Genomic DNA, 72089 nt, shown 5'->3' with positions numbered 1-72089 from the left:
AACTTGAAATGAAAATGACTTTCTGACAAAATTTGAATTTAGAATTTTAGAATTAGAATTTCTGAAAGTGTAGCTAGCTAGACTATTTTACCCATACATGGATGGACACTTCTCCCTCTGTCACGAATGCCATGGTTGCCCTTAGTTTGAAGATATTTGCAAACATTTCTAAAAATAAAAAAAATTAACTTTGTAATTATGGAGTATTGTGTGTAGATTGATGAGGGAAACTATTTAATTAATCAATTTTAGAATAAGGCTGTAACATAACAAAATGTGGAAAAGGGGAAGTTGTCTGAATACTTTCCGAATGCATAGAAGGATTTTGGAACCTCTTACCCTGGCAATTTGAGTATTAAACTCATGGGTACACTAGCAATGGCTGCTGGTTCAGACTTGAATATGAATTGCCATTAATGGATTATATTTCTATGGTTGGTTGTGGCTGTCTGTTTGCCTTTTGCAAATTGTTAAATACAATCGCAGGAAAAACGTAGTTTGGAAAGCAAATGACTTCCGTTGAAAAGAGAAGGCTATTAAAAAAAACAGCCGCAGCTCCTATAATTTCTTAATCCGGCCCTGTGTACTGGCAGTAGGTAGCCCAGCGGCTAAGGAGTTGGACCTGTGGTAGGAGTTGGACCCAGGGCCGGTGTTATGGCCGGGCCTTAGGGGGCCTAACCCGCCCTACCGTACCTTTTGCCCTTCCAAATAAAATATTCAAATATTTATCATTTATTTGACCGAGATACACGCAGACAGAAAGACGCATCAGTCTCAGTTACAGCATCCGAGAAAACGAAACAGCGCCCCTCTATCTCAATATGTGTAGACCATGAAGAGTATGGTAAAAGAGTATGGCATGTCATACTATTTCTGGCCAGACAGCATCAGATACATGGGCTATATATAGTGGGGCGCTTTTTTTGCTTGCTCTGAGGCTTACTCCGGTGATATAGTTTCTGCCGGGAGGAAGAGGTGAAGCGAGAGGGCTCACTCTTGCCAAAATCTGTCCAGAATGCGTTTCTATGGGAATAATATGCAGACATAAGCTTGTCGCCTGCCTTCCTGCTTTTAGGACAAAGTCTCCCATTGTTTGTGCGGAGACATGAGCATCACTAAATTATATACAGATCAGTGGCGTTCGGTGATGTTTAAGATGAGGGGGGACGGCCTCCCAGACAGCACAGCGGTCTAAGGCACAGCATCGCAGTGCTTGAGGCTTCACTACAGACCCGGGTAGTCGGCAGACTGTGATATGGCCATTTCATAGAGAGACTCCTTCCCCTCCAAGATACTGTCAAACATGATGACAACATCACCCCAACGGGTGTTGCTGGTCCGCTTCAATGTGGTGCTCTTATTCTTCTCACTTTGCTTGGTGAGATAGATTGCTGCTATAACTTGATGACCCTTCACATACCTAACCGTTTCCTTGTCTCTCTTGTACAGTGTATCCATTGTTTTCAGTGCTATGATGTCCTTGAGGAGCAGATTCAATGCATGAGCAGCACAGCCAATGGGTGTGATGTGAGGGTAGGACTGACCAGTGCAAATACCTTCTGTGGTCCAAGGTCATTGATGACTGCTTTCAGCTCATCTGCAATGTCGAGAACGGTGTGCCTGTTGTCTCTTGTGTCTGTGCTCTTGTAGAATACTGGTTGAGGGGTGGAGATGATGTAGTTAATTATTCCTTGCCCACGAACATTCGACCACTCATCAGAGATGATTGCAATACAGTCTGCTTTCTCTATGATTTGCTTGACCTTCACTTGAACTCTGTTGAGCTCTGCATCCAGCAAATGAGTAGATAAAGCATGTCTGGTTGGAGGGGTGTATGCTGGGCGAAGAACAATCAGAAATCTCTTCTAATACACATTGCCAGATGAACCAGTTGCAAACACAGCTCGAGCAAGACATTCATCAGCATTTCTCTGACTACGTTCCTCCATTGAGTCAAAAAAAACTTCTGATTCCAGGAGGACCATGAGCTGTTGCTATCGATAAGGTGTCTGATTCAACATTTTCACCTCGAATAGAAGTAGAGTGACTTTTGTCAGAGGTTGCTTGTTGTGAGCACTGAGGGAGCTTTATGCTCTTTGCCAGATCATCTTTGTTGCATTCTTCACATATGATTTAGCACATTATTTGCAAATGTACACAGCTTTTCCTTTTACATTAGCTGCAGTGAAATTTCTCAACACATCAGATAGTGCCCGTGGCATTTTCCTGTAAAGATTATAATTTGTTTTTTTGTTTTTTTTTACCCAAATACAATTCCATGTACAGATAAATAGTTAAACCGGTAGATTAAACAACTCCTTTGTAAGATAAATGTTTTCAAATTAAACATGTATGGAAACAGGTGAATTAACACTCCTCTGTTAGCAGGCTCAATCAAGCTAAAACCCACATGGTAGCAAAAACTAACTAGCAGAAATTGTTAACAGGTTAAAAATGATTTCTACACACCTTGCTGTAGGCTACTATTTACTAGTTAACAAAAAAATCATGTATGTCACTAAATATGTTCAGGTAACCTTGGTGTTCTTGAGCACAGGGACCGTAGTGGTCTGCTTGAAACATGTTGGTATTACAGCCTATGCCCGGGACAGGTTGAAAAAGTCAGTGAAGACACTTGCCAGTTGGTCAGCACATGCTCGGAGTACATGTCCTAGTAATTCATTTGGCCCGGCGGCCTTGTGAATGTTGACCTGTTTAAAGGTCTTGCTCACATCGACTACCACGAGCGTGATCACACAGTTTTCCGAAACAGCTGGTGCTCTCATGCATGCGTCAGTTGTGCTTGCCTCAAAGCACGCATACAGCTCATCTGGCTTCCCTTTGTAGTCCCTTTGTAGTTTGCAATCCCTGGCACATCCGATGAGCGCCGGAGCCGGTGTAGTAGGATTCAATCTTAGTCCTGTATTTACTCTTTGCCTGTTTCATGGTTCGTCTGAGGGCATAGCAGGATTTCTTATAAGTGTCCAGGTTAGAGTCCCACTCCTTGAAAGCAGTATCTCTACCTTTTAGCTCAGTGCAGATTTGCCTGTAATCTGTGGCTTCTGGTTGGGGTATGTACGTACGGTTACTGAGGATAACGTCATCGATGCACTTATTGATGAAGCTTAATACGGAAGTGGTCAGATGACATAGATGCTAAGCTACAGGACCATTTTGCTAGCACAGGCTGAAATATGTTCCGAGACTCAGTCTGACATGGTATACTCCTCAATGCCATTGAATGAGTCTCGGAACATATTTCAGCCTGTGCTAGCAAAATGGTCCTGTAGCTTAGCAACTATGTCGTCTGAGCACTTCCGTATTAAGCGAGTCACTGGTACTTCCTGCTTTAGTTTTTCCTTGTAAGCAGGAATCAGTAGGATAGAATTATGGTGAGATTTACCAAATGGAGGGCTTCGTGCGTGTTTCTGTGTGTGGAGTAAAGGTGGTCGAGAGTTATACATGTAACACGCTGGTAGAAATTAGGTAAAACGGATTTAAGTTGATTCCCTACATTAAAGTCCCAGGCCACTAGGAGTGCCGCCTCTGGATGAGAATTTTCTTGTTTGCTTATGGCTTTATACAGCTCATTGGGTACGGTATTAGTGCCATAATCGGTTTGTGGTGGTAAATAGACAGCTACGAAAAATATAGATAAAAACTCTCTTGGTAAGTAGTGTGGTCTACAGCTTATCATCAGATACTCTACCTCAGGCGAGCAAAACCTTAAGACTTCCTTAATATTTGATTTTGCGCACCAGCTTTGATTGACAAATAGACACAGACCGCCACCCCTTGTCTTACCGGAGGCAGCTGCTCTGTCTTGCCGATGCACGGAAAAAGCAGACAACTGTATATTATCCATGTTGTCGTTCAGCCATGACTCAGTGAAACATAAGATATGACAGTTTTTAATGTCCTATAGGTAGTATAGCCTTGAGTGGAGCTCATCCAGATTATTCTCCAATGATTGCAAATTGGCCAATAAGACAGATGGTAGAGGTTGGTTACCCACTCGCCAACGAATTCTCACAAGGCACCCCGACCTGAGTCCCATGTATCAGTGTCTTCTCTTCATGCGAATGTCGGGATTTGGGCCTGGTCGGGTATCTCGAGTAAATCCTTTGCGTCTGACTCGTTAAAGAAACAATCTTTTTCCAATTAGATGGTGAGTAATCGCTGTTCTGACATCCAGAAGCTATTTTTGGTCATAAGAGACGGTGGCTGAAACATTCGCTCTGGATAAGAGCGTCTGCTAAATGACTTAAATGTAAATGTAAATGTACAAAATAAGTTACAAACAATGCGAAGAAACACGAAATAGCTAAATTGGTTAGGAGCCCGTAAAACGGCAGCCATCTCCCTCCGGCACCATTCTATTCCATGAGATGTTTTAGATGTTTCTACAACTTGATTAGAGTCCACCTGTGGTAAATTAAATCGATTGGACATGATTTGGAAAGGCACACACCATTCTATATAAGGTCCCACAGTTGACAGTGCATGTCAGAGCAAACGCCAAGCCATGAGGTCGAAGGAATTGTTTGTAGAGTTCAGAGACAGGATTGTGTCAAGGGACAGGTGTGGGGAAGGGTACCGGTCCCCAAAAACACAGTGGCCTCCATCATTCTTAGATGGAAAAAGTTTGGTAACACCAAGACTCTTCCTAGAGCTGGGCGCCCAGCCAAACTGAGCAATCTGTGGGGAAGGGCTGTGGTCAGGGAGGTGAACAAGAACCCTATGGTCACTCTGACAGAGCTCCAGAGTTCCTCTGTGAAGATGGGATAACCTTCCAGAAGAACAACCATCTCTGCAGAACTCCACCAACCAGGCCTTTCTGGTATAGAAGCCACTCCTCAGTAAAAGGTACATGACAGCCCGCTCTGAGTTTTCCAAAAAGCACCTAAGGGACTCTCAGACCATGAGGAACAAGATTATCTGGTCTGGTGAAACCAGGATCGAACTCTTTGGCCTGAATGCCAATCATCACGTCTGGAGGAAACCAGGCACCGCTCATCACCTAGCCAATATCAATCAAATTTATTCATAAAGCCCATTTTACATCAGCCAATGTCACAAAGTGCTATACAGAAACCCAGCCTAAAACCCAAAACTGCAAGCAATGCAGATGTAGAAGCACGGTCGCTAGGAAAAACTCCTAGGGAGGAACCAGGCTCTGAGGGGTGGCCAGTCCTCTTCTGGCTAAGGCAGGTGGATATTATAACATTACATGGCCAAGATGTTCAAGCGTTCATAGATGACCAGCAGGGTCAAATAATAATAATCACAGTAGTTGTAGAGGGTGCAACAGGTGAGCATCTCAGGAGTAAATGTCAGTTGGCTTTTCATAGCCGATCATTCAGAGTTAGAGACGGCAGGTGCGGTAGAGAGAGAGTCTAAAACCTTGTCCGGGACAAGGTAGCACGTCCGGTGAACAGGTCAGGGTTAAATAGCCGCAGGCAGAACAGTTGAAACTGGAGCAGCAGCACGACCAGGTGGACTGGGGGATAGCAAGGAGTCATCGGGCCAGGTAGTCCTGAGGCATGGTCCTAGGGCTCAGGTCCTCCGAGAGAAGAGAAAGAGAGAGAGAGAATTAGAGGAAGCATACTTAAATTCACACAGGACAACAGATAAGAGAGGAGAAATACTCCAGATATAACAGACTGACCCTAGCCCCCTGACACATAAATTATTGCAGCATAATTACTGGAGGCTGAGACAGGAGAGGTCGGGAGACACTGTGGTCCGTCCGACTATACCCCTGGACAGGGCCAACCAGGCAGGATATCACCCCACCCACTTTTCCAAAGCACAGCCCCCAAACCAAAGTACGCTAACATCCCTACGGGGAAGCATGGTTGTGGCAGCATCATGCTGTCGGATGTTTTTCAGCGGCAGGGACTGGGAGACTTGTCAGGATCGAGGGAAAGATGAACAGAGCAAAGTACCGTGAGATTATTAATGAAAACCTGCTCCAGAGCATTCAGGACCTCAGATTGAGGCGAAGGTTAATCTTCCAACAGGACAAAGACACTAAGCACACAGCTAAGACAATGTAGGAGTGGCTTCTGGACAAGTTTCTGAATGTTCTTGAGTGGCCCAGCCAGAGCCCGGACTTGAACCTGATCGAACATCTCTGGAGAGAACTGAAAAAGCTGTGCAGCGAAACTCCCCATCCAACCTAACAGAGCTTCAGAGAATCAGCAGAAAATAATGCGAGAAACTCCCCAAATACAGATGTGCCAAGCTTGTAGCATCATACCCAAGAAGGCTCGAGGCTGTACTCGCTTTACTGAGTAAAGGGTCTGAATACTTATGTAAATGTAATATTTCATTTTTATTTGTAATAAATTTGCTAAAATGTATCATTATGGGGTATTGTGTGTAGATTGATGAGTGGGGAAAAAAACGATTTTAATCAATTTTAGAATAAGGCTGTAATATTTAAAAAATGTGGAAAAAGTCAATGGGTCTGAAAACTTTCTGAACACACTATCGAATTGAGTTGCGGCTGTCAGTAAAAAGCTTCTAAAATATGTCTGAAGATAATGTGTCTTGAGTATAATTTAAAATGTTAAGAAGAGGAGGAGGGGGTGTGATGAAGATATGGTGCGTCTCTCTCCAGAATGCATGCACATGTAGGAAAGTGCCCATTTGGCAATTACTGTTTTCTCTGTCATTTTTTCTTCGTCAAGGAAGTCTGTTTTTTTAACATCCATTGCGACTGATAGTTCCTCAGTATTTGAAAAATCTTTCCAACACTCCTGGCCTCGATATTCACCATGACTCGGTATGAAAGAGCAAAATATCATGATCTGATGAACCCATATATCAAGTGGAAACGTCGTTAAAAAAAAACTATTTGTCCCAAGGTCACTGGCACATAGGCTAGTTGATCAAATGTTCCAAGTTCGCTAGCGACAGCTTCTGGACACCTAGTGGTGGGAGTAGAGAGATTAATTTTCTTTAGGATATTTTGTACTGTTTTTATTTGTTGACTTTAGGCCTATGTATTTTACTTAGTTGTCGATGGAAGTTATAGGCCTACTGCTGCATTGGCTATAGGCTATCTCTGAGTTCTATACTCATTTCACAGTGTGTCAATGTCTTCATATGGCAGAGGCCAGTGCTCTCCCCATACTTGAATTTTTACTTTGAGATTTTTATAATTTTATTTCAGATTTGTATGATTAACCACGTGACAATGATTTTGAGAAACGTAAACGTTACTATTAAAATTAAAATGTTAAACAAAAATTTGCATATAAAAATAATCATAACTGGCAAGCAGATCGGTAGCTTTGGTAGGATAAATTGTAAGCTTCCCCAAACTTGAAACTCAAGAGCTACCTATGCATGGTCTCTACTATTACACCCATTAAAACCTCTTAGGGATCCCTTACAGCTAGAATCCCGTTAACGGGATCGATTTGACAACATCCGGTAAATTGCAGAGCGCGAAATTCAAAAATACTAAATTCGTAATATTAAACATTCATGTCTATACAAGTGTCCTACATAATTTAAAAGCTTAACTTCTTGTTAATCCAGACGCTTTGTCAGATTTCAAAAAGGCATTATGCTGAAAGCATACCATGCGATGATCTGAGGACAGCGCCCCGCATACATGAAAAACATTTTCCACCCAAACAGATGCATCACGAAAGTCAGAAATAGCAATAAAATAAATCGCTTACCTTCATATTTTTTCAATCCCAAAGGTCTCAGTTGCACAATGAATGGTTGTTTTGTTCATTAAAGTCCTTCTTTATATCCCAAAAATGTCTGTGTATTTGGCGCGTTTGATTCAGAAATACATCAGTTCCAACTCGCCCAACATGCCTACAAAGAATCTAATAAGTTACCTGTAAACTTGGTCCAAACATTTCAAACAATGTTTCTAATCCCTAAAATGTAAATAATTGATTAAATTTAAGATGGAATAAACTGTTTCCAATACCGGAGAAAAACAACGAGGAGCGCGCTCTCATTCACGCGAATCAAAAGAATAGAGTCCACCTGAGTGACACTTAGAAAGAATACGACTACTTCTTCATTTTTCAACAAAAAAAAACATTGAACAATTTCTAAAGATTGTTGACATCTAGTGGAAGCCATAGGAACTGCAATCTGGGTCCTAATAATTATGCTTTCCCATAGAAAAGCATTGGAAAATCCAATGACCTCAACATTTTTTCCTGGATGGATTGCCCTCTGGGTTTCGCCTGCCAAATCAGTTCTGTTATACTCACAGACATTATTTTAACAGTTTTAGAACCTTTAGAGTGTTTTCTATCCAATACTACCATTCATATGCATATCCTAGCTTCTGGGCCTGAGTAACAGGCAGTTTACTTTGGGCACCTCAGTCATCCAAACTTCCGAATACTGCCCCCTAGCCTTAAGACGTTTAAAGACATATGAACACGCAAGCGCGTGCACACATAAGGAGATCCCGTGAAAGAAAAGTGTCCGCCTATGGAAATCAAAGGCCAGTTCAACTGATTCGTTCTAGCACTGGCCCTGGTTGGAAATGTGGCCGATTCGAATCCAGGGCCGGCGCTGGAAAAAACGGGTGGATTTGATCTGACAAATGCAGTCCATTCTCATTCATTGAGAATGGAGCAGAAGACCCATTTTTGTTGTTCGCTGTAACTAGTGGACAAAGTTGAATTGTATGGTAAAGATGTCAACCAGAGTTGACATGAGACATAATTCGAACAAAGAGATACCTCCCTGGTCACCAGTGCATATTTCCAAACTATGTTTGCATATAATGACAATACATTATAAAAACTACGCAGATAATATTTGTCCATTATTTAATTTTTTATTAAATTATATTCTTAGCCTAAACTATTTTATAGTAGTAGCCATAATTCAGAAAATTAACCATTTTTGTTCAGTGAAGAAGAAACTCTAGGGTTCTGATCAAAGAAACCTATAACAGGGTTCTAAACTCTAAACAAAGAAACGTCCCTTTTTGAGGACGCTGTCTTTCAAAGATAATTCGCAAAAATCCAAATAACTTCACAGATCTTCATTGTAAAGGGTTTAAACACTGTTTCCCATCCTTGTTCAATGAACCATAAACAATGAATGAACATGCATCTGTGGAACGGTCGTTAAGACACTAACAGCTTACAGACGGTAGGCAATTAAGGTCACAGTTATGAAAACTTAGGACACTTAAGAGGCCTTTCTACTGACTCTGGAAAAACACCAAAAGAAAGATGCCCAGGGTCCCTGCTCATCTGTGTGAACGTGCCTTGGGCATGCTGCAAGGAGGCATGAGGACTGCAGATGTGGCCAGGGCAATAAATTGCAATGTCCGTACTATGAGAAGCCTAAGACAGCGCTACAGGGAGACAGGACGGACAGCTGATCGTCCTTGCAATAGCAGACCACATGTAACAACACCTACACAGGATCGGTACATCTGAACATCACACCTGCGGGACAGGTACAGGATGGCAAAAACAACTGCCAGGAACACCAGGAACGCACAATCCCTCCATCAGTGCTCACATTGTCCGCAATAGGCTTAGAGAGGCTGGACTGTGGGGTTGTAGGCCTGTTGTAAGGCAGGTCCTCACCAGACATCACCGGCAACAACGTCACCTATGGGCACAAACCCACCGTCAATGTACCAGACAGGACTGGCAGTTTTGTCTCACCAGGGGCGATGGTTGAATTTGCGTTTATCGTAGAAGGAATGAGCGTTACACCGAGGCCTGTACTCTGGATTGGGATCGATTTGGAGGTGGAGGGTCCGTAATGGTCTGGGGCGGTGTGTCACAGCATCATCGGACTGAGCTCGTTGTCACTGCAGGCAATCTCAAGGCTGTGCGTTACAGGGAAGACATCCGCCTCCCTCATGTGGTACCCTTCCTGCAGGCTCATCTTAACATGACCCTCCAGCATGACAATGCCACCAGCCATACTGCTCTTTCTGTGCGTGATTTACTGCAAGACAGGAATGTCAGTGTTCTGCCATGGCCAGCGAAGAGGCCGTATCTCAATCCCATTGAGCACGTCTGGGACCTGCTGGATTGGAGGGTGAGGGCTAGGGCCATTCCCCCCAGAAATGTCCAGGAACTTGCAGGTGCCTTGGTGGGAAAATGGGGTAACATCTCACTGCAAGAACTGTCAAATCTGGTGCAGTCCATGAGGAGGAGATGCACTGCAGTACTTCATGCAGCTGGTGGCCACAACAGATACTGACTGTTACTTTTGATTTTGACTCCCCCTTTGTTCAGGGACACATTATTCCATTTCTGTTAGTCACATGTCTGTGGAACTTGTTCAGTTCATGTCTCAGTTGTTGAATCTTGTTATGTTCATACAAATATTTACGCATGTTACGTTTGCTGAAAATAAACGCAGTTGACAGTGAGAGGACGTTTTTTTTTGTAGCTGAGTTTGTATAGAACTAGGTTGGAAGCAAGCAATAGAACCCTTTTTGGTTCTATACTGAACAAAAATATAACATTAACATTTACAGTGTTGGTCCGATGTTTCATGGGCTGAAATAATAGATCCCAAACATTTTCCATAAGCACAAAACACTTATTTCAAATTTGTGCACAAATGTGTTTACATCCTTGTTAGTGAGTGTTTCTCCTTTGCCAAGATAATCCATTCCCCTGACAGGTGTGGCATATCAAGAAGCTGATTAAACAGCATGATCAGTACAGAGGTGCACCTTGTGCTGGGTGCAATAAAAGATCGCTCAAATGTGCAGTTTTGTCACACAATACAATTCCACAGGTGTCTCTAAGTTTTGAGGGAGTGTGCAATTGGCATGCTGACTGCAGGAATGTCCACCAGAGCTGTTGCCAGATAATTGAATGTTCATTTCTCTACCATAAGCCGCCTCAAACTTCCTTTTAGAGGATTTGGCAGTATGTCCAACTGTCTGAACAACCACAGACCACGTGTAACCATGCCAGCCCAGGACCTCCACATCCAAATTCTTCACCTGTGGGATTGTCTGAGACCAACCACCCCAACACTTGATGAAACTGGGTTTGCACAACCAAAGTATTTCTGCACAAACCAGGAAAGCTAGTCATCCTCAGCAGGGTCTTGACCTGACTGCAGTTATGAGTCTTAAATGACTTCAATGGGCAAATGCTGGAGAAGTGTGCTCTTCACGGATGAATCCCGGTTTCAACTATACCGGTCAGACCGCGTGTATTGAGTCGTCAACGTTGTGAGATTGACCCATGGCGGCGGTGGGGTTATTGTATGGGCAGGCATAAACTACGGACAACAAACACAATTTTATCGATGGCAATATGAATGCACAGATATACCGTCACCTCATGTTTCAGAATGATAATGCACGACCCCGTGTCTCAAGGATCTGTACACAATACCTGGAAGCTGAAAATGTCCCCGTTTTTCCATGGCCAAAAGATGCATATCTGTATTCCCAGTCGAGTGAAATCCATAGATTAGGGCCTAATGAATGTATTTAAATTGACTGATTTCCTTATATGAACTGTAACTTCTTTGAAATTGTTGCATGTTGCGTTTATATTTTTGATTGTATAAGGAACCTTTTTTTCTGGAATGTAGCGCTAATTTAAGAAAGGCTTGTTGTGTGTAGCTAAATTTGGCCACTTTGCTGTAGCTATAGCCTATGTGGTATTTTAATATCAGGGAATATTGGCCCTAATTTGATTTTTATTTTGTTAGTGTGGTTATGAGTCGTTCAAATGTACCTGAAATGACAATGTAGCAATGCATAGGCTTCCGTCGACCACGCTTAATTAATAAATATGAGGACAGACATTTACATTGTTCTGTGTTAGCCAAAAAGTTTCTACTTTTGTCGTTTTATTAATATACCAATAGTTTCGTAACTTGTGGTGCGCATAATCTGTTGAATGATTGTCAATTGTCAATCATCTAACTAATTAGTGTTGCAAAATAGGCTACTGCATGTCAAATTACCAATGGTCTGTTTGGTATTTTGAAATTGTAATTTGTATTTCCTAAAGACTGATAATTCACTAATTCAAACTCTTGGCAGGCAATTTCAACCATAATTATGCTATGAAAAACCTACTTCTGATAAATACATCTCGAGCTGTGTGCCTTGCACTCCCGTCTTCAACCATTCGTTATTTCTTGTTACTCTATAGTGAAAATAAGAAGCTACTAACTCAGCCACCTGTGATTACACTTAGCCCTATCCTTGCCTCGTGGGGATGCGCATTGATTTGTTTCATGTAGTAAAATTCTCTATAAACCTTTCCTTGGTGCGCTTAATAATTCAATTTGAACTCTTCACTAATTTGAGCACATGTGCTTGGTCTCTAAACACTATTGTTTCTGTCGTATTCAGAAGTGTGCCACAAAATCTGGGTGTATAATTTAATTGAACAGGGAGCTTATTGTGCACTAATTTCTCTTGTGTAGCAGACACCGTTCTTTATTCAGATGGAAACCTAAAGTGCATTTGATATGATAAACTCCAAAGCGGTTAGAACCAGCATGCATTATCCATTCACATTATCGTCATAATGAAGCGAAACGCGAGACTGGACAAGAGGCTTTCTTTTTGGATTATTAAGACTGCACATGTCCTCGCTTGGCTATGGATTAGTGTTGGATGAATTGGTATTTAGCATTATTGTATGCATTCGGTAAATTAATATGTTTACATTATTGGTGATATTGTTTTGGTGTGATTGTGTTGGATATTAGGCGGGTCGTTGGAACCCAATTTGAGTGTGCCATTTGGGTACATTCCCATAACCACTTATGTGATGTCGCAACCTTTTACGAAACGTCTATTAATGCTTTCTGTTTGCTTTAGAGCCCTCTATTTCTTTCGTTCTTTTCAAATCCTCGTCTTCACCTGGCCTGTAAGAAACCTACATTTTTGTCTCCTATTCTTTCTCTCTCAAATAATCAGCCGTGTGCCAAAAGTGTCCCTCTTGTTTTTACGCGTGCCAGTCACCTGCTGTCTCCCTTAGCCGCCCTCATTCTCTTCCCCCGTTTAAAGAAGCTTGCCTTTCTCTTACCAATTCTTTTGACTTTCAGTAGTCTGTTTCTCTAAATAGATTCAGATTGGGTACATATTGAGTTCCCATTGTCTCTCAAGGGCTGTACTAAGCTAATTAAAGTTTATCCTACCAAATAAAAAAGCATCTCCCGGCCTCGCTCCTATTAAATTCGCCCATCGCTTTCCAGCCAAACTCCCCCATTTTTACCCCATGAAAAAAATCCTCTGTTCATCGAGTCAAATCAATTGAAAAACATTTGCAAATCTCCATTATTCGTGGATTTTTGTCTTTCTCTTTTCACAAAAGCCACAGAAGCAGCTTGCTGCTTTGTGCAACTGAGCCGCTCAGGGAAGCTATGAATTCTAAATAAATTACGCATTGGGGTACCTCTCTTTATCTTTCTGTGTAGCCTACAGCTTTTCTTTATTTTAACTTTATTGTTTGCAATAAACTTTTACGCAATACTAATAAGACATCGTTTAAAATAAGTGTCTGTTCCTGCCTGAGTTTAGTTGCCCCTAAATATGGACTAATTCGCTGGTAAATTAATTGTATGATATGCGCGCAATCACTTATTCTATAGCATATCCAGGTTATTTTCTATTCACAATTAAGTACATTTTTTATTAAAAGTTGTGTGTAGCTTAAAGTTGTTTGTTTCAGTAGGTTAACTGGGTCGTGATGCTGCCGCTCGCATAATCTGTGTCCATGGGTCCCACATGTGCCCATGGGAGTTTTACAAAAACACTTGTTGAAATTCAAGCGTCCAAATTAGCAATATCAAACTGGAAAGGGTCTGTTGTTGCCAAAGGGAATTTGATAAATCATTATTAACTACTCTAATGTACTCTGAAAACGTTTTGCATATGATATATATATATGTGTGTGTGTGTGTGTGTGTGTGTGTGTGTGTGTGTGTGTGTGTGTGTGTGTGTGTGTGTGTGTGTGTGTGTGTGTGTGTGTGTGTGTGTGTGTGTGTGTGTGTGTGTGTGTGTGGCTAGCTATAGTTCTCCAAAACATGCAAAACTAGACACTCCATAACATGTTTAGGTTAGTTTCCTACTGTATGCTAACTCAAATTCGCCAAGACAACGTCATAAAAACAAATTGTATGAAAATGTTTTGCGAACATATTTTTTCCCTGTATCTATTTAGGGATTTCATGAATTTATCTTAACTGCATGTCCTTTTATTTCATATGTCTATACCTTCCCTTTTACATCGATGATATTACAGACCAATAATAATTGTATGGGCTAGGCTACTGTTTACTGGAAATATCAAATGTAATTCTTACTGCTTATTCATAAGGTCTATTTTTATATTTCTTCAATACCCTAGATATTGTCCATCCCTCCCGGCGCATTTCTTGTTCAACTGTCTAAAATCAAATTTTTTCGAGTGCAATAAATGTTAAACTGCAATAAATATAAATCAATCTCAATGTGTGCAAATCCTATTCCAAAGCGTAGGGAAAAAATCCCGAGAAGAAAATGGAGGGGGGGAGCCCCCTAAAAAGCAGGTGTTGAGCAGTAATCTCTTTTCGTGCCCTGTCACTCACCTTCGTTTTCCCTTGTCACTTTGTCGCATGCAGCCTTCTCACTTCGAGCGCCTTTCTTCATTTTCATCTAAAAAAAAATTCTCGTCTTGCACTTGTAAGACCCCAACCTGGTCCAGATTTCCCAACCATACCCTTGTATTTATCCAAATAAAAGATGAGTGCATCGATGTCAAATTGCTCTCAAAACACCATGAAAGATTGATTTGCAGCACTTTCCTTTCAGCTGACATTATTGCGAAGAGAGCAGAATAGGGAACCCGCGAGCTTGGATGGAATAAAGATGTTCTCTCTGCTGGAAAAGGGGGAAAACTACCCATTTACTCCCAGTCCATCAACCCTGAAAAACAGGAAAATAAAGAGCCATGTCTATTCAAAGAGAGGCCGGTACACCTCTTAACACTGTCACAATTCTTAAGGCTTTATATTAACATTCATTAATATTTAAGGCAGGGATGCGATAGCTGAATCTCCCATCGCATAAATTGCTTAGCATTTTTTTACCTCTCAAATTCAGTAATGTTATTAATTGGCTGTATGGCAGGGCTGTGAATGGTTGTGTTAAGCCGATTTCTATTGGTATAGACTTTGTAAAGTTCTACTTCCATGAGTGTAAAAATGACTGCAATATTCCCATTTTCACTTGTGATGCATAAACCTATTGGCTATAGGCCTACATCACTTTACATAATCTCTAGATCATGTAGGCCTGTAGTCTACCCTACTCATTTAGCAAGTAAACAATTTGTGACCTTAATTTGAGTCACTGTCAATTATGTGGTTAGATTTGCACTGTAATCCTACATGTAGATGATGCATAGATTATTTAACTTGTTACTTGTTCTGTTTATATTTGAAAGAAATACAGGCTAATTAGCCCAAATACATAATTTCGCATGTATGTTATGAATGCTATGTGATTGTGCGTCTGGCATGCAGGTTACTTTGCTATAGGCTATCAATTCGACTATTACTGTATAGGCTAATAACAACGTGCCATGCTGAAAAGGCACGTCGTGTTGTATAACCTACTATTTAATGATTCTGAACAAAGTTATGGTCCTTTACAAAAAGTAAATGTTGCCTAAGTGTAATTGGTCATATTCACAGTCAATGAGGCAAAATGTTTGTTTTCTCAATAGACTAATGCTCTGAAGTAAAATCATTTTAACTCAGAATTATTCCAGTTATTAGCTTGTTTTTTTATGCTAAACTAAGTTTGTCTTTATTTTGCTGGGTTTGTTGGGTTGTTCCCCTGCCCGGAGCATTTTGGGGCACGCTGCTGCAGCGCAAGACGCCGGAGGTTGGTGAGAGAGTGGTGGACTGAGCTTGTTATTCCTCGGGCTAGGTGGTTGTATTTCGCACCATTAGACACCCCAGTTAACAGTCCCGTTCCCTTGACACACACCTCCCTCCCCTGCCCCCCTGAGGATTGGCCACTCAATAAAGAGCTTGGCTTTTTTTCTGGTAGAACAAGGCTCCAGAACATAAGGGGAGGGTCATTAATAACTAATTAGAGGGGGTCACACCAGCAGCATATAAAGACTACCAGGACTTTGAAAAGGCGAAACATTTTAAAACTTCAGCCAGCAAAGGAGGACGTGTATTTGGCAAATAGCCTAGTCTGAAATTGTTGTGCATATAAGTATTCGTTTATTTTTATTTGTGTGTGTCAGTTATTCTCCATACATTAAAAAAGGCAGATGGACATCTGAAATTGCGCACAGACTAGCCTACTTATATTTCGGCATTTTTTAGATAAACCTCACAGATTTGTGGCACCATGGGTTCCGTGTTGCCCGCTGAAGCATTGGTGCTGAAGTCTGGATTTAAGCAACAGAGTTTGTCTCTGTCTGAAATTATCACCTCGGACATTCTCCATAGTTTTCTCTATGGTAGATGGAGGAACGTGCTTGGGGAACACCTTTTGGAGGAGAAGATAAACGTCAGTCCCAAAACAGCTTTCACCGCAGAGGTCCTTGCGCAATCATTCTCAGGGGGTGAGTCAATTGGATGTTTCATTTCGAATTATGCAGGCCTTTATTATTTGTATCCTTTCAACTGTTTCCATGTCTTTATCCACGTATAGCCTGTTTATATATTAGTATGAAGTAAAACAAAATTACAAATATTTTATTGATATTATTGAGTTTCGTTATTTTGAATTTCCTAGGCGACTCTAAAGTGTGTTAATTTTTTTACGTAATTCAAGTGTTGAAATGCCGCCTGTCTAGAAGCAGCATATAGACTAACTGTGAACTATAAGTGATCAAATTCACATAGCCTATAGGCTTACAGAATTTTCCAGAAAACCCGTTCTAAAGTTTTGTTCTGGTCCCCATGCACTTTTTCCTTGAATTCCATTTATTTTCATTCCGTTAAGCGTATTAACCGTTTCACGACATGATCCCACGTAGCATATTTAAAGACTCGTTTAGGATCGCGTGTAATTAACTGATGGTGACTTAAATAGGGATATTAAATTCATTTGGTTAAAGTTGTGCTTGACCGAAGAAAGTTTCCACACGGACCACGGACTATAGAGGGAAAGAAAAACCCTTTTAAATGTCCCAGGTTTTATCTTGCATTGAACAATCTCAGAAAAGCCTCTCTCTCCCGCTTTGGCAGCTATTACACGGCCGGCACTTTTCTCTTTCAGTCGCCTTTAATAAAGATTGGTGTTCCTCCGTTAATATGCGGTGAAGGCTAATTCTATTGCTATTCACACCATGTCAGCCGTCTTAATCGCCTTTCCACCCCCCCCCCCCCCCCCCCCCCCCCCACCCCCCGAAATTCCAGGGCCTTTTAAACAAGTCATCATTTCATTGGCCCTACATGTGTTGCTACAAAGTTTAAGTGGATCATGAATGTGGAATTATACATTTCTTTCCACTTGCATTTAGCCTTTAATGTGTAAGGGCCCTTCACATCCAAAGCATAACAATTTGCTGCTCTCAGGTTGGAAAATGAGCTTTTAACCCTTTTCTGCTTAGGCTCAAATTAAATTTCACTGGTTTTCACACCCTAAATGATTAGGCACCCAATGAACAATGCTTGTATAAAATTGAGTTTATAAAAGACATGAAGACATTCTGTGGTATTTGTAACAATACTAACAACATTTGTTGGCAACTGGGGAAAATTGATGGCCCACAATATTCAATATCCCTTTTGTGAAAGCACTGATTTCTGCTGCAAAGAGCAATTTCATACGAAAGCATTGAGACCAGTGATGGCAGTTGCAGCCTAGACAACTGAAATGTTGCATGATGTTACTACAATACAGGTATATGTTATCATGCTAAATGTCCCTCTCTGTTCCCCAGAGGTTCACAAGCTCTCCAGTCTGGTGTTGCCAAGTGAAGTGATAATAGCCCAGAGCTCCATCCCTGGCGAGGGCCTAGGAATCTTCTCCAAGACCTGGATCAAAGCTGGGACAGAGATGGGGCCTTTTACTGGCCGAGTCATCTCTCCTGAGCATGTGGATCTCTTCAAGAACAACAACCTCATGTGGGAGGTAAGCAAAGGTGGAGTGTGCATGCATGTAGCAGAAAAGACACTGGTAGGTCATGTACAGGCTTACACCCCAATGCTAGTCATTTAACAATTGTTTGTCACATACAACCACATACACATGAAAATAATAAATAGGATAGGATCAGGTTATTGCTTGTATGGATATAGATGGATACTCCATTGTTTTTGTGTGTTCCCTTAGGTGTTCAATGAGGATGGTACTGTGCGCTACTTCATTGATGCTAGTCAGGAGGATCACCGCAGCTGGATGACCTATATCAAATGTGCCCGCAACGAGCAGGAGCAGAACCTGGAAGTGGTGCAGATTGGCAGCAGTATCTTCTACAAAGCTATGGAGGTGAGTTTGACCCACAGAACTAGAATGAGTAGAACGGGGATCCTCATTCAAGTCAATAATCCCTCTCTGAGATGCAATTTCTATGGCTAGACCCCTGAACAGTGTTATTTCATTACATTGTTATTATTATCACGACTACTCACATTATTACATCTATATGCACTACATTCTACTTCTACATGATATTGTACTAATAATAATACAAATGTTATACTAATAGTATATTCACAAGAAGTTGTCTTACAGACCTAAATGAGCTGGGCCCTTTGTGTGTTTATGATTCTTAGTAAATTATTCAGTCAGTCCATCAGTCAATCAATCAATTAGGCAGTCATTGGTTATGATGTATTGTTGTGTTGTTTCTGATGTTATTGTTATTCCATAAAAGTAATGTATTTTGTATGTCAACCCTCCGCAGACCATTCCCCCTGACCAGGAGCTGCTAGTGTGGTATGGAAACTCGCATAACACATTCCTGGGGATACCCGGAGTTCCAGGAATAGAGGATGACCAGCAGAAAAAGAGCAAAACCGGTGAGTCTTTAGTCGGAAACGACTTGGGCCAAAAGATGCAGATGGGCTTTTCACGATCACTTTCTGAAATAGGCTGCCAAAGTTTAGATGTATTTATTTCATGTACAACATTGAGAGTGTTTGTCGAGATGAGTCTGACTCTGTTCTCTCTCGCCTAGATGAGTTTCATATTTGCGACGGCTCCACCTCCTCGTCCTCTGCCCTGCCTACCACCGCTAGCCGGATGCGCTGCGTCATATGCCACCGGGGCTTCAACTCTCGCAGCAACCTGCGTTCCCACATGCGCATCCACACCCTGGACAAGCCCTTTGTATGTCGCTTTTGCAATCGGCGCTTCAGCCAGTCGTCCACCCTGCGTAACCACGTGCGCCTGCACACTGGTGAGCGGCCATACAAGTGCCACGTGTGCCAGAGTGCCTACTCTCAGTTGGCAGGACTGCGGGCGCACCAGAAGAGCGCCAGACACCGGCCCGGTGGTGCAGGGGGAGTGGTGGTGGGCCTCCACCAGGCACACTCCCCCCCACCCCCCCAGATGACCACGGTGCCCCACCCAGCCTCTCTGGTGCATCACATCCCCACCATGGTCCTGTGAAGGAAAGCCTTGTACATTCATTCCAATAGGCACATCCCCTCGACAGTGATGATCGTACTGCAAAATGTGATGCTTTTCTACAAGTCTGCACTTCCTTGCACATATTTGATGTAAATTAACTGGCTGTAGTGGTGTCACTGTTAGAGCTACCGGCAAATGGACTTTCTGATCACATATAATAGTTTGGCCCTCACAATGTCTCTTTTACAATGCACTATGTAGGACTAAGGTGATCTAGGTACTGGAATTCTGTTAACTTACTGTCAAAAATGTAACTAGACCTGATGTTGTCACTGTGACCATTCTTGTGAGATTAAGTTTATATATATATATATATATATATATATATATATATATATATATATATATATATATATATATATATGTGTATATATATATATATATATATATATATATATATATGTATATATATTTGGGTCCATAATATACAGTACTGTATGTAGTGTATTGATTGGTCATGCCAGGTACCGTCATACTGATAACATATAGAAATCCATTGATTTTATAGATATTTAAAAAATCTATAGGTCAAGTTCTGAATGGTTTAACATTTTGAAGTTATTGGAAGTTATTTTTCTCTCTTACCAGTGCATGGGACAATATTTGTCTACTCAGTGGCCACAAGTCTTGGGATGTTATTGTACATCTTCAGAGGTACTGTATCTGGGAGGCAAATGTAGTTCACTTTTGTTTGCATGCAGTTTTTGATTTATTTTTTGGAAAATAATGCTATTTGTTTATTTCCACCTGAATGAGGTAGCCCAGGCTGACAGTCAACTTGATTTGTACAAACAAGATCTGCGTTTGGGAGGACATTCACATGTTCTTAACATTGATTAACTCATATTTTTGACTATTGTAACAAGAATTGTATAATTTGCAACCGTAATGGATGAAGGATCATTTGAACTGGTCACTTAACAGGATTTTCCAGACTCTCCCAGTAACCATTAGCTTTGTTGTGTTCCAGTCAGGGAATAGAAAGATTCATGACATGTAAATACACTATATAAGATGTAAATATAATCCTAAAATGTACTCTATTTCCAGAATTATTGAACAGTCACTTTATCTCTACATGTACAGTATGTATAACTTAAATGACAAAGCGGGGTGCAGTGTATTACCTATACTATGTTTGCATATATAAATGACTTTGTATTTTCACCTAGTACTCCAAATAAATCATTTTAACCTTCCTTGTCTTCTGTTAATTGTCCCATGATTATAACTGTTTATATCACACAATCTCTCCATATATAATTTAACTGTACCATATACTGTGTGCCTAAATTCAGTTTCCCTTAGTGAGTTAATCCATTGATAAGCCAAATTGCGTTAAGTAAACATGGTTTCCAGTAACCTCCTTATCAACTTGCATCACAGAGCCAACAGAATCCCTCTTGTGAAATTATGCTGTTAAAACAGAGCTTAAGCAAACTCACCTTTGTGACTAGAAATGGTTGGAAATTCTGAGCTTGGATGACCACAGTTGATGATTAACAGAAAACAAGCATACTGCATAACTCCTTAGTGGGCTGGATAAAAACATCTGCGGTTGGGTTTGCAAAGTCAGTCAGTCTCATCGGCAGTGGAAGATGAAACTCTTACTGCTTCTTTGTGTTTTTCATCGCTGCTGTTTGGCAGGTGCTCAGGAAAAGATGTAAGTGGCTGCATTTATGACAATCCTGGCAATTGTCCATTTTTTTTAGTTTTGACTTGTTTGGATTAGTAAGTATAGTAACTAGCTTTGTCTGAGCCAGAATGGCCCATACGGCAGGAGCCTATCTCCTGTTTCTGTAGCATGAGGCAGCGTAATGTACAAGTACATCCCCTGAACAGGACACTAGTGTGTCACAGTGACATATTTTCTATAACCCTGTTTTTCACATATTTTCCCAAGGTACCTGATCACTGCTCCTAAACTCCTCAGACTGGATGCATCTGAGAAAGTGGTTATTCAGCTGTTTGGCTTTACCCAAGAAGCCAATGTCCATGTTTACTTGAAAAGCTCTATGGACGCAGCCCATATAAAATATGCTGATCAGTTTGTGACCCTCAACACCCAGAATGGCTTCCTGGATGCTGTCACATTGAGGGTCAGACAAAGCTCCAACGAGTCAAACAGGCAGTCATGTTTCCTTTTGAAGGACAGGGCAGTATTCACAAAGTGCCTCAGAGTAGGAGTGCTGATCTAAGATCAGTTTAGCCTTATCTAATAAAAAAAGAATACAGGAGGGACCTGGTCCTGGATCACCATTCCTTCTCTGAGATTTTTTACAAATACAGGCCCAAGTGTCTATATCTGTGTAAAACAGGAAATACGTAGTAATACAAAGACCATGGAGATTTGAAATGTTTATGTTATGTTGGTTATGAAATGTATGTGGTTATGATTTTGCATGAGTTTTTTGTCTCACATCTTTCTTTGCAATAGGGCATACCAGGTTTGTATGAATTTTATTTGAGATATTTGTTGTTAGTAAGGATTTTTAAAATCAATATATTAACTCTCCACAGATTTTCCCTAGTACGTTCCTTAAGGATGCCACTCATGCATACCTTGAAGTTATAGTTCCAGAACAGTCTGCGCAGCACGTGAAGATACCAGTCTCTCGTAAAAATGGCTTCCTCTTCATTCAGACTGACAAACACATTTATACACCAGAACAATCAGGTGAGGATGATAACAGCATTGTGCGTGTGTGTTGGTGCGTACGTGCATGTGTGTTTGAGCGTATCCGTTGCTAGTTGTATGCCATTGTGAGAAGTGGATACACATACCCCTTCTAATGTTAAGCATGATCCAACAGTGAAAGTGCGAGCATTCTCTCTCAATGAAGATCTGCAGCCAGCCCTTCGACCTGTGACTCTAACTTTCAGGGTGAGTGTATCACAAATGGACGTTCCACTTGGCACACCACACCATTTCATCGTGGATAATTGGGGAATGTTTCGTTGAGAGACGTTTGATCAATGAGATTACAACCTATATTTACCCACATAAAAAGACAGCCAAAAGTTAGTTTTCACTATTATTTCACCCATCTAAAAGCACAACCATATTCCAATGGAAAAACAATGTTTGATTTTTGGTTTAGGTGTCACCCACACGAAAAGCACAGCAAAGTTTAAATGGGAATACAGTGTCAGATATTTAGTTTATTTATACAACAGATTGTGTTATCACTGTGCTTTATCTAATAGCAGAACCAAATGACCTGGATTGCAGTTGAGATTACATTAAATGTATATGGTGCAATTGATCAATGTCGTTCGACAATCTGCACAAATTATTACAGACATTGTGAAGATCTCCACGGAACTGCGACAACCTATGCATGAAATCTTGAACATGCATGCTTTATATCAGTGGTCCTCAACTGGTTTTGCCTCGGGACCCAAATTGAACCAGGTTGTCTCAGTCAAGACCCAATATTCGCATCGCGAAAAATAATCGCCAAAATACAATCTGGAAAACTATTTTTAATGCTATATTGATAGTAAATGTTGCAACTATATGACAAGAGAACAACATTCCCACCTCTTTCAATGTCAATAATAACATTTTGCCCATATTCTTGATGAAACATTTGAATAAACTCACTAGCTTGAGACTACAAAATCAACCAAAATAGTGCTACTAATAGCTCATTATTGAATATACTGTGACTGAAGAAAAACATTTTTTAGATTAAATTATTTAAAAAAATGTAAATTCATTATCGTTAATACACATTCTCAACCTGGTTTATGTCGTTTAAATTCAGACTGGAGTATTTTGCATTAATATACTTTTTTTACTCATACACCCGTGACCCACTCACAATCTCCTGCGAACCAAATATGTTAAGCTAAACTAGCAAGTATGTTTGTTTGGTTACCAAGGCAACTACTGTAGATATCTAGCAACCTTGCTAGCCAAAATAATGCACTCTGTGGAAGACACATTCGTTCATTATTTTCTGTAGAATGCATAGTCCCTCGTTGATTATCCCTTACTTCTACAACTGGTGGGTTTAATCCTGAATGCTGATTGGTTAAAACCGCATTCCAGCCGGTGTCTTTTCCACAAATTACCACCAGCTACATCTATGATGTTAAAATGCCTATTTACTCTGTTCCATCTGACTGGCAATCCGCTGTCTCATCAACCCAGCCAGGCACTTTATAAACTTGATCTCCACTATAAAAAGTATCTAGACATTATCTCACATTTAGTTTTTAACAGCGGAGATTTGAATAAATCTTGTCTGTCTCCGACATTAGCAACATTGTTTCAATATTCAAACTCGATCTGCTGTCCCATAATAGTAAGGAATGTGTCGGGAGTCGGAACGAGACAGAATGGCAGGCAGCGTTTCTCAATCAGTCGAACTCATTAATCAATTGGCATCATTTTTATGGATATAGACAAAGAAATGTCAATAGAAAAAAGGTGAAATGAAGTGCAGATAGGTTGCATTTCCAGCTTCAGTTTGAAATGATTGTGTTAGCTAGCTAGCTCCTCTGAACAACAGTGACCTGACGAGAGAGCACATTCTATATGCCAGGCGAAATCGTGCCTCTTTATCTCATTGTTATGGTTGTATCCAAATAAATGTCTCTAGAAAACAGTTTAAACAAATGCAAATGCAGCTACTTTGCTGTTATTCTGGCTAAATTAGTCGTAGTTGGGTGACTAGCCCGCAAGCAAGGGATAAGACTGTTGCCAGCCAGTATGGCAATGGAACATTTAGAACGAACGACTGGGTCGCGTCCATAGATACAGAACAAAAAGACTGTATGACTGGGTCGCGTCTCTAGCAACCGAACCGATAGAACGAACGACCAGCCGGCTTAGGTAGCAACCTTAGATTTGTTTCGGGACTATATCTTGTGGAAGGCTGAAATAGTATGAATAAATTCCTCCAAATAACGTTCCACCACGTAGTTCATTATTTTCAATAGAACGCATAGTCCATCATTGATTATCCCTTACACATGTTAGAGAATATGACTAAATGCAACTTTAAATGGACTTTAACCTGTTCAACTTTGAGCATTGTTTTGGGTACCGGTTCCGTGAAGCTTGAGTGCTACCCCTCCCACTTTCGAAAGCTACAGTACTTGTCTTTTGGAGTATTTTTTAATATATATTTTGTATTTGTATTTGTACACTTCTATTGCCTCTCCCTCTACGATACGCACTTCCGGGTTGGAGCGAGTAGTTGCATTCCGCTTTGCTCCACAGGTAGTATTACATTTCATTTCATTACAGTACAACAGTTTGATTTGTTTGATCTTAGCTGGCTACATAGCCGTCTTTGTATCCAAGATAATTGTGTAGTCTAGAGTAATTGTCGAGGTTACCTAGCCAGTTAGAGGTTACCTAGCCAGCTACACTTTCAAACAAAGTCAACAACGCAGCCACTGCTAGCTAGCCTATTTCACCAGCCAGCAGTACTATATCATTTTAGTCAATAAGATTTTTTGCAACATAAGCTTAACTTTCTGAACATTCGAGACGTGTAGTCCACTTGTCATTCCAATCTCCTTTGCATTAGCGTAGCCTCTTCTGTAGCCTGTCAACTATGTGTCTGTCTATCCCTGTTCTCTCCTCTCTGCACAGACCATACACACGCTTCACACCGCGTGGCCGCTGCTACTCTAACCTGGTGGTCCCAGCGCGCACGACCCACGTGGAGTTCCAGGTCTCAGGCAGCCTCTGGAACTGCCGATCTGCGGCCAACAAGGCAGAGTTCATCTCAGCATATGCTTCCCTCCAGTCCCTCGACTTCTTGGCACTGACGGAAACATGGATTACCACTAATAACACTGCTACTCCTACTGCTCTCTCCTCGTCTGCCCACGTGTTCTCGCACACCCCGAGAGCTTCTGGTCAGCGGGGTGGTGGCACTGGGATCCTCATCTCTCCCAAGTGGACATTCTCTCTTTCTCCCCTGACCCATCTGTCTATCGCCTCCTTTGAATTCCATGCTGTCACAGTTACCAGCCCTTTCAAGCTTAACATCCTTATCATTTATCGCCCTCCAGGTTTCCTTGGAGAGTTCATCAATGAGCTTGACGCCCTGATAAGTTCCTTTCCTGAGGATGGCTCACCTCTCACAGTTCTGGGTGACTTTAACCTCCCCACGTCTACCTTTGACTCATTCCTCTCTGCCTCCTTCTTTCCACTCCTCTCCTCTTTTGACCTCACCCTCTCACCTTCCCCCCCTACTCACAAGGCAGGCAATACGCTTGACCTCATCTTTACTAGATGCTGTTCTTCCACTAATCTCATTGCAACTCCCCTCCAAGTCTCCGACCACTACCTTGTATCCTTTTCCCTCTCGCTCTCATCCAACACTTCCCACACTGCCCCTACTCGGATGGTATCGCGCCGTCCCAAACTTCGCTCTCTCTCCCCCGCTACTCTCTCCTCTTCCATCCTATCATCTCTTCCCTCTGCTCAAACCTTCTCCAACCTATCTCCTGATTCTGCCTCCTCAACCCTTCTCTCCTCCCTTTCTGCATCCTTTGACTCTCTATGTCCCCTATCCTCCAGGTCGGCTCGGTCCTCCCCTCCTGCTCCGTGGCTCGACGACTCATTGCGAGCTCACAGAACAGGGCTCCGGGCAGCCGAGCGGAAATGGAGGAAAACTCGCCTCCCTGCGGACCTGGCATCCTTTCACTCCCTCCTCTCTACATTCTCCTCTTCTGTCTCTGCTGCTAAAGCCAATTTCTACCACTCTAAATTCCAAGCATCTGCCTCTAACCCTAGGAAGCTCTTTGCCACCTTCTCCTCCCTCCTGAATCCTCCTCCCCCTCCTCCCCCCTCCTCCCTCTCTGCCGATGACTTCGTCAACCATTTTGAAAAGAAGGTCGATGACATCCGATCCTCGTTTGCTAAGTCAAACGACACCGCTGGTTCTGCTCACACTGCCCTACCCTGTGCTTTGACCTCTTTCTCCCCTCTCTCTCCAGATGAAATCTCGCGTCTTGTGACGGCCGGCCGCCCAACAACCTGCCCGCTTGACCCTATCCCCTCCTCTCTTCTCCAGACCATTTCCGGAGACCTTCTCCCTTACCTCACCTCGCTCATCAACTCATCCTTGACCGCTGGCTACGTCCCTTCCGTCTTCAAGAGAGCGAGAGTTGCACCCCTTCTGAAAAAACCTACACTCGATCCCTCCGATGTCAACAACTACAGACCAGTATCCCTTCTTTCTTTTCTCTCCAAAACTCTTGAACGTGCCGTCCTTGGCCAGCTCTCCTGCTATCTCTCTCAGAATGACCTTCTTGATCCAAATCAGTCAGGTTTCAAGACTAGTCATTCAACTGAGACTGCTCTTCTCTGTGTCACGGAGGCGCTCCGCACTGCTAAAGCTAACTCTCTCTCCTCTGCTCTCATCCTTCTAGACCTATCGGCTGCCTTTGATACTGTGAACCATCAGATCCTCCTCTCCACCCTCTCCGAGCTGGGCATCTCCGGCGCGGCCCACGCTTGGATTGCGTCCTACCTGACAGGTCGCTCCTACCAGGTGGCGTGGCGAGAATCTGTCTCCGCACCACGTGCTCTCACCACTGGTGTCCCCCAGGGCTCTGTTCTAGGCCCTCTCCTATTCTCGCTATACACCAAGTCACTTGGCTCTGTCATATCCTCACATGGTCTCTCCTATCATTGCTATGCAGACGACACACAATTAATCTTCTCCTTTCCCCCCTCTGATAACCAGGTGGTGAATCGCATCTCTGCATGTCTGGCAGACATATCAGTGTGGATGACGGATCACCACCTCAAGCTGAACCTCGGCAAGACGGAGCTGCTCTTCCTCCCGGGGAAGGACTGCCCGTTCCATGATCTCGCCGTCACGGTTGACAACTCCATTGTGTCCTCCTCCCAGAGTGCTAAGAACCTTGGCGTGATCCTGGACAACACCCTGTCGTTCTCAACTAACATCAAGGCGGTGACCCGTTCCTGTAGGTTCATGCTCTACAACATTCGCAGAGTACGACCCTGCCTCACGCAGGAAGCGGCGCAGGTCCTAATCCAGGCACTTGTCATCTCCCGTCTGGATTACTGCAACTCGCTGTTGGCTGGGCTCCCTGCCTGTGCCATTAAACCCCTACAACTCATCCAGAACGCCGCAGCCCGTCTGGTGTTCAACTTTCCCAAGTTCTCTCACGTCACCCCGCTCCTCCGCTCTCTCCACTGGCTTCCAGTTGAAGCTCGCATCCGCTACAAGACCATGGTGCTTGCCTACGGAGCTGTGAGGGGAACGGCACCTCCGTACCTTCAGGCTCTGATCAGGCCCTACACCCAAACAAGGGCACTGCGTTCATCCACCTCTGGCCTGCTCGCCTCCCTACCTCTGAGGAAGTACAGTTCCCGCTCAGCCCAGTCAAAACTGTTCGCTGCTCTGGCACCCCAATGGTGGAACAAACTCCCTCACGACGCCAGGTCAGCGGAGTCAATCACCACCTTCCGGAGACACCTGAAACCCCACCTCTTTAAGGAATACCTAGGATAGGATAAAGTAATCCTTCTAACCCCCCCCCCCCCCCCTTAAAAGAGTTAGATGCACTATTGTAAAGTGGTTGTTCCACTGGATATCATAAGGTGAATGCACCAATTTGTAAGTCGCTCTGGATAAGAGCGTCTGCTAAATGACTTAAATGTAAATGTATTTATTTAACCTTTATTTAACTAGGCAAGTCATTAACCAATTCTTATTTACAATGACGGCCAAAACCGGACGACGCTGGGCCAATTGTGCGCTGCCCTATGGGACTCCCAATCACGGCCGGTTGTGATACAGCCTGGATCGAGCTCAAATCTTACTGAATCCAACATATTAATTATGAATTTGTAGACAAAATGGAATTAACTCCAGACTAAGTCAGTGGCACAGATGGAACTATCCAACCAGCCGATACCTCTCCTTCAAATGTGGATAATTGGTGGCGTTGTTAAACTAAACAATTCAATATCACTAAATATCCTTACATTTGAAATCAACCAGAGCTTAAAACCCTAGGCCTATTGTATTGTCCATTTTTAGTTGAATTCTGGGTTGAATTGAAACAATAGCTGTTGATGACTTTGCAAATTCTATATAGACCTAAATAGCATAATTGATGACGTATGAGTGAAAAAGTATGGTCACATTTCATTTGCTCAGTTAAACCTACTCTTTGAAATGACATGGAACTTTGTCATTTGGGTGAACGGTCCCTTTACGAAGCACCTTCAATACCAGTGATCCAGTTAAGCTAAGTTATTTCTGAGTCCTGGACGACAGTACTTCTAGGTCTCAGGAAGGCAGTAGCGATGCACTTAGTCATACACTTAGCCATACACTACATTGATATGGGGCTTTCTTTTGTCTGGCAATGTATAGGACCCAGAGTCACAGAAGGTGGAAATTGTAGACATGACAGATGTCAATGGAATCCCATCAATGCAAAATCCTTTCAAAATCCCTCTAAAACCTAGGTAAGTGGTATCTACAACACAACATTTGACATCACACTGTTAGTGTAACGGATGTGAAATGGCTAGCTAGTTAGCGGTGGTGCGCTAATAGCCTTTCAATCGGTGACGTCACTTGCTCTGAGACCTTGAAGTAGTAGTTCCCCTTGCTCTGCAAGGGCCGCGGCTTTTGTGGAGCGATGGGTAACGATGCTTCGTGGGTGACTGTTGTTGATGTGTGCAGAGGGTCCCTGGTTCGCGCCCGGGTATGGGCGAGGGGACAGACGTAAAGTTATACTGTTACATTGGTGCCGTGACCCGGATCACTGGATGCTGCAGAAAAGGAGGAGGTCGAAAGGGGGGTGAGTGTAACGGATGTGAAATGGCTAGCTAGTTAGCGGTGGTGCGCGCTAATAGCCTTTCAATCGGTGACGTCACTTGCTCTGAGACCTTGAAGTAGTAGAGCAAGGGCCGTGGCCTTTTTGGAGCGATGGGTAACGATGCTTCGTGGGTGACTGTTGTTGATGTGTGCAGAGGGTCCCTGGTTCGCGCCCTGGTATGGGCGAGGGGACGGACGTACAATTATACTGTTACATTAGTCATGATTCAGCATGATAATATCGGTTGTATGTATCATTAATGACAGTACATATGGTGTGGTCCATGTCATAGGTTAGGTATCTGGATAATTGAAGCTTCTTACACAGATGAGTTCACCACAAAAAACAAAGCTGAATTTGAAGTCAAAGAATACGGTAACTCTACAAGAAACATTGATTGGGATTGATGATTGAATTATACTTAAAAAAATGTTTTATTATACCTCTCACCAAGTTACATTTATTTGGACACTTTTGATTCTAACTTTTGAGTTAAACTGTGCTTTCTTTATTATTAGTATTACCCAGCCTATCCATCCACATGCAGCCACAGGCTAACTACATCAGTTTCGATACTTTTGAAGCTTTTAAGATCAAGATATCCGCCAGGTGGGTTTAAGAACAGAAAAGTTATGCTTTTTTGAACTGAAACGTATCTCAATCCAACAATATTCAGTCTGTCTGATCATTTTGCCTAGTTAAGTAAAGGTAAAAAAATGTCTCTCTATATATATAATAATTGTAGCATACACTGTTGCATTAATTCTTGATTAAATTAAGTCTTGTCTTATGCCTTGTTAGTAGTCAGGGCGGTTCTACATTATCTTGGATGATATTGAGTTTCTTTGTTATTTGTGCTGTGTATCAGGTATATTCATGGTGCTCCAGTTGCAAATGCAGAGGTATTCCTACGGTTTGGATACATTGGGAAAACAACTGTCATCCTACACAAATCAGTGAGAAGAGAGCAAGTAAGAATTAGTTATGAGTAATAAGTTATGTTTGTGTGGTTGGGTGTGTGTGTCAGTGCACTACACATGGAGAAAGAAGATAGTAGGTTCGCTGGTGCCACCCACAAGAAAAATGTATGCACATATGATTATAAATCGCTTTGGATAAAAATGTCAGCTAAATATATATTATAATATTATTATATGATATTATTGTTTTACATTGATCTTCTAGAGCCACTGGGGTTTTTAAGCAAAATTGTGATCAAACCTTTCAGATGACAGAAAGTGGTGACGTGGAGGTGTGCATAAACATGAAGAAAGCTCTATCACTTGAAGATGGACCCAAAGAACTGGAAGGGATGGTGGAAAAGTTCCTGTATATGGCTGTGATGGTACAAGAGCCAACTGGTGAGAGACGCACAGTGTAGGCCCCCCTTGTTGTACACAAACCTACAGTATTGATGCCGAAATACATACTCTATTAAAAAAAACAGCTCCATTAGGCCTATCCATTTAAACAATAATAAGTCCTCTATATGATGCCTCTAAGATTAGCTCACTTTGACCTAGAGTTTGATTGATCATTCAAAGAAGATCATTCCATTATTGCGAAATGATTGCATCATTTAGTTTAGCAGGAACATATTATTACTCTATTTTTGATCAGACAAGGTTATTTTTTATCTCTCTAGGTGGTATCTCCCAGGAAGCTGAGATGGCCAATGTGAAGTTCTTAAAGTCCCCGTACAGACTGAGTCTTGTCGCTACTCCTCCTTTCATCAAACCAGGACTGCCATACACTATCAGGGTAGGGCACCTCTATAGCCTTGTTTACATTGGCAGTTTGCAGTAACTCAAATCCCATTTAGTTGCATACCTGATTAGAATCTGTTATTTTTCCTGCAGTCTGAACAGTCAAAAAGCACATGGAATCAGATATTTCAAGCCTAATTTCAAACCACCTAAATCTGATTTCTGTCCATGCGATTTGTGTCTGAATGGTCAAATCTGATGTATATGCCCTCATGTGATTTTTAGACTGTTATTTGACACATCTTGATGCTTGCTAGATACTCTTTTGACAGTTCCCAACTCCTATGGTCATTGTTCTGCCAAACATGACAGATCTGGGACCAAGCTACCTTTTATGCACAAATGGAAATACATGCAATAATAAAATTCTAAATTAAGTCGACACCGAATATATCCTTACTGTAAGATCTACTGTACAGAAGTAAATACAGTCATGTGAAAAAGTAAGTACACTCCCTGGAAAGTAGTCTTTTGTCTGTACATATTTGGACAGGGGGATATGTAATCTTCACTTCAACACTATTGACAGATAAAGGTAACCTAATACAACAAGTGACACTAAAATGTTATACTTTGTAATCATTTATTCATCAAAAATCTACAGAAATGCAATTCCATGGTGTGGAAAAAAACAAGTACACCCCTAACTTCAATAGCTGGTGTTGCCACCTTTGGTAGAGATAACTCCATGTAGCCATTTCTTGTAACTGTCTATCAGTCTTATATCGACTCAGTTGAATTTTTGCCCATTCTTTACAGTACTGCTTCAACATTCATTTATGGGTGTTTTCTTGCATGCATGGCCCGCTTCAAGTCCACCCACAGCATTTCGACAAGATTGAGATCTAGGCTTTGACTCTGCCATTCCCATAACCCTCCATTTCTTATTTTTGAGCCATTCTGTTGTAGCTTTGCTTGTGTGTTTTGGATCATTGTCCTGTTGCAAGATCCATGTTCGGTTCAGCTTCATCTTTTTGACAGGTGGCCTCACCTTTTCCTCAAGAATTCTCTGGTACAATATTGAATTCATGGTTGACTCAATGATGGCATGTTGGCCAGGCCAACATCAACTAGTTTATCAATTAATGTGGTTGGAATGTAGCTTAAATATCTATCTGTCCAAATATATTTTTTAAAAAATAAGACCACTTTCTAGGGGGTGTACTTACTTTTCACATGACTACATAATTGTAATTATAAACTGGGTGGTTTAAGCCCTGAATGCTGATTGGTTGACAGTTGCGGTATCAGACCGTATACCACGGGTATGACAAACCAATTATTTTTACTGCTCTAATTACATTGGTAAGAAGTTTATAATAGTAATAACGCACCTCTGGGGTTTGTGGTATATTGCCAATATACCACGGCTAAGGGCTGTATCCAGGCACTCCTCGTTGCGTCATGCTTAAGAACAGCCTTTAGCCATGGTATATTGGCCATATACCACACCCCCTCATACCTTATTGCTTAATTCTACAATCTTAGAAACAAATGTGCTAAGTAGAACCATATAGCGTTCTTCAGTTTCTCCCCATAGGGTCAACCATTTTCCAGATGGTTTTACCTACTATAGAACCCTCTATGTAGGGTTCTTCATAAAATCCCTTTTAAATGGTTCTACCCAGAACCCTGTATGAAGGGTTCTGCCTCAAACCCTCTACGATGGTTCTACCGAGAACCCTTTTATCCTCTACCGGTTCTTCCTAGAACCCTCTATGAATGGTTCCACCAGCCTTATTAGCATTTTAAATGAAAGTCTTTATGACAATACCTTACATATATCATACAGTCTATTTGAGTGCCTAGTTATACCCTAACATAGTGGTTTTAGGAAACTCCTGGTTTACAGACCACATTAGGCCAGCAAGTCATATTATGCTGACTTGCAAAGTGATGTGTAATTCCTATTGGAATCCAGCCAGAGTGAGAATATCCAACAATTGGACCTATTAATCACCTGCAACCTGCGTTAAAGATATTACCTGGTACTTTTTTATACCTTTAGCCAGTAGTTCCGAAAGTAGTGCCCACGAGCCAAAAGTGGTCCCCGAAAATTGCATACTGAGTCACAAGTGTGCAGATATGTGCACCATGTCAATGCTCTCTCTCGCTACACTGTGTGTACGTCTTGCTAGCTGTCACTCAAATGGCGAGGAGCTAAAGCTCACTGGCTGAAACTCAAATTGCTAGGGGCTGGCCCACACAGATTCCAGAAAACAGACACTTTCAATCTAGGGATTTCCTGGCAAATTAAGTTAAAAGAGTAATTCTGCTCATAGATTATGCATGTATGAACTACACATTGACACATCCAGACCAAAGTGTGAGGTTTAAAAAATAAGTATTTTTTACCGTATAGCATGTCTTTGAAGAATTGCCTGTAGAGAAGATTGTTTAGCTAGTACCCAAATCATCTAAACTGGAACAACCATCTCAGTAACGGGTGCAATAAGTAACACATTGGATTCCTTTAGAAAAATGTATGTTATTTATCTTTGTGTAGCATAACATTGTACATGCAACCAATGTACATGCAAAAACACATATTGAACACACAAAAAGATATCTGTCATGTTGGAATCAACATAAGTCAGAAATAGCATTATAAATATTCACTTACCTTTGATGATCTTCATCAGAATGCACTCCCAGGAATCCCAGTTCCACAATAAATGTTTGATTTGTTCCATAAAGTCCATCATTTATGTCCAAATAACTCCTTTTTGTTCGCGCGTTCAATACACAATCTAAACTCACGATGCGCGGGCAGGTCCAGGGAAAAGTTCAGACGAAAAGTCATATTACAGTTCGTAGAAACATGTCAAACGAAGTATAGAATCAATCTTTAGGATGTTTTTAACATAAATCTTCAATAATGTTCCAATGGGAGAATTCCCTTGTCTTCAGAAATGCAATGGAAAGCAGGTCGCTCTCACGTGAGCACGCATGGTCAGCTCGTGGCTCTCTGGGAGAGACCTTAATCAATCCCCTCTCATTCGCCCCCACTTCACAGTAGAACCATCAAAGAAGGTTCTAAAGACTGTTGACATCTAATGGAAGCCGTAGGAAGTGCAAAATGACCCCATAGACACTAAGTATTCAATAGGCCAAGAGTTGAAAAACTACAAACCCCAGATTTCCCACTTCCTGGTTGGATTTTTCTCAGGTTTTTGCCTGCCATATGAGTTCTGTTATACTCCCAGACATCATTCAAACCGTTTTAGAAACTTCAGAGTATTTTCTATCCAAATCTACTAATAATATGCATATATTAGCAACTGGGACTGAGTAGCAAGTGTTAAAGTGTTAAAAAATAGAATGAAAAATAATACTCTGTTGCCCGCACAATGGTTTCCTTCTCCACCATCCCCTGTTTCATATACATCCTTTAAAGGTTCTAGGTAGATCCCTTTGTCTTATAAAGAAGCCTTGTCTTCCAAAAAGGGTTCTTCAGATGAAAACGGGTCTTGGTAGAAACCTATCCCACTGCAAATAACCTTTTGGAACCCTTTTTTATAAGACTGTATCGGGGTTTTGCCACCAGGTGTCGGTCAAGGACCATTTGGGGGAGCCTGTGGCAATGGTACCAGTGAAGTTGGTGAATTCCTTTATCAAAAACAAACGTGGTGTGGACGAAAAACTTCAGTGTCCAACACTGACAGGGGATAACAGTAAGAGGACCAAGGATGATGGGATTGCTCTTTTTATTTGCAACCTTCATTCAGAAGCTGAGAGTGCAAGATTTATTGTAAGTACCAATGTGGATTGAGTCTCATTAAATGTATGATTAAGTGAAGGCAGCTTGACATACACTACCGTTCAAAAGTTTGGGGTCACTTAGAAATGTCCTTGTTTTTGAAAGAAAAGCACATTTTTTGTCCATTAAAATAACATCAAATTGATCAGAAATACAGTGTAGATATTGTTAATGTTGTAAATGACTATTGTAGCTGGAAACGGCTGATTTTTATTGGAATCTACATAGAAGTACATAGGCCCATTATCAGAAACAATCACTCCTGTGTTCCAATGGCACATTGTGTTAGCTAATCCAAGTTTATACTTTTAAAAGGCTAATTGATGATTAGAAAACCCTTTTGCAATTATGTTAGCACAGCTGAAAACTGTTGTGCTGATTTAAAGAAGCAATAAAACTGGCCTTATTTAGACTAGTTGATCATCTGGAACATCAGCAGTTGTGGGTTCGATTACAGGCTCAAAATAGCTAGAAACAAAGAACTTTCTTTTGAAACTCGCCAGTCTATTCTTGTTTTGAGAAATAAAGGCTATTCCATGCGAGAAACTGTCAAGAAACTGAAGAAACAGACGCCTCACAAGTCCTCAACTGGCAGCTTCATTAAATAGTACCCGCAGAAAAACTGTCTCAACGTCAACAGTGAAGAGGCAAGTACGGGATGCTGGCCTTCTAGCCAGGGTTTCAAATAAAAAGCCATATCTCAGACTGGCCAATATAAATAAAAGATTAAGATGGGCAAAAGAACACAGACACTGGACAGAGGAACTCTGCCTAGAAGGCCAGCATCCCGGAGTCGCCTCTTTACTGTTGACATTGAGACTGGTATTTTGTGGGTGCTATTTAATGAAGCTGCCAGTTGAGGACTTGTGAGGCGTCTGTTTCTCAAGCTGGACACTCTAATGTACTTGTCCTCTTTCTCAGTTGTGCACCGGGGCCTCACACTCCTCTTTCTATTCTGGTTAGAGCAAGTTTGCGCTGTTTTGTGAAGCTAGTAGTACACAGCGTTGTACAAGATCTTCAGTTTCTTGGCAATTTCTCGCATAGAATAGCCTTAATTTCTTAGAACAAGAATAGACTGACGAGTTTCAGAAGAAAGTTCTTTGTTTCTGGCCATTTTGAACCTGTAATCGAACCCACAAATGCTGATGCTCCAGATACTCAACTAGTCTAAAGGCCAGTTTTATTGCTTCTTTAATCAGAACAACAGTTTTCAGCTGTGCTAACATAGTTGCAAAAGGATTTTCTAATGATCAATTAGCCTTTTAAAATTATAAACTTGGATTAGCTTAGACAACGTGCCATTGGAACATGGTTGCTGACAATGGGCCTCTGTACGCCTATGTAGATATTCCATTAAAAAAAACAGCCGTTTCCAGCTACAATAGTCATTTACAACATTAATAATGTCTACACTCTATTTCTGATCAATTTGATGTTATTTTAATGGACAAAAAAGTTGCTTTTCTTTAAAAAAACAAGGACATTTCTAAGTAACCCCAAACTTTTGAACGGTAGTGTACATCTATTTTTTTATATTTATTTTTGACACTGTTTAGACAGGGAGGTGGGAGAAACAGATTGAAAGGTTGGAGCTGGGATTGAATACCAGTCTCCAATGGGGAGAGGGAGTTTAAATGTGTCTAAGCCAGGCATGTTATCGTTAGACCACAGGCTCTGCACATGCCACACATCTATTTCTTGCTCTCTTTTCTGTTGGTTTTGTAAAACTTGGGATAGAATGTATGTAATGCTGTAATGTTGTTTCAGTTCAAGACCGCTGATGAGAGGTTACCCTTTGGTAGTCAAGCGGAATATACACTTGAAGCCAAGGCATATTCGTCCCCCAACGAACGCTACTTGTACATTGATTTGCCGTCCGATTACTCTGGCCTTCAAGTTGGACAACATGTCAGCATTCAAATCTACTTCCATGCTCGCAGCTACCTCCGAATTGAGACTTTCAGCTACCAGGTAACTGATGTTAGTTTTCTAGTCATACTGTGCCTATAATAAGTATTCACCCCTCTTGGGCTTTTTCACATTTTGTTTTGTTACCAGGTGGAATTTAAAATGATTTAATTGGGATTTGTTGTCATTGATCTACACATAATACCCTATTAGGTCAAAGTAAAAAGAAAATGATTTGCGTAAAAAAGGTAATATAACAAAACAAAAAAGAATAAAAAATGTAATTCTAACAATTTACCTCTTCCTGACCTACCTATCTGACTTCTATGCCAGATCATCTCGAGGGGTAAGATAGTGAAGTTTGCTTCTGAGAAGCGTCTCCAAGGTACAGGTTCCCAAGCAATTAGTTTCACAGTGACCTCAGACATGGTGCCATCGATACGCCTGCTAGTCTACTACATACTGCATGGAGAGAAGACGCCTGAGCTGGTTGCCGACTCAGTGTGGATAGACGTCAAGGACAAATGTGTCAATGGACTTAAGGTACTGTAGCTCCGCCTCCACCACAACCCATTCAAAACTCTTAATTCCTGATCGTGTTGTCACATTTAACTGTGAATAAGCTGAGAATGCACAGAATATTTGTATTTTCACAATGAGCATACCCCATCTTTATTCACCAGAACATTTTCTGTTTGTTTATCTCTTAGACAGAGCTCTCATTTCGTAAGAAGGATTACAAGCCTAAGGATGAACTGATATTTGAAGTGAAAACTGGGCAGGATTCCCTGGTGGCCTTATCTGCTATTGACACTGCTGTCTACTCACTTAGATCCCCACTCCAGGACCCAGTGACAAGAGTGAGACCATTCAAGACTCAGAAAACACACAACGGCCATGCTTAACTTGTTAGAAAAGAAAACATTATTGTCCATTACATTCTTAAAAATGACATCTGTGTTTGGCACTCTGAGTTAAAAGATGCATTACACACAGTGTACATTATACAGGTTAGTCCAGCAAACTCTTATTGAGCATGGTTAGTGCTGAGAGGATGAATGGCATTTTTTTCTGGTAAATGGAACCTTAGTAATGGGGATTTATTGATAAAAATGAATATTCTGCCGACTACGCCAAATGTAACACTGAAGACTTGAACTGGGCACATTTTATAGAAAGCAAAAAGCTGGCATATAGAAGGTGAGATGACAATCATTGTTATTTCTTTCTTTAGGTGCTCCGCCACATTGAGCAAAGTGACCAAGGGTGTGGAGGAGGAGGTGGCAAAGATAACGCTGATGTCTTCCGTCTCACCGGACTCACTTTTATGACCAATGCAAATGCTCAGGCTTCCCAATCTGAAGGTAATGCACAGTATCTGTCAAAGTCTGCATCCGAAATGGCACCCTATTCCCTTTGGTCTAAAGTAGTGCACTATAAAGGGAATAGGGTGCCATTTCAGACACAGATAAAGACGCGGAGGACTGGAGAACATGTAAGCGTCATTGAGAATAAGCCTCCTTACACACACTTTTATCCATGTATGTTCTCTCCATCAGATGACACATGCACTGCTTCTGTGAGACCAAAGCGTGCCCTCTCTTTTGACCAAAAGAAAGAGAAAGGCAAGTAAATAGTGAGCTAACTCCACATCACAACAAATGTTGTTTTTATTCTAAATGTTACGATGAAAAAGCTGTACTTTGTTTAGATAAATCAGGGCCCTAACTGTGTCTCTGTCCCACAGCCAAACAATATGGCAGGCACTTATACTGCTGCTGGCAGGGATTGAATCAAATCCCAACCCTGGATACCTGTGCTCACCGTGCCAATAGACTTAAGGTTAAAGAAGCCAGTGATATGAAGAGGTGTGGTGAGGTGTTCACTGAGTGCTGTGATTACAGCCTAAAGCTTCTCCAAACCAGTAGTGATCATGTCTTGGCACGTGTTGGTGAGTGCATATTTTGATGGCAATCACAGCCCCTGTGATTATGTTGACACATCTTCTTCTTGTTAATGTGATATTCCTTGAATCTCAATAATCTATCCTTTATCCAAAAGTGGGAACTTGTTTACTTCCTTTCATGGATTGGTATAAGAAATATGATGCAAATGCTTTTAAATATGTTTGAAGGTGGCACAATTGCACACTTTATGAGAAATTATAGATTTTTGGCACACACTGGTTGACTCAATGTTGTTTCAATGTAATTTGTGAACTTATTGTGACGTGGAATCAACATAGAAAATACAATGGATTTGAAAAAAGTAATTAACCAGAACTGTTTTCATCTCATTTCAACCAGCATTGTAAATATAGAAATTAGGTTCAAACTTAAACTTTAATACATTGACTTAACCTGACTAACAGGTTGTTACATCAACCTAATTTCAACATAATCATCAGAACTACAGTATCAGTCAAAAGTTTGGACATACCACCTCATTCATGGGTTTTTCTTTATTTTTACCTTTTTCTACATTGTATAATAATATTGAAGACATCAAATCTATGAAATAACACATATGGAATCATGTAATAACCCAAAAAGTGTTAAACAAATCAAAATATTTTTTAGATTTTAGATTCTTCAAAGTATATTTTAGATTCTTTCAATTAACAGGTGTGCCTTAATTTGTGGAATTTCTTTCCTTCTTAATGCGTTTGAGCCAATCAGTTGTGTTGTGACAAGGTAGGGGTGGTATACAGAAGATAGCCATATTTGGTAAAATACCAATTCCATATTATGGCAAGAACAACTCAAATAAGTAAAGAGAAACGCCAGTCCATCATTACTTTAAGACATGAAGGTCAGTGAATGCGGAAAATTTCAAGAACTTTGAACGTTTCTTCAAGTGCAATCGCAAAAACCATCAAGCACTATGATGAAAATGGCTCACATGAGGACCGCCACAGGAAAGGAAGACCCACAGTTACCGCTGCTGCAGAGGATAAGTTCATTAGAGTTAACTGCACCTCAGATGGCAGCCCAAATAAATGCTCCACCGAGTTCAAGTAACAGACAGATCACATCAACTGTTCAGAGGAGACTGTGTGAATCAGGCCTTCATGGTTGAATTGCTGCAAAGAAACCACAACTGAAGGACACCAAGAAACTGTCTTGGGCCAAGAAACACGAGCAATGGACATTAGACCGGTGGAAATCTGTCCTTTGTCCTGATGAGTCCAAATTTGAGATTTTTGGTTCCAACCGCCGTGTCTTTATGAGACGCAGAGTAGGTGAACGGATGATCTCCGCATGTGTGGTTCTCACCGTGAAGCATGGAGGAGGAGGTGTGATGGTGTGGGGGTGCTTTGCTGGTGACACTGTCAGTGATTTATTTAGAATTCAAGGCACACTTAACCAGCATGGCTACCAAAGCATTCTACAGCGATACGCCATCCCATCTGGTTTGCGCTTAGTGGGATTATCATTTGTTTTTCAACAGGACAATGACCAAAATCACTCCTCCAGGCTGTGTGGGGGTTATTTGACCAAGGAGAGTGACGGAGTGCTGCATCAGATGACCTGGCCTCCACAATCACCCGACCTCAACCCAATTGAGATGGTTTGGGATGAGTTGGACCGCAGAGTGTAGCGGCTTTCGTCGTTGGATGGAAGAGAGGAGGATCAAATCGCGTTTCCATATTTATTGGAACACTTAATAAACACGAACAAAACAATAAACAGAAATGAAACCAACGACGCTACAGACCTGAACATGTGAACCTAGTGAAAACACAGAACGCAATGAACAGGAACAATCACCCACAAACAAACAGTGAACACAGCCTACCTAAATATGGTTGCCAATCAGAGACAACGTAAAACACCTGCCTCTGATTGAGAACCATATCAGGCCAATCAGACACACCTAAACCAATGAGACACAAAACATAGAATATACCCACCCAGCTCACGCCCTGACCAACTAAACAAAGACTAAACAAAGGAAATAAGGTCAGGAACGTGACACAGAGTGAAGGAAAAGCAGCCAACAAGAGCTCAGGATATGTAGGAACTGCCTCAAGACTGTTGGAAAAGCATTCTTCATGAAGCTGGTTGAGAGAATGCCAAGAGTGCAAAGCTGTCTTAAAGGCAAAGGGTGGCTACTTTGAATAATGTCAAATATTAAATATATTTATATATATTAGTGTAACACTTATTTGGTTACTACATGATTCCATGTGTCATTTCATAGTTTTGATGTCTTCACTATTATTTTACAATGTAGAAAATAGTAAAAATAAAGAAAAACCCTTGAATGAGTAGGTGTGTCCAAACCTTTGACTGGTAATGTATGTGACCCACCACCTGTGTTCGGTCCTATTTAGCAACATTTTGTACATTGGATTAAAGTAGAGTAAAAATGGTATATCATACACTGCAGTTAAGGAACAATGAGAAAGTAATTATGCTTTGAAAGTTGATAAACTTTTAACCTCACTTTTGAGAAAATGGCCTGTGAATGTTTTGATAGACCTAGTGGAGAGCTCCTCCTTTTCTTCACCCATTCAGCATCGTTCACAACCAACGGTTTCAAGACTAAAAGTGGTTAAAGTAGTAACAAAAAGTTGTATTAAAAATAAACTTTATCTAGTTCTTGGGCTATGTATTGTTCACCTAATACCTTTTTTGCACTATTGGTTAGAGCTTGTAAGTAAGCATTTCACTGTAAGGTGAATAGTAGTAGTATTCGGCCCACGTGACAAATAAACTTTAATTTGATATTTCCTAATCTGACTTTGCTGCATGTCTTGTTGTTCTTCACATCACCGTCTCTGGTAATCACACTATATCAAATAAAATCTATGTTTATTTGTCACATGCACAGGATACAGAAGGTGTAAACGGTACAGTTAAATGTTTACTTGCATAGTGGATTCTTTTGTTTAGAAATTTAGCTAGCTAGCAAGCTAAACAGTTATCCATAATCCCGTGAAAAACAAACTCTGACTGGGAAAAATCGATTTGAACTGTTAACCAACTCGGAATTCCAACTCGGGAACTTGGGCGTCTTTCTAGAGCTCCTACACAGATCCTACACAGAACATTAGCTAGCGAGCTAGCTAGCTAGCGAGCTAGCTAGCTAACGTTAGCTAGCTAGCTAACAGTACGCTTTAACTTGCAATGAAAACAACTTCCTGACAAAATTTGAAATGTATAATATCTGAAAATGTAGCTGGGCACTTACCCCTATACATGGATGAACGCTTCTCCCTCTGTCATGGATGCCATGGTTGCACTTAGTTTGAAGATGTAATCCATAGACAGGTGTTTTATACAACAGCCTCCTTTCTGTGTTCTCTTTTTGGACACTCTGCATTTGGCAATCATCTCTCTGCTTCCTCTGGGCATTCCACTGATTTTAAAACTCGGTCAACTTCTTCCGTGACAACAATACCGTTTCTTCCCCACCATTGTCATCAGAAGACTACAATGTCTGGTTCAATGAAAATGTTTTATCCTAAATCAGGGATTTCCTCATTGTCTGTTTCATTTTCAGTCAGAAAGAGTCAGCATGGCACGATCAACCTCCAGAAAGTAGTCCATCACAACATTTTCCCACTGAGCTTTGTCGATAACTTCAGGGCAGCAATGTTTTTCACTTTCAACTTTTTCAGTTGTTCATGACATCTTAAAAAAAAAAAGCTGCAGTAGACCGGATTATCCACACATACTTAGCAATTCACGTTATAGACAGAAGCATTCTCCAATCCATTATCTCAGCCAATCATGGCTAGCGGGAAGGTTCCTGTATTTTTCCCTGGCTAAACCAATTATTTCCAGATGGCATACAAATTATAAGTTCATATGTTCCAGAAGGCATTTCTGCCAAAAAATGTATTTCGATAAAAATAAACATTCAAATGCCTCTCCTGGAAAGTAGTGACGTGCGACATACGCATAGTTCCTTGAAACGGGGCACACATTTGATTTTCCCTTGTTTCAATGTTGATAATAAAATTGTATTCTTTAATCAATGTCATTGTTTCAATGTCAAGCTATCAACCTTGAACTAAAATCAGAAGCCACAGTCCAACGATTTCTGCCTGGACATTGACTTCTACTGGTGTATGAGAGGTAATGCACCTCAGTGAGAACAAGTCCACCATCCAGATGCCTACCTCTATGTACTCTGCTTCTCTTTGGAAACAAACTGTGTACAATTCAGCTGAACTATCACGTCAACACATTTTGACATTGATCAGCTTCCATACTAATTTGCATAGACTACATAAATAACATTGAATAGTAACTTCTCAAACTTTTCTTGTACAAGCTGTATGTGAAAGTAAATTCGGAGTGATTCCATGTCACAATACATTGACAAATTACGTTGCAACAACATTGATTCAACCAGTGTGTGCCCAGTGGGTAGTCCCTGTTGTGGTTCTGTGGATTTTTTTGTGGTCCTGTTCTGGTTCACAATGGTCCTGGATGGCAGGGAGCTCCATTGTATCATCAGCAAACTTAATGATGGTGTTGGAGTCATGCAGTCGCAGGTGAACAGGGAGTACAGGAGGGGACTTAGCAGGCACCCTTGCGGGTCCCCCGTGTTGAGGGTCAGCATAGTTGTGTTTTAACTTACAATCCCTGCCTTTTCTATGCAGAGATGGCTATTCTCTTTGACCTGATGCCCACTCAGATACGCAGCGACTTCCCAGAGAGCTGGCTATGGGAAGTACAACCAGTCAGGTGAGAAAAACAAAGGTTCTTGGCATAGCATAAAAAAATATAAACAAACTATAAATGCAATATATCTTCTTACCTGGAAGAGATATTAAATATGGAACATTAAGGTTGACAATTAATGCAAAGTAAGTTACTTGAGACAATACTGAAAGACAGGTTTAAAATGTGTATTCTCTATGTTCATTGAATGTACTGTTATCTAACAGTATCTAAAAGGGGAGTGTGCTAGCCCAGTGGCCCTTGTGTCTTGGTTGACCTGAGGCCAAGTAAGTGTGTTACTGTTGTCATCAACTAGGTCAGGGCAGATGACCTTGAACAGAAATCTCCCAGACTCTCTGACCACTTGGGAGATAAAAGCTGTTGGCGTGTTCAAGAAGGAGGGTAAGTTGGTGAACAAACACTGCCACCTAGCACCACCTACAGGAGAAATTAGGTACATTTACCACAGTCATTCAAAACACCAAGCAATCTTAATCTTATTTATTTTTCCATCCATATAATAGCAACTATGTTTGCTGGAGTCCTTAGTCACTTTTCTACACAGTCAGTTGTACCCCTTTCACACATTGTGCCAACCTGAACCGTACCATGCTGGCTCTAGTATTTTCTCTACACAATGTCCTTTCCAGCACAGTTCCAGCAACTATGGTAGTTGTCATAGCAGAGGGAAGTAGGGTTGCTGTGGGTGATTCAGCACTCCCTGATAAATCACAATATATATATTTTTTAAATTGGTCACTTGGCCTTTATCACTCCCGTAGCACTCCTTTATGAGCTACATGGCTCCCCGCTGCCATTTTAGTTGTGTAGACAGGCCAGCAAAGCTTGGCTAAAAACAGTAGAGTGAATCAACCCTTGGTCACCCGGGTTTTGTTGTTAATGTTTTTCTTATTCTTCCCAGGGAGCTCAGGGATCTGTGTGGCGGACCCCATCAAGGTCTCAGTTACTCAGGCAGTGAGTGTAAATGTGCCCCTGCCCTATTCCATGGTGCGTGGAGAGCAGATCGAGCTGCGAGGCTCCGTCTATAACCAGGCAGATGACAATATTAAGGTGAAGCCAGTAAAAGAGGTTCTATTGAAATGCATTGAAAATAATAAAAAATATTTACCTGGCATTATTCATGTCATTAGGATTGAAAACATTTATCATATAATGGATATTTCGATGAATTTATGATGTGCTTGAAGTGGAATGAAATAAGGGCCAGTATTACTGTTTATTGTTAAGACAATATTCAATAGGATGTGCCGGTACTCAAGCAGTCAAAAATCGAGTTACTGGTATTCAGTACTGGTGTATACCTGCCCATTTTAAGCACTGATTTACTTACATCTTATTGCTTCCATTCTTCTTTCTGTCTGTATCATCCGTGGCTAGTATTGTGTAACTCTGACCGCTGGGGCAGGAGTGTGCCTGTTCCAAGGAAAACCAACGAAAGAGGACGGCATAAAGACTACCAACTGTGACAAGACAACTCTGTTGGAAAGCGGCTCAGTTGGTCTTGTCACCTTCACTCTCATGGCCTTGGAAGTGGGGAGTCACACTCTCACATTCACCTTACGCACTGACAAGTCAAGGTTCAACGACCAAATTGTGAAGACGATCCGTGTAGTGGTAAGCTTATAGGCGACTAGTTCGACTGCTGCTACTTCTGCACTTAACTGTACTAGAATGAGCGTCATCCGCACCATTATATGACAAAACAAAAGGGGTGATGATGATGATGCAAAATGGAACTGACACAAAATGCATCATCATCACACTCGTAGATTTTTACAAAGTGCTCTATCTTGAAAACTGATGATATGCAACAAAAATTGACTCCATCGGAAAAAAGCTATAATATCTGTTTTTTCAGTAAAATATCTCTTTAACATCTCTGCAACTACCTAATGCATATTGTGATTACATACACAGTACGTTCAGTATATTATGTACAGTATATGACAGTATGATGTTTTAAAAGCTGTGTATTATCTGTCTTTTCACCAGCCTGAAGGCATCAGGACCGAGGACCTCAGCGGAGGAAAACTGGACCCACAGGGTCTTTATGGTATGGGCTCAATGCTATTTCACATTAGTGCTGGGACACAACATCGGTAGTCTGTGTATTGGACCTGAGTTGTGCATCGTTCTGGTGTGTGGTAAAAGAAAATAGCCCCACCACAATATATCCTGCTTCACCCCAAAAAACTTTTCCTGTCAACAGAAGCCAACAAAGGCATATGTGTAATCTGTAGGAACTCTACTTACCAGACGTAAAGTGAAATGTATCCCTCGCTATCAAATCAACAACTGAATCCAACTTTTGTCCAAACCTCCATATGGTAGATTTTGTGGTAGGAAGTTTCACGTGAAGTGCATGGTGTAATGTTTAACTCAGCAGGAGTATGATGTGGTTCGGACAAAAGTTGGACACATTTCACTTTAGTCTGTAAGTAGAGTTCCTAGAGATTATACATATGCCTTTGTAGACAGGATTTTCTTGGGTGGTTAAGCCGGCTATATTGTGGTTGGGTTATTTTCCATTGCCACCCACCAGAAAGATGCACAACTCAGGGAGTTCAACCAATACACAGAAAAAGTCCCAAAGCTATTGCAGATATACAGTACATAAACTATAATATCTTTTTTAGTATACTCTCCAAACCTCTGTGTCATGGTTCTGCCTGCTTAATCTCTATCTCTATCACAGGCGGCTAGTGGCACCTTAATTGGGGAGGGCAGGCTCATAGAATTGGCTGGAACGGAATAAATGTAATGGTATCGAACACTTATCACACATGGTTTCCATGTGTTTGATTCCATTCCATTTACTCCATTCCAGCCGTTATTATGAGCCGTCCTCCCCTCACCAGCCTCCTGTGGATCATCACTCCTCAACAATAAATATGTCCTCTGTAATGCTGGGCTGTCTTTTTTTGGAAAAATGAAACAAACGGATGAACAAAGCATTCCATTGGATGCACATGCTCCACACATAGACATTCGAATTGTTGACCATTGTTGATATAATTTCTCCTAACTGCTGATGTATGTTCTGTGTTGTGTGTATCAGGTCCCGCCATCAGAAAGGTAGAACTCAGTAATAGCATTCCTTCACAACTGGTGCCTAAGACCTCTGTGGAACGTCTTATTACTATTAATGGTATTTTATTCTATTCCATTTTAATGATATGGTATGCTATAGAGGTTGCACCGTGATATCTATTTGTTTCCTCAAATGTGGCAGAACTTCAACAGCAGAAATTATACAAATGTGTACAATATCAAATTATTGATCATGTCTTTAAGTTCATATCAATATGTAGTGCCGTATGATTTGTGAATTGCACCCAGTTGCTCTTTATTTAGCCTAAAATAATTGTAGAAATCGTAATCTCATAGCCTAATCTTACCTCATTATCGTAATCTTTATTGTTGTGTCTAATTGTTATCACTCCTTCCTTTTCCTCGCTCTCCATCTTGCATTTAAATGAGCCTGTATCCTCCTCACCACATCTTTTAGGTGAGATTTTGGGAGAGGTGCTGGCTATCTTGAACAACCCCGATGGCCTGCGCCAGCTTGTCAACCTACCCAGTGGCTCCGCTGAGGGCGAGATCATGAGAGTCCTCCCCATCTACTTTGTCTACCACTACCTGGAGACTACGAGCCGTTGGGACATCATGGGCCTAGAGGAACACAACAGTCCCCTGGAGCTTAAGAGGAAGATCAGAGAGGGTGGGAGATTCACTCTTTTTTTTCTCTTTTTTTTTTACAATTATTGTTTTTCTAAAATACAAATGTGAACACGACATTACATTACTTATCCTGTTGTTTAGAATCCCTTGCTCCTTTGTTTGCTAAGTCCTCCTTGCAAAAAAGTTTCCTAACTTCAACATTTGGTAAAACAAGGGTTAAATAAAATGTTTATATTTTTGTTTCATGAGTTTTGAATTGGTGTTGCTCAATTGTTTTTTTTTTGTTGTTCTGTGTTGTTAAGGCATCACAAGCATCCTCTCTTTTAAGAGGCCTCGTGAATTTAGTTACAGCATGTGGAAAGACAAGGAGGCTAGTACATGGTGAGTCTGCTGCTTGGTATAGGGTTGAACAGACAGAGCCTGGTCCCATACTGTGTGCTGTAGCCAACTTCCCTATCATTGTCATGCCACAGCCCAATTCGGATACTTTTTTCACTAATTGTTCTTTTGACCAGATCCGCTCTGAAAAATATCCAATGTGATTGGTCAAAGTCCAATTAGTGGGAAACATTTAAGAATTGGGCTGCCTGTGTAAATGTAGCCAAACAATGATGTTTTGTCATCTTTCTGTTGTCCTGCTTGCTGCCAGTCAGCATATATATACAGTACATACAGTATGGGTCAGCAACTAGGCTAGAGGAAACTCAGTGCGCTGTCTCATGCACCTCACCTTGTTGTGTTGTTGTGTAACCGACTCTCCTGTAGGTTAACAGCTCTTGTGGTGAAGACTTTGGGACAGATGGACAAATACGTCAAAGTAGACAGTGACATGTTGTCTAACTCCATCTTCTGGCTAATCAACAAGGCTCAAAATGATGATGGTTCCTTCCGTGAATTCTCCACCTGTCCCAGAGTACAGGGTGCAAGTGTAGATTCCGTGGATCAATCAGTCTTCTTCACATCCTTCGTCATGATTGGAATCAAGACTGCCATGGCGGTGGAAAATTGTGGCTTGCTGGTGAGGCTATAGCAAATGTGGAAGTAGGCTATCAAATATAGGCTCTAATATTTCCAGTATCATGTGGTAACCTAGACTTGTGTTATTATCCTCAGGAGTTTAGTGAGGCTCTGAAACGTGCTGCAGGCTACATCTCTGATCATGCTCCCCGGGTGAAAAGCCTGTATGCGAAAGCTGTGGCTGCCTATGCTCTCACACTGGACGACAGGGACAGCATGCAATCCGTGATCCTATATGATAGCCTTGAGAAGAAAGCCAGGGAAAAAGGTACGAAGTGGTGTGGATTCTGATGCGAAAGTTACTGGATGCAATTTAGAATTCAATGTAGAACATACTGTAGCTTCAAATTATCAGTATAATCTTGTGATGTCTGTACTCTTGTGTCTTCTTGTGAAGGAAACCCAGTTGAATATCGCTACTGGCACGAGATAGATGCCAGTCTGAACCCGCTAAAGCCTGACAAGGCATCGGCCCAGACCGTGGAGACCACCTCCTACGTCCTACTCACAGGCTTGATCAAAGCCAAACACAACTACGCCAAGCCCATCATCAACTGGCTGACCCAGGACCAGCGCTATGGAGGGGGCTTTCACTCAACTCAGGTTCCATAGCAATACTAACACTGGTATCAGAAAGTATTTCATTTACTTTCATATTCTTTGAGCATTGGATTGAGCCTGCCTGAACGAAATGCAAAATGGGCAGGGTTTGCACGTTAAGGACTATTCCATTGGTTACAGTGCGCCAGACCGGCTCAATAAAGTGCAGTTAAAGTTTTTGAAAGAAATCAAAATAGGCCTACTATTTGAACCCAGGTCTCAATATACATAACATTTTTTTTTTTTTTGTCATTTAGGACATTTTGTACATAGTCCCCCCATTTTAGGGGACCAAAACTGTTGGGACTAATTAACTTATATGTTTATTAAAGTAGTCCAAAGTTTAGTATTTGTCCCATATTCCTAGCACGCAATGATTACATCAAGCTTGTGAGTCTTCAAACTTGTTAGATGCATTTGCTGTTTGCTTTGTTTGTGTTTCAGGTTATTATGTTCCCAATAGAAATGAATGGTAAATAATGTATTGTGTCATTTGGAGCCACTTTTATTGTAAATAAGAATATAATATGTTCCTAACATGAATGTGGATGGTACCATGATTACAGATAATCCTGACTGAATCGTGAATAATGATGGAGAAAGTTAGAGGCATAAATAGTATACCCCCCAAAAAATGTTAACCTCCCCTGTTTCTGTAATGGTGAGAGGTTAAACCTCTTGGCGCACAGATCCCTTTAACGGGATCATTTTCGGAAACAACCGCTGAATTGCAGAGCGACAAATTCAAAAATAATTACTAAAAATATTTATTTTTATGAAATCACAAGTGAAATATACCAAAACACAGCTTAGCTTGTTGTTAACCCACCTATCGTGTCAGATTTTGAAAATATGCTTTACAGCGAAAGCAATCCAAGCGTTTGTGAGTTTCTCGATCACTAGACAAAACATTACAAACAGCTAGCAGCAATATAGATTGGTCACGAAAGCCAGAAAAGCAATAAAATTAATCGCTTACCTTTGATGATCTTCGGATGTTTGCACTCACAAGACTCCTAGTTACACAATAAATGTTCCTTTTGTTCGATAAAGATAATTTTTATATTAAAAAAACTCCATTTGTTTGGCGCGTTATGTTCAGTATTCCACAGCCTTACGCATGTCATTAAGGGTTGACTAAAAATTCCAAATAGTATCCGTAAAGTTCGTAGAAACATGTCAAACGTTTTTAATAATCAATCCTCAGGTTGTTTTTAACATTAGTAATCGATAATATTTCAACCGGACTGTAAACTATTCAATAAAGAAGAGAAAGAAAATGTCGAGCTATCAGTGTCGCACGCATGAACTAATCCGTCTATCCACTGACGCGATTTGATAAATCTCGCTCATTTTTCAGAATAAAAGCTTGAAACTATGTCTAAAGACTGCTCACACCCTGAGGAAGCCATAGGAAAAGGAATCTGGTTGATATCCCTTTAAATGGACGAAAGGCAGGCAATGGAACAGTGGTTTTTCAAAATAAGAGTCACTTCCGGGTTGGATTTCCTCAGGTTTTCGCCTGCAAAATCAGTTCTGTTATACTCACAGACAATATTTTGACAGTTTTGGAAACTTTAGAGTGTTTTCTATCCTACTCTGTCAATTATATGCATCTGGACCTGAGAAATAAGCCGTTTACATTGGGAAAGTTATTTTTCCAAACATAAAAATTCTGCCTCCTAGCGTCAAAAAGTTAATCAACATCCACGGTGCCTGAGGAATAGTGGGTTAACTGCCTTGCTCAGGGGCAGAACGACAGATTTTTACCTTGTCAGCTCAGGGATTTGATTCAGCAACCTTTCGGTTACTGGCCCAACGCTCTAACCACTAGGCTGCAGTAGAGCTGCCTCTTTCAAGGAGCGGGACTCTAACCCCGAAGCTTATAAGAAATCCCGCTATACCGTCCGACAAACCATCAAATAGGCAAAGCGTCAATACAGCTCCGATGATTGTCAGATGTGACAGGGCTTGCAAACTATTACAGACTGCAAAGGGAAGCACAGCCGAGAGCTGCCCAGTGACACGTGCCTACCAGACGAGCTAAATAACTTCTATGTTCGCTTCGAGGCAAGTAACACTGAAACATGCATGAGAGCATCAGCTGTTCCAGACAACTGTGTGACCACGCTCTCCGCAGCCGATGTGAGTTAGACCTTTAAACAGGTTAACATTCACAAGGCTGCAGGGCCAGACGGATTACCAGGACATGTACTCTGAGCATGCGCTGACCAACTGGCAAGTGTCTTCACTGAACTTTTCAACCTCTCCCTGTCTGGGTCTGTAATACCAACATGTATCAAGCAGACCACCATAGTCCCTGTGCCCAAGAACACTTAGGGTAACCTGCCTAAATGACTACGGAACCGTAGCACTCACGTCTGTAGCCATGAAGTGCTTTGAAAGGCTGGTCATGGCTCACATCAACACCACTATCTCAGAAACTGAAGATCCACTCCAATTTGCATACCGCCCCAACAGATCCACAGATGATGCAATCTCGATTGCACTCCACACTGCCCTTTCCCACCTGGACGAAATAAATACCTATGTGAGAATGCTATTCATTGACTACAGCTCAGCGTTCAACACCATAGTGCCCTCAAAGTTCATCACTAAGCTAAGGACCCTGGGACTAAACATCTCTCTCTGCAACTGGGTCCTGGACTTCCTGATGGGCGCCCCCCCCCCCCCCCCCCCCCCAGGTGGTAAGGGTAGGTAACAACACATCCGCCACACTGATCCTCAAAACGGTGGCCCCTCAGGGGTGCGTGCTCAGGCCCCTCCTGTACTCCCTGTTCACTCATGACTGCACGGCCAAGCACGACTCCAACACAATCATTAAGTTTGCCAATGACACAACAGTGGTAGACCTGATCACCGACAATGACGAGACAGCCTATAGGGCGGAGGTCAGAGACCTGACCGTGTGGTGCATGGATAACAACCTCTCCCTCAACGTGATCAAGACAGAGTTGATGATTGTGGACTACAGGAAAAAGCGGACAGAGTACGCCCCCATTCTCATTGACGGAGCTGTAGTGGAGCAGGTTGAGAGCATCAAGTTCCTTGGCGTCCAAATCAACAACAAACTAACATGGTCCAAGCACACCAAGACAGTTGTGAAGAGGGCACAACAAAACCTATTCCCCCTCAGGAGACTGAAAAGATTTGTCATGGGTCCTCAGATCATCAAAAGGTTTTACTGCTGCACCATCGAGAGCATCCTGACTGGTTGCATCACTGCCTTAGTATGGCATCTGCTCGGCCTCTGACCGCAAGACACTGCAGAGGGTAGTGCGTATGGCCCAGTACATCACTGGTGCCAAGCTTCCTGCCATCCAGGACCTCTATACCAGGCGGTGTCAGAGGAAAGCCCTAAAAGTTGTCAGACTCCAGCCACCCTAGTCATAGACTGTTTTCTCTGCTACCGCATGGTAAGCGGTACCAGAGCACCAAGTCGAGGTGAAAGAGGCTTCTAAACAGCTTCTACCCCCAAGCCATAAGAGTCCTGAACATCTAATCAAATGGCTACCCAGACTATTTGCATTGCCCCCTCCTTCTACACTGCTGCTACTCTCTGTTATATATGCATAGTCATTTTAATAATACTTACATGTACATATTACCTCAATTACCTCAACTAACCGATCCCCCCGCACATTGACTCTGTACCGGTACACCCTGTATATAGCCTCGCCATTGTTATTTTACTGCTGGTGTTAAATTATTTGTTACGTTTATTTTTGTATTTTTCTACTTATCTATTTTTTACTTAACACGTTTTTCTTCTTAATCTTAAAGCATTGTTGGTTAAGGGCTTGTAAGTAAGCATTTCACTGTAAGGTCTACCTACACCTGTTGTATTCGGCGCATGTGACAAGTAAAATTTGATTTGATTTGGATGCACGGTTCTGACTGACTGCCTGGTGGCCGGCATGCCTGGCTGTGCCCCTCCCCTCTCTCCCTCCCTGGCTAACTGCTTCTTTCTTTGCTGTAAAAGTTGTGAGAGTTTGCGTTCTCGGAAGTAGCCTATGGCAACTAGCTAGTTTCCGCCATTGCAAAAATACTGAATCTTAGGACTCGATTCCTAGCGGAATAGAGGCTTGACACACAGAAATGGGAGTTGAGGAATGGACTCCCCACCACTAGTCATGGCACACACCTTCCACGTTGTTCAATAATTTCCATAACACATAGCCCCTTGTTAATTATTCCTTACATAATATCTGCCATTTAGCAGACGCTTTTATCCAAAGCGACTTAGTCATGCATATATTTTAACGTATGTCCCAGGAATCGAACCCACTATTCTGGTGTTTTAAGAGCAATGCTCTACCAGCTGAGCTACAGAAGACCACCTACAAAGGACCACCTACACCTTCCTCACACTACTGTCTCTATTCAGGACACTATTCTCACCCTGGAGGCTCTGACTGAGTACAGCAAACTGGTCAAATATACCAAGCTGGATCTGTTGATCGAGGCGTCCTACATAAAGACGAGGGAACAACTGGGGAAAATCGAGCTCACCCAGAAGAAACCAGTGGGCAAACCAATAGAGGTAAGGGCTTACCTCCACCCTCACACGCTGTGTGACCCAAAATGTACACACTGCCTGCAAAAGGACCACTTCTGCTCAATGAGACCATCTTTTCCTTGGGTTTTCCTGTGACTATGATGTATCGGGTCAATGATATTTGCAGAATAACCTGATCATGATCTCAATCATTTATGTACTGATGTAGTTTCTTCAGCATCTACCCCTATGGCACATTTCATTCTGATCTTTGCTAAATGAACCCTGAAGTTGCAGTACAGGCTATATATTATATCTCTCATGTGCTGTGTTTGTATGTTTCCCCGCTATTTTCTGTCTCCCATCTATATCATGATTATACAGTCATACTGTGTCTCATTTTAACAGGTGACTGAGGATAAAGATGTCAGAGTGTCCACAGGCTTTGGTACAGGAGTCTCCGTTGTCCAGGTAAGTTCCATCCATCCTCTGTTGCGTTACTCAATGTCCTTCTAAAGAGTAGTTGTTTATGGGCTCCCGAGTGGCGCAGCAGTTTAACCTCTCTTGGGTACGTGAGATGTTAGCGTCCCACCTCTTCAACAGCCAGTGAAACTGCTGGGCGCCAAATTCAAATACAGAAATACTCATGATAAAAATTCAGAAAACAAAACATATTTTACATAGGTTTAAAGATTAACTTCTTGTGAATCCAACCACTGTGTCAGATTTTAAAAATGCTTTACGGCGAAAGCACACCTTACGATTATTTGAGAACATAGCCCACTAGACAATTCATTACAAACAGTAACCAGCCAAGTAGAACAGTTACACAAGTCAGAAATAGAGATAAAATTAATCCCTTACCTTTGATGATCTTCATATGGTTGCACTCAGCAGACATTCATTTACTCAATAAATGTTCCTTTTGTTCGATAAAGTCTCTTTATATCCAAAAACCTCAGTTTTGTTTGCGTGTTTTCTCCAGTAATCCACAGGCTCAAACTCAGTCGAAACAGGAAGACAAAAAAATCCAAATTGTATCCGTAAAGTTCATAGAAACATGTCAAACAATGTTTATGTTCAATCCTCAGGTTGTTCTTAGCCTAAATAATCAATAATATTTCAACCGGACAATAACGTCGTCAATTTAAAAGGTAAACAAGAAACGCACTCTCTCCGTCTCGCGCATGAAAAAGCTCTGTGACACTAGGGTCGACTCATTGAAACTGCTCTTACTTCTTCATTTTTCAGAATACAAGCCTGAAACAATTTCTAAAGACTGTTGACATCTAGTGGAAGGCATATAAACTGCAATTTGAGTCCTAAGTCAATGGATACTGTAATGACATTCAATAGAAAACTACAAAACCCCCAAAAAACGACTTCCTGAATTGATTTTTCTCAGGTTTTCGCCTGCCAAATCAGTTCTGTTATACTCACAGACACTATTTTAACAGTTTTTGAAACTTTAGCGTGTTTTCTATCCAAATCTACCGGTTATATGCATATCATATCTTCTGGGCCCGAGAAGCAGGCAGTTTAATTTGGGCATGCATTTCATCCAAAATTCCGAATGCTGCCCCCTACCCTAGAGAAGTTAAGGCACTGCATTTCAGTGCAAGAGGCGTCACTACAGTCCCTGGTTTGATTCCAGGCTGTATCACATCCGGCTGTGATTGGGAGTCCCATAGGGCGGCGCACAATTGGCCCAGCGTCGGCCAACCTATACTGTGAATGTTTAAATTATGTATTCAATGTAGACAAGAAAAATACGATTATTAGTGTTATTAGTTTAAGCACACTATGTTTGTCTATTGTTGTGATTTAGATGAAGATCAGACCAAATGTTATGACCAATTAATGCAGAAATCCAGGTAATTCCAAAGGGTTCACATACTTTATCTTGCCACTGTACATTTAAGTAATGATTTACATATACCCATTAATTATGCCTTAATTATGACTCATGAGCTTAGTTCAACTGTCATACCCAATTGTTGTTTCAACTCTAGATTGCCCCTTTAAACAGTATGCTCAATTCTTATCTGACAACAGATGAAAACCGTTTATTATAAAACAACAGAGACCGACAAAAACTGCAAATTTGACATTTCCATTGAAGTGCATCATCCTAACAAAAAGTCCAAAGGTATGACAGTGTATCAATGTCTGTAAACCATTTCTCTCACAATAAACATGGAAACATATATACAGTACCAGTCAAAAGTTTGGACACACCTACTCATTCAAGAGTTTTCTTTATTTTAACTATTTTGATTTGTTTAACACTTTTTTTGTTACTACATGATTCCATATGTGTTATTTCATAGTTTTGATGTCTGCAATTTCTACAATGTAGAAAATAGTAAAAAAATTAAGAAAAGCACTGGAATGAGTAGGTGTGTTCAAACATTTGACTGGTACTGTAGCTTTAATTTCTACTTCACCAGATACTATGCTGCATTCGTCTCGAATTGTCGCATGTGCAAAGTGAGTACAAATATGTTTTGTTTTATTAATCGAATAAAAAACATGAGCTGGCGCACACCCAGAGGAAAGGATTTTATGTAGAGGTGCTGACTGACGGAGAATAAACTATAAGCTATGAAAAGAAATAGAGTCACACACGATATATTAGTTCACAGTCATTTATTGAGTAAATCACCATCGTTTTATTTGTATTTGTATTTATTATGGAGCCCCATTAGCTGCTGCCAAAGTTTGTACAATTTTAAAACATTACAATACATTCACAGATTTCACAACACACTGTGTGCTTTCATGCCCCTACACTATCACATATCTACAGTACTAAATCCATGTGTATGTATAGCGTGTGTGTGTATGTGTGTGTCTGTGCCAATGTTTGTGTTGCTTCACAGTCCCCGCTGTTCCATGAGGTGTTTTTTTAATCTGTTTTAATGTAATTAAAATATTAAGATAGCATTAGGTTATCTCCACCACTGTAAAGATAATGTGCATTTCTGTATAGTAAAATATACTTCATAGAACAGTGCTTATATTGTCTCATATGTTTTAAAGATACAAACCCCCTCCAAACGAGTTATTCACTGACTCCAGCCACACAGTCATGGAAATCCAACTACCCACTGGGGTGCAACCCTTCCAAGAAGATCTGAATATGGTAATTAACATATTCATGTTTTCCACTTTCTCCTAAATCTACACTGAACAAGTGTTGGTCCCATGTTTCATGAGCTGAAATAAAAGATCCCAGAAATGTTCCATATGCACAAAAAAACGTATTTCTCTCCTATTTTGTGCACAAATTTGTTTACATCCCTGTTAGTGAGCATTTTTCCTTTGCCAAGATAATCCATCCACTTGACAGGTGTGGCATATCAAGAAGCTGATTAAACAGCATAATCATTACACAGGTGCACCAATAAAAGGCCACTCTAAAATGTGCCACAGATGTCTCAAGTGAGAGTGTGCAATTAGCATGCTGACTGCAGGATTGTCCACCAGAGCGTTTGCCAGAAAATGTAATGTTCATTTCTCTACCATAAGCCGCCTCCATTATCGTTTTAGAGAATTTGGCAGTACGTCCAACCAGCCCAGGACCTCCACATCCGGCTTCTTCACCTGCGGGATCATCTCAGACCAGCCAGCTGATGAAACTGGGTTTTGACAACCAAAGAATTTCTGCATAAATTGTCAGAAACCGTTTCAGGGAAGCTCATCTGCATTCTCGTCGTCCTCACCAGGGTCTTGACCTGACTACAGTTTTCTATGGACAACAAACACAGTTGCATTTTATCGATGGCAATTTGAATTCACAGAGATACCGTGACGAGATCCGAGGCCTATTGTTGTGCCATTCATCCGCCGCCATCACCTCATGTTTCAACATGATAATGCACGGCCCCATGTCGCAAGGATTTGTACACAATTCCTGGAAGCTGAAAATGTCCCAGTTCTTCCATGGCCTGCATATTCACCAGACATGTCACCAATTGAGCATGTTTGGGATGCTCTGGGTCTACGTGTACGACAGCGCGTTCCAGTTCCCGCCAAGATCCAGCAACTTTGCACAGCCATTAAAGAGGAGTTGGACAACATTCCACAGGCCACATTAAACAGCCTGATCAACTCTATGTGAAGGAGATGTAGCGCTGCATGAGGCAAATGGTGGTCACACCTAGATACTGAATGGTTTTCTGATCCACGCCACAATGTTTTTTAAAGATATCTGTGACCAACAGATGCATATCTGTATTCCCAGTCATGTGAAATCCATACATTAGGGCCTAATTTATTTATTTCAATTGAGAGATGTCCTTATATGAACTGTAACTCAGTAAAATCCATATTTTTGTTCAGTGTATTTGTACACTGTTCCACATGAATGACATGGCCTGTTTTCAGTTGTGTGATCAATTCCCTCACAGTTCCGGGATGGACTGGAATCTGTGATATCTGACTACAAGATCACAGGAGACAAGGTTGTGCTTCAGCTGGACTCAGTAAGTTCCACTTATCTTCTCTTCTGCTATTGGAACATGTTGGTTTAGGTGTGGACACTCAAATGAATCGTATAATGTACTCCTATACTGTAGTTTAAATTTGTCCTAATACTGTAGTCCTATACTTTTGTTCAAGTGAGTCATATAATGTTAACACTGTCATTGCCTTTCACACTACAGGTCCCCTTTGACCAATTCGTCTGTGTGGGATTCCGTATAAAAGAACTCTTTCGAGTTGGCATGGTCAGTGCTTCCTTGTTTAAAATCTACGAGTACAATGATCAAGGTACAGTATGGCGGAAAACAAAACCCACAGAAACGAATATACCACAGGAAGTTGGACCAACTTAAAAATAACCCTTCTCTATTGCTCCACAGAGAGCCAATGTTCCAAGCTCTACTCCCCGCCTATAGAAACCAAGCTACTACGGCTTTGTGTAGAGGAACAGTGCCACTGCATGGCAGGTAAGTCATATGGGCTCAAGGGACAGTGGTCGTTGCGAGTAAATTATAAGTATTGAAGATGTCTGGAGGGTGGAACATGAGTGTGTTTGGAGAAAACTGGTTGGTCATTTGTTCAAGTTAATGTAAATTATGGGTGATTACCTTGTTTATTTTTATTTGTGACTGCAATCTGTTGCTGTGATGATAGCGGAATGCTGCAACTTCAAATCAGAGATGGATACCAGCATCACTGCTGAGGAAAGAAGACAAGCTACCTGCCGTGACAATATAAAATATGGTAAGATGATACTTTGTTAGAACTGTTACCACCTCATCGGGATAATTTGTCGCCAATGCCCAATTGATTTATTGAAGAAATTTCACATTTGTAGGCAGTCTTTTTGGTATGATGAGCTTATTCTATTTGTTTCGCCTTGCATATGATATGTTTGCGTCTTTTCTCACAGCTTTCAAGGTAAAAATCAAATCCATTGTGGAAGAAGGTGATTTTATTACTTATGTGGCAAATGTGGAGGATCCCTTCAAAAGGGGTACGTCTATCTCCTATAAAAACGTTTTAATGTGAAGTAAGAAATATATATATTTACAATTGTATGATATGTTTAACTTTATTCCTGTTTTGTGTAAATGACAGGGTTGGACAATGTCAACATCAACACAGAGGTGGAATTTGTCAAAAAGGCCAGTTGCAGTTCTGTGGATATGAAGATTGGTGGGCAGTACCTGATCATGGGTGCAGACAGCATGCAGATACGAGTTGGCAGAAGTTATAAGTGAGTGTGTGCACTGGTCTTTATTTTAGATTACACATTTTTTTACAACTTGGCTACTGACAATGCACTATAACCACGTCTTTTTTGATTCAGATCTGACCCTAACCCTATGTTTCAGGTATAGATACCCTTTGGATTCCCAGGCTACAGTTGAGATGTGGCCAACTGAATGTGAGGGCAGTCCCGCCTGCACTAAATATGTAGACATTCTGAATGATTATGCAGAACGTGTTCTATTTGAAGGCTGTTAAAGGGGCACTTCACCCTTTTTCAACACCCAATTCATAATCTCCAGCACCAAGCCAAAAAAAAATCATGTTTCTAAGTTCAGGAGACACTGATGACATCACGTGACAACTATGAGCAGGCAAAGGTTACTTTACAAAGCTTTAGACACTTTTAGGCATTTTTTGTTTAAAGCAGCTAAATATAAAAGGAAACAGCAAGATACTAACTCAGGAAGACACAACATCATTTTATGATATGGTGTTTTTAGGATTACTGTGAATACATAAAGGTGCCATAGGTCTCATTAATTTTGTACAAATTACAAATAAACAGATGATATGGATTTTGTGTGTGTGTGTCAGTAGCGGTGTGTGGGTAACATCATCAGGGATGCCAAGCCAGGGAAAAAAATAGACATTACAACCAATGTGTTGTGATAATTGCATTGTTTGCTCTATAACCTGTTAGTTCATAAACTGTACCTTGACACCGAGATATAGGCCTAAGGCCGAGACAATAAGAAGATACATTAGCTACATGTTGACCTTTCTATCCTTTCAGGCCAGGGGCATAATATATGAATTTATGGTTGGATCAGAATCGCCGTTATAATCATTGGCCAGTACGGAGAATTAAGTTAAACCACAAGTCCAAATCCCTATCTCCATCTGTGGCTAATTTAGGAAAGGGACCATTTTAGTTAGCTAGCTAGCCACCGGAGGATGACGACACAACAAGATGCAACAATTCAAGTTTTCTGTCAATGACGTTTGGCTTCTGATGTGATGTGATTGGTGTGAAGCCAAAACCAAACTGGTTTGCCTTGACACTTTTTTTTGGTGTGCCAGGATTATTCACAGCTCAGTTTAGCTCAACACTAATTGGCTATAAAATATATATATCAAGGGAGTTCAAATGCTCGATGGCGTTCCTTGCATTCAGTGCTACCGGCAACAACATCATAGCCCTTTTGACCAGACAGCATCAGTTAGATGGGCTACACATTTTGAGACCGAGGGGCGCTGTTTCGTTCGCTCGGATGCTTTCTCCAGTGAGATACATTCAGCCTCTTGCGCATTGAAGGAAATGTATGAAACACAGAGACGAAAGATCAATTCTTTAGTATGTTTTTTTTTTTGGAAGGTGGGGTTAGGGTGGAGATCCTGACTTCCCTTGGCATTCATGAATACACACCACTGGGTGGGTGGTTGCCTGTGCGTGTGCGTGCGTGTTTAAATCAGAGGATGAGTACAAGTACAATACCATGCTATCCAATGCAATTACACTACAAATGTTGTCTACCTTTCAACCAATTCATTGGTCACAATCAATATCAGGCATGACATTTAATACATACTAATTTAATACATTGACTTAGATGGGGAATTGATCCCAAAATGTTGCTAGTTGTTTGCAGTGTGTAAAATCACTGAACTTTCCCTTAAGTGTATCACAGGATAAGAAATGCTATGCAATTGGTTTTGTTAGGGACATCGAGTAGATTAACATGGTGGGTAAATATCAAATATAGGTTAGTTATACCTTAAAAGCAAAAGTAAAACCTCTTCTGAGTTTCAAAATTACATATGAAATCTAATATAAAAAAGTGTACATGATGGACTTTTGTAAATTCATTGTTATACACCAAAGTGACTTGCAATAAGTATATAAAAAAACAATATCCTCAATATGTTTGTATTTTAGTTAGTTAAAAACACATTTTTATTTACAATGGCGGCTTACCAAAAGGAAAAAGGCCTCCTGTGGGGACCGGGGCTGGGAAAAAAAAATGTAAATATAGAACAAAACACACATCATGACAAGAGAGACACCACAACACTACATAAAGAGAGACCTAAGAAAACATCATAAAATGGCAGCAACATATGACAACACATGAAAACACAGCATGGTAGCAACATCACATGACAACATCATGGTAGCAACACAACATGGCAGCAGCACAAAACATGGTACAAACATCATTGGGCACAGACAACAGCACAAAGGCAAGAAGGAACAGACAACAATACATCACACGAAGCAGCCCCAACTGTCAGTAAGAGTGTCCATGATTGAGTCTTTGAATGAAGAGATGGAGAAAAAAACTGCCCAGTTTGAGTGTTTGTTGCAGCTCGTTCAAATTGCTAGCTGCAGCGAACTGAAAAGAGGAGCGACCCAGGGATGTGTGTGCTTTGGGGACCTTTAACAGAATGTGACTGGTAGAACGGGTGTTTGTGGAGGATGAGGGCTGCAGTACGTATCTCAGATTAGGGGGAGTGAGGCCTAAGAGGGTTTTATAAATAAGCATCAACCAGTGGGTCTTGCGACGGGTATACAGAGATGACCAGTTTACAGAGGAGTATAGAGTGCAGTGATGTGTCCCAAAGGAGTATTGGTGGCAAATCTCATGGCTAGCCACTTGAGCACCCTTACCTGCCGATCTATAAATTGCGTCTCCGTAATATAGCATGGATGGATGGTCATCTGAATCAGCTTGATCTCCCCCTTTAAATTAAGGATGCACCGTGGCTGCCTTCCAAGCAATGGGAACCTCCCCAGAGAGGAGAGACAGGTTAAAAAGGTCAAAGTACTCCCACCAGATAAAGGATTTCCACCTCAGTAGTCAAAAGTAAATAAAGACGAAAGAAAATGATAGAACCTAATTAGAGTCTGGGACAAACTGAACATATGCATAGGTCATAACATTAATAGTGCGAGAAGCAAAAAAAAAAAAACACAGTTTACATAACTTATGGTAGCCTAACACCAATATCACACTATCACCAATAGCAACAACAACAGTGTCACATCAAAAGTGACAGGCTTGTGGTGCTGAAAGGACAGCGACCGTAAAAGCCAATTTATGCTTGATCCATAAATGGGGTCGGAGGCTCTGTATGGAGGGTGTGATGCAATTGCAGAGCCTCCGGAAGCATGCAGAGGCCAAATTGAGGTCTGCCACGCATCGCTGTGCGCTTCTCAAATTTTGTAACAATGCAGAGGGCTCCGTTTAGCTCTGTATAGCTCTGCAATGACATGATTGGTGGAGGCGGTACATCCTGTATTAACACAAACTCACTTCCTTCAGAACAAACATGGAGAAATTTGACGAAAGGCTATCAGAAGAAGTTCGCAAATATAAACATATTTATGATACCACGTGTAGGGATTTCAAAGACAATAGTTTAGTTTCAACTCCTGGAAAGAGATCAGGGAGGTAATGGGGATGGAAGAGGAAGCTTGCTACAAGAAGTGGAGGCAGACCTCCCGGGTGGCGCAGTGGTCTAGGGCACTGCATCGCAGTGCTAACTGCGCCACCAGAGTCTCTGGGTTCGCGCCCAGGCTCTGTTGCAGCCGGCCGCGACCGGGAGGTCCGTGGGGCGACGCACAATTGGCATAGCGTCGTCCGGGGTAGGGAGGGTTTGGCCGGTAGGGATATCCTTGTCTCATCGCGCTCCAGCGTCTTCTGTGGCGGGCCGGGCGCGCCAACCAAGGGGGCCAGGTACACGGTGTTTCCTCCGACACATTGGTGCGGCTGGCTTCCGGGTTGGAGGCGCGCTGTGTTAAGAAGCAGTACGGCTGGTTGGGTTGTGCTTCGGAGGACGCATGGCTTTCGACCTTCGTCTCTCCCGAGCCCGTACGGGAGTTGTAGCGATGAGACAAGGTAGTAATTACTAGCGATTGGATACCACGAAAATTGGGGAGAAAATGGGATCAAAAAAAAAAAAAAAAAAAAGAAGTGGAGGCAGTTGGTTAAGATTTTTTTTTAAATGAAGGGTCGAAGTGGAGATGGGCAGGTGGGAAAACGGTGCTGTCTTTTTACTTCATGCTATCATGGCTGAGCTCCTATGTCAATCACCGGGGAACCGACTCCAACATATCAGAAGAGGTAATGTCTTTTTGTTTGTTAAAGACATGGTGATTATAATACGTTTAATAGATCCATATGGTAGATGGGTGTTATGCTATCATTATACATTGTATTACTGATCAGTAAACATTACCGTTATGAAAAAACTACACCGGCTGGTTATTGTACACGTAACTTTTTATGAACTGATGTAATTGCATATGTCAGATGACTGCAGCGCAGGATCAGGCCCATTTAGTCCTGAGTTAAACAACTCTGCCCAATCCCATGCAAAGTTTGCTATACATAAGCTCCTCTTTGAAATGGAGCTGGCTATGTATGAGTAGCCAACGTCTGAGGATCAGCAGGGAACTGAAGAGTACACAACCACACACACTCAAAATAAATGTTTTGTTCTTTAAAAAAGGTTCTGTGACACTTTATATTGTTGAGATATGTTGTAAAGGGTTTGTGTAGCATCTTTAATTTGTTTAATTTAACTGTTAATTAGTGAATGAATAATTTCTCTGTTGATAACTGATTCATTAAATTATTTAAATGTCCAGAAATTATGTTTAAATGTCTATGAACTAAGAATAAATGCTGTGCCAACCCTTAATATATAACTAATTTATGTTTGCACTTTGTTCTGTTGAATTGGCCAAATCTGCAGCACTATCTCATATATTTGCACTTGTAGAATTACCAAATTGGAGAAATAAAAGTTTTTGTTTTGCAAACATTTCTCAAGTCTTTGTCATGTCATTTGTCATGTCACTTCAAATGTATGTTGACAAAATCAACAGTCATTCAACAGGTTACATATCAATGTTTTATTACTTCACTTCTGAGAAGTCTGCTGCCAAGAGACACTTTCCTGAGGTGACATAAAGAATGTCTTAAGTTTGTTCCTGGTCCCCAATGAAGCCCGTGATGCCCTGGTATTGCAGAGTCGCCCTGGATCCTGAAGGTTGACATCACACATTACCTGCCTTCTCCGCTCTCCTGACTGTTGTTGTTCACCAGATGCCGTGGTGGAATCTGTGAAGTTGGGAGGGATGTACCTGGCAGCTGGGGTGTTAGCAGCATCGGTTTATGACAAGTAGTTGTAAAGGGCGATGCATGCATTCACAACGTCCACCGCCTTGTCGGGATGGAACTCAATTGGCCGGCAAAGGATTATCCACCTGGCAGTCAAGATGCCAAAAGAGTTCTCAATGATGCGTTGTGCACGGCAATGATGGTAGTTGTACATTTTCTGGTCTTCATCAAGGTTGGTACCTGTAAATTCAGTAAAAAGACAAATACAAGCCATTGGTTTTCATTGGCATGACAATTGTGGTACTAAATATTACAAGAGATAAATACAGGTAGAGGTGGTGCTGAACATACCAAAGGCATGAAACATTATTGTTGCTGGACCAAGAAAAGAAAGTAAATATAAAAGCATTCACACAATGTGTTTTTTGTGTGCGCTACAATAAACAACTCCTTGGCTACAATTGTCAGAACGTTGTCGAGTGTTGTGATGCAAAAATTAAGTAGGCCTATCTGGGAGGGAAAAGTCTAAACGGGATACTTGGGACATCCCAACTGACGTCAACCAACTGAAGTTGACATTTAAAAGGTTAAGGTAGGGTAGGGTAGGGGTTTAGGGTAGGGATATCCTAAGGAACCTGGATAGCACTACTTTTTCCTATAGAATGGTTGTAGCTACAATCTGAAGTCCTTGTTGCCCATGGTTGCTGAAGCATACGTAAAAGGAACAGCAGTACATTCAACACATAGCAAGTACCTTGGGCCTGAACGTCTCACTGGTAAACTCATAGTGTATATCTATACATACCTGGGTAGGGGCGCATGAGATTAACATGGAGGGGGAAAGCAGCATCTCCAAAAAACACATGCAGGACTGTGGTTGTGGTGCCAGGCAGGTCTTGAGGTGGTGGCAACTCGAGCTTCCCCTCAAGGAGACGAGACCCAAAGGTGCTCTCCTGTAACACTCCCCTGTTGCTTTGCCGACCATGTGCCCCCATGTCTACCATGGTGAAACGATAGTGGCCATCACATTCTCCAAGAAGCACTATGGAGTGTGTGCCCTTGTAATTGAAATAGTCACTACCCACTAAAGGTGGTGCCTTGACCTGGACGTGCTTCCCATCAATACTACAAAGGCAGTATGGAAAGTTCCACACCCTCCATAATTAATTTGCGACCTGCAAAATTCCAGTCTCAACGTCAACAGTGAAGAGGCGACTCCGGGATGCTGGCCTTCTAGGCAGAGTTGCAAAGAAAAAGCCATATCTCAGATTGGCCAATAAAAATAAAAGTTTCAGATGGGCAAAAGAACACAGACATTGGACAGAGGAACTCTGCCTAAAAGGCCAGCATCCCGGAGTTGCCTCATCACTGTTGACGTTGAGACTGGTGTTTTGCGTGTACTATTTAATGAAGCTGCCAGTTGAGAAATTGTGAGGTGTCTGTTTCTCAAACTAGACACTAATGTACTTGTCCTCTTGCTCAGTTGTGCACCGGGGCCTCCCACTCCTCTTTCTATTCAGGTTAGAGCGAGTTTACGCTGTTCTGTGAAGGGAGTAGTACACAGCGTTGTACCAGATCTTCAGTTTCTTTGCAATTTCTCGCATGGAATAGCCTTCATTTCTCAGAACAAGAATAGACTGACGCGTTTCAGAAGAAAGTACTTTGCTTCTGGCCATTTTGAGCCAGTAATCGAACCCACGAATGCTGATGTTCCAGAAACTCTGACCTCAGCTGAGACACTCCTCGCCTTCCCTGTCTTTTGAGGAAAGACCCTTCTTTACACTTCCTGTTTGGCATGATGTCCTCAAGGTGTTTCTTTCTTATTTTGTGTGGTATTACCTATAGATGACTCCTAGATACTTTCACATAGTTTGCCTCTGAATTGGTGTCCACATCAGGCTATTTTACATGTTGCTTGTGTGTTAGAATACTGTTTCCCTTTCACATATTTGAAGGATCCCTCCACTGCCACCTGCTCTCTCTCTCTCTTTCTCTCCAGGATACATTAGGGAAAGTTGCTTTGCGGTTGGCACCACGCCTGCCAGGCTGCCAGACAACATCCTAAACTTTGCTAACTATTGTTCAACTGCTCTTTCATTAAATCGGTTTAATTAAATGTTTACATTTGCTTCAAGTGTGTTTTTTCAACTAAAAGTTGACAGATAGTATATGAATAGTATAGTAAATCTCGCTCATTTGTGACCCTCAGTCGTTTGACAGATTTTCTACTTCAGTACCAAAATGTTATGGCTGCTCCCATAGGATATAGTAATTACAAAAATGGACAACACTGAAAGCAGAGCTCAGGTTTAAAAGCTATCATATGGTGTTTTTCATTCGAATTTTGGTGGACACTATGATTCAGAATGTAATGGGAATTTTCTACCACCATGTTTTTGACCAGGATAAGAGGACCTACTGCCTGGTGCTTTTGGATCTGCAGATACACTATAAAGTGCAATTGGAAAATATTCAGACCATTTTTCCCACATTTTGTTACATTACAGCATTATTTTAAAATTAATTAAATCGTTTTTTCCCCTCATCAACCTACATACAAAACACCATAATGACAAAAGAAACATGTTTCTTTTTAAAAATTAAAATAAATAAATAAAATAATACATTTACATAATGCCCCATGTACAATAGCACAAGTGCCGCGCGTTGAAACTACGCTTCCCATTAATTTTCAACCGAAGGAAAGTAGTGAAAAGCGGGGGACCTTTGGGTGATGCGAACTTGGCATGAAAAATATAAATTTTCCCAACTTTATGCCAATCACCAGCGGCGACCGCTGGGCGATGACCAATCATATCGAGTGGTTCCCATGATGAATTTGATACTATGCGACCCAAGGCTGGAGACTTTCTTCAGCAAAGATGGCTGACAAAAATACTAAGATGGAAGCAAATGTAAGTGATTATAACGTCATAACGAATCATGCAAAAACTGTACAGTTGAGAGGAATATGTTAGTTAATGTAGAGACAAATGATTATGCATATTTTTTTAATCATAAAGTTAATTTATGAAATTGCAATTTAGCAAGCTAGCTGACTAGCTAACATTAGCCAGCTAGCTGGCTAGCTTTATGGGTGTTGTGACATGAGTATGAAATTGTAATTCTGGTTGTTAAATGTACAATTCTGTTGCTTATTGTGCAGTGGAGGATAAAAATGCCTATGGATGTGTAGCTAGCTCCAGTTGAAGTCAGAAGTTTACATACACTTAGGTTGGAGTCATTAAAACAAATTTTTCAACCACTGACCACGTTTCTTGTTAACAAACTATAGATTTGGCAAGTCGGTTAGGACATCTACTTTGTGCATGACAAGTAATTTCTCCAACAATTGTTTACAGATTAATTATTTCACTTATAATTCACTGATACACATTCCAGTGGGTCAGAAGTTTACATACACTAAGTTGACTGTGCCTTTAAACAGCTTGGAAAAATTCCAGAAAATGATGTTATGGCTTTAGAAGCTTCTGATAGGCTAATGTACATAATTTAAATCAATTGGAGGTGTAGCTGTGGATGTATTTCAAGGCCTACCTTCAAACTCAATGCTTCTTCGCTTGACATCATGGGAAAATTAAATTAAAAAAAAAATCAGCCAAGACCTCAGGCAAAACAATTGTAGATCTCCACAAGTCTGGTTCATTTTTTTCACCTTTATTTAACCAGGTAGGCCAGTTGAGAACAAGTTCTCATTTACAACTGCGACCTGGCCAAGATAAAGCAAAGCACTGCGACAAAAAACAACAGAGTTACACATAGCATAAACAAAAGTACAGTCAATAACACAATAGAAAAATCTATATATAGTGTGTGCAAATAGAGTAAGGAGGTAAGGAAATAAATAGACAATAGTAGTGAAGTAATTACAATTTAGCAAATTAACATTGACCTGATAGATGTGCAGATGATGATGTGCAAGTAGAAATACTGGTGTGCAAAAAAGTAAATAAAAACAATACGGGGATGAGGTAGGTAGTTGGGTGGGCTATTCACAGATGGTCTGATCGCTGCAGAAATCGATAAGCTGCTCAGATAGCTGATGCTTAAAGTTAGTGAGGGAGATATGTCTCCAACTTCAGCGATTTTTGCAATTTGTTACAGTCATTGGCAGCAGAGAACTGGTAGGAAACACGGCCAAAGTGGGTGTTAGCTTTGGGGATGACCAGTGAGATATACCTGCTGGAGCGTGTGCTACGGGTGGGTGTTGTTATGGTGATCAGTGAACTGAGATAAGGCGGAGCTTTACCTAGCAAAGACTTATATGACCTGGAGCCAGTGGGTCTGGCGACAAATATGTAGCGAGGGCCAGCCGACGAGAGCATACAGGTCGCAGTGGTGGGTGGGTATGGGGCTTTGGTGACAAAACGGATGGCACTGTGATAGACTGCATCCAGTTTGCTGAGTAGAGTATTGGAAGCTATTTTGTAAATGACATCGCCGAAGTCAAGGATCGGTAGGATAGTCAGTTTTACAAGGGTATGTTTGGCAGAATGAGTGAAGCATCCTTTGTTGCAAAATAGGAAGCCGATTCTAGATTTCATTTTGGATTGGAGATGCTTAAGGCTGCAATTCCGTTAACAGGATCGATATGACAACAGCCAGTGAAAGTGCAGGGCGCCAAATTCAAACAGAAATCTCATAATAAAAATTCCTCGAGCATACAAGTATTTCACACCATTTTAAAGATACACTTCTTGTTAATTCCACCACAGTGTCCGATTTCAAAAAGGCTTTACAGCGAAAGCACCACAAACGATTATGTTAGGTCACCGCAAAATCACAGAAAAACACAGCCATTTTCCAGCCAAAGACAGGAGTCACAAAAAGCAGAAATAGAGATAAAATGAATCCCTAACCTTTGATGATCTTCATCAGATGACACTCATAGGACTTCATGTTACACAATACATATATGTTTTCATATTCAAAGTTCATATTTATATCCAAAAACCTCCGTTTACATTGGCGCCATGTTCAGAAATGCCTCCAAAATATCCGGAGAAATTGCAGAGAGCTACATCAAATAACAGAAATACTCATCATAAACTTTGATGAAAGATACATATTTTACATAGAATTAAAGATAAACTTGTTCTTAATGCAACCGCTGTGTCAGATTTCAAAAAAGCTTTACGGCAAAAGCACAATATTCAATAATCTGAGAACAGCGTTCAGCCACAAAAGCAAGCCATACAGTTACCCGCCAAATTGTGGAGTCAACAAAAGTCCTAAATAGCATTATAAATCTTCACTTACCTTTGCTGATCTTCGTCGAAATGCACTCCCAGGACTCCCACTTCCAAAAGAAATGTTCTATTTGTTCGGTAATGTCCATCATTTATGTCAAAATAGCTACTTTTGTGAGCGTGTTTGTTAAACAAATCCAAAGTCACAAAGCACGTTCACTAAAAGCAGACGAAATGTCTAAAAGTTCCGTCACAGTCAGTAGAAACATGTCAAATGATGTATTGAATCAATCTTTAGGATGTTTTAACATAAATCTTTAATAATGTTCAATAAACTTTGCAATAGTAACCTAGATGAACCAACTTCCCAGGTTAAGTAAAGTTTATTTCCCAGATAGCCTATCCAGGTATGATTAATCATTATCATTGATTAATTAATTCAATTTGCCTTTGCAAATTCATTCACGTCCAACTCCCACATTACTAGTATAGTGCTGATGGTTCATTAATGTCTATAAATAGATTAAAATCATCTTTTCAGCTTCCAACATACTCCAAAACTATACTTTGGAAAATTTCCTTTCAAATGTTCTAATAATGTGCAAGCTTTTCAGATGGGGTAGCCCCCACTCGCCCGCTAATTAGTGAACCTCCACCCATAAATGGATTGACCTCTGACCTCAGCAGCGACACCAACCCTAATTATGCCATTAGCGGAAAAACAGCAGACAACAACGCTCTCCAAAATCAGCCAACGGGCGCAGGCCTCGTAAAGGTTCTCTCCAGTCTAGCCCTGATGTCTTTTGCTTCCTAGATTGGCATCGATCCAATACCGCAGTGCACAGATGAAGCACAAACAGGTAATGTGAGACATAAAGGGACAGGTGGAGAGAACTGGGAAACCAATGACAATTGCAGAAAAGGATAACATTTGGCTAGCTATGGAACTGCATTTGAAAACTGAACAATTAAATGTAATTGCAAAAACTTATGACGATGAACAAGCACAAACTCTTCAACAAAATTGTCTTCTACAGGAACAAAATCGTATGCTACAGGAACAACTCAATTTAGCCAAATTTAAATACGATGATGTCCACACCAAACTAGATAAATCTGACGAGTTATCTACAAACAGGCATGGTCAACTTGATAACATGCATGCAGTTTTGTTGAACATTACTCAAAGTAACAATGTTCTACTCCAAATGCTGCTGACTAAAGACGGTCAGTTAATGAACAATGACTAAGTTGGATGACAAATCAGCAGAACTCATTGAAGTCACTGACCAAATGAATGATGAGCGAACTCAGGTGATGAAGATGGAAATATTGATTTCTAAGCAAGCGGAGGAAATCTCATCACTGAATCTCTCGCTCCGTACTCAAGACCTCTATCTACACTCGATCCCTCCGATGTCAACAACTACAGACCAGTATCCCTTCTTTCTTTTCTCTCCAAAACTCTTGAACGTGCTGTCCTTGGCCAGCTCTCCTGCTATCTCTCTCAGAATGACCTTCTTGATCCAAATCAGTCAGGTTTCAAGACTAGTCATTCAACTGAGACAGCTCTTCTCTGTATCACGGAGGCGCTCCGCACTGCTAAAGCTAACTCTCTCTCCTCTCATCCTCCTTAGACCTATCGGCTGCCTTCGATACTGTGAACCATCAGATCCTCCTCTCCACCCTCTCCGAGTTGGGCATCTCCGGCGCGGCCCACGCTTGGATTGCGTCCTACCTGACAGGTCGCTCCTACCAGGTGGCGTGGCGAGAATCTGTCTCCTCACCACGTGCTCTCACCACTGGTGTCCCCCAGGGCTCTGTTCTAGGCCCTCTCCTATTCTCGCTATACACCAAGTCACTTGGCTCTGTCATAACCTCACATGGTCTCTCCTATCATTGCTATGCAGACGACACACAATTAATCTTCTCCTTTCTCCCTTCTGATGACCAGGTGGCAAATCGCATCTCTGCATGTCTGGCAGACATATCAGTGTGGATGACGGATCACCACCTCAAGCTGAACCTCGGCAAGACGGAGCTGCTCTTCCTCCCGGGGAAGGACTGCCCGTTCCATGATCTCGCCATCACGGTTGACAACTCCATTGTGTCCTCCTCCCAGAGCGCTAAGAACCTTGGCGTGATCCTGGACAACACCCTGTCGTTCAACTAACATCAAGGCGGTGGCCCGTTCCTGTAGGTTCATGCTCTACAACATCCGCAGAGTACGACCCTGCCTCACACAGGAAGCGGCGCAGGTCCTAATCCAGGCACTTGTCATCTCCCGTCTGGATTACTGCAACTCGCTGTTGGCTGGGCTCCCTGCCTGTGCCATCAAACCCCTACAACTCATCCAGAACGCCACAGCCCGTCTGGTGTTCAACCTTCCCAAGTTCTCTCACGTCACCCCGCTCCTCCGCTCTCTCCACTGGCTTCCAGTTGAAGCTCGCATCCGCTACAAGACCATGGTGCTTGCCTACGGAGCTGTGAGGGGAACGGCACCTCAGTACCTTCAGGCTCTGATCAGGCCCTACACCCGAACAAGGGCACTGCGTTCATCCACCTCTGGCCTGCTCGCCTCCCCACCACTGAGGAAGTACAGTTCCCGCTCAGCCCAGTCAAAACTGTTCGCTGCTCTGGCACCCCAATGGT

The 72089-nt window shown here is 41.5% G+C and overlaps 2 protein-coding genes across 5 annotated transcripts; both read left to right on the top strand.

Moving 5' to 3' along the window:
• Positions 1-16088: 16088 nt before the first annotated feature.
• prdm12b (PR domain containing 12b) lies at positions 16089-20796 on the top strand. The gene is made up of 5 exons (XM_055920548.1): positions 16089-16577; positions 17904-18094; positions 18296-18451; positions 18870-18984; positions 19143-20796. Exons 1-5 carry the CDS (start codon positions 16361-16363, stop codon positions 19574-19576), a joined length of 1113 nt encoding a protein of 370 aa, XP_055776523.1. The 5' UTR covers positions 16089-16360; the 3' UTR covers positions 19577-20796.
• Positions 20797-21154: 358 nt separating this feature from the next.
• c5 (complement component 5) lies at positions 21155-59676 on the top strand. Of its 4 annotated transcripts, XM_055920544.1 has the most exons (40): positions 21155-21260; positions 21501-21696; positions 22118-22274; positions 22411-22481; positions 28981-29075; positions 29724-29806; positions 29950-30040; positions 30300-30402; positions 30660-30792; positions 31077-31192; positions 34745-34948; positions 36725-36928; positions 37199-37408; positions 37576-37725; positions 38100-38229; positions 38425-38490; positions 38613-38816; positions 43482-43566; positions 43859-43944; positions 44465-44613; positions 44941-45177; positions 45556-45616; positions 46622-46711; positions 47072-47284; positions 47547-47625; positions 48010-48262; positions 48358-48529; positions 48659-48864; positions 53270-53425; positions 53789-53851; positions 55436-55529; positions 55831-55870; positions 56423-56525; positions 57793-57867; positions 58048-58153; positions 58246-58332; positions 58520-58609; positions 58779-58862; positions 58967-59105; positions 59224-59676. In XM_055920544.1, exons 1-40 carry the CDS (start codon positions 21196-21198, stop codon positions 59354-59356), a joined length of 5079 nt encoding a protein of 1692 aa, XP_055776519.1. In that variant the 5' UTR covers positions 21155-21195; the 3' UTR covers positions 59357-59676. The 4 variants fall into 4 exon arrangements, 3 of the variants coding, with proteins under 3 accessions (XP_055776519.1, XP_055776520.1, XP_055776522.1); XM_055920545.1 differs by lacking the exons at positions 55436-55529; positions 58048-58153; positions 58246-58332; ... (2 more) ...; positions 58967-59105; positions 59224-59676 and having other exon boundaries at positions 57793-57871; XR_008759210.1 differs by lacking the exons at positions 55436-55529; positions 55831-55870; positions 58048-58153; ... (3 more) ...; positions 58967-59105; positions 59224-59676.
• Positions 59677-72089: the final 12413 nt, after the last annotated feature.

Source organism: Salvelinus fontinalis, chromosome 4 (assembly GCF_029448725.1).
Source record: "Salvelinus fontinalis isolate EN_2023a chromosome 4, ASM2944872v1, whole genome shotgun sequence".
Lineage (NCBI taxonomy): Eukaryota > Metazoa > Chordata > Actinopteri > Salmoniformes > Salmonidae > Salvelinus > Salvelinus fontinalis.
This window is presented reverse-complemented; position numbering and strand designations above follow the sequence as displayed.

Bases quoted from the DNA above. Each gene is read 5' to 3' on its own strand.
- prdm12b (XM_055920548.1), top strand. From the start codon at position 16,361: ATGGGTTCCGTGTTGCCCGCTGAAGCATTGGTGCTGAAGTCTGGATTT. The intron at 18,095-18,295 runs GTAAGCAAAGGT...GTGTTCCCTTAG, and splicing joins ACAACAACCTCATGTGGGAG to GTGTTCAATGAGGATGGTAC. The intron at 18,452-18,869 runs GTGAGTTTGACC...AACCCTCCGCAG, and splicing joins TCTTCTACAAAGCTATGGAG to ACCATTCCCCCTGACCAGGA.
- c5 (XM_055920544.1), top strand. From the start codon at position 21,196: ATGAAACTCTTACTGCTTCTTTGTGTTTTTCATCGCTGCTGTTTGGCA. The intron at 30,403-30,659 runs GTAAGAATTAGT...CAAACCTTTCAG, and splicing joins AATCAGTGAGAAGAGAGCAA to ATGACAGAAAGTGGTGACGT. The intron at 47,626-48,009 runs GTGAGTCTGCTG...ACTCTCCTGTAG, and splicing joins GACAAGGAGGCTAGTACATG to GTTAACAGCTCTTGTGGTGA.